The 71,444-nt window shown below is 48.4% G+C and overlaps 1 protein-coding gene across 1 annotated transcript; it reads left to right on the plus strand.

Moving 5' to 3' along the window:
* Positions 1-13,755: 13,755 nt before the first annotated feature.
* Positions 13,756-48,483, plus strand: LOC138283072 (butyrophilin subfamily 1 member A1-like). Its single transcript, XM_069221222.1, has 3 exons — positions 13,756-13,910; positions 34,892-34,995; positions 47,006-48,483. Exons 1-3 carry the CDS (start codon positions 13,771-13,773, stop codon positions 47,524-47,526), a joined length of 765 nt encoding a protein of 254 aa, XP_069077323.1. The 5' UTR covers positions 13,756-13,770; the 3' UTR covers positions 47,527-48,483.
* Positions 48,484-71,444: the final 22,961 nt, after the last annotated feature.

The following is a 71,444-nucleotide window of genomic DNA, read 5'->3' on the forward strand; positions in this document are numbered from 1 at the left end:
TGTGTTGCCCCTATCCCTTTGTTTCCCCATTGCATCCTATTGTAACTATACATTGTTTGCACTGTTTTCTAAGACTATACTGCATATTTTTGCTATTGTGTATATATATCTTGTGTATATTTCCTATCCTCTCACTGAGGGTACACTCTGAGATACTGTGACATATTGTCATAAAAATAAAGTACCTTTATTTTTAGTATAACTGTGTATTGTGTTTTCTTATGATATTGTGCAAGTGGCACTTGTGGTACTGTAGTAGCTTCACACGTCTCCTAGTTCAGCCTAAGCTGCTCTGCTAAGCTACCATTATCTATCAGCCTAAGCTGCTAGACACCCTATACACTAATAAGGGATACCTGGGCCTGGTGCAAGGTGTAAGTACCCCTTGGTACTCACTACAAGCCAGTCCAGCCTCCTACATTGGTTGTGCAGCAGTGGGATAAGTGCTTTGAGACTACTTACCACTCTTGTCATTGTACTTTTCATAAGAGAAAAATATACAAAACAAGGTCAGTGTATATACACATAGCCAAAAAGTTTTGCATTTCCTCTTTTCACTCTTTTCTAAGTGCTGAAAAGTACTTCTAACTTTCTAAAAAGTTCTAAAAAGTTTAAAAAGTTTTTTTTCTCTGTCTTTCTAAAAGCTCTGACAAACTTTTAATCTTTTACTATCACTTTAACTCTCTCTAAAAATGTCTGGCACAGGCCAAAATATTGATCTGTCCAAACTTGCATATGACCACCTTAGCTGGAAAGGAGCAAGGAGTCTCTGTGTAGAGAGAGGTTTGAGTGTAGGGAAGAATCCTTCCTTGGAACTGTTACTTAACATGCTTAGAGAACAGGATAAGGCAAGAAGTGCCCCATCTGTTGAAAAAGTAGCTAATGGTTCTCAATCTGATCCAGGGACTCCCCCAGGAAAAGATTCAGGAAAGAAACTTCCTAGCCTGCCCATTACTAGACAGTCTAGCATAGTTGGTAATGATGATGAGCCACACCATATAAATAGTGTTGTCTAACTTCATAGCAAAAGCATTTATTCTCACCATACTGGTAGTGATGTTTCTGTTAGCCAAGCTGTTAGGGTGGCTTCTGTAAGGGACAGGTCTCCTGCTGTCCATTCCCACCATACTTCTGTTTCAAGACATGTCCCTCCCACCCACCCTGATGACAGATTGTTAGAAAGGGAGCTCAATAGATTGAGAGTGGAACAAACCAGACTGAAGCTCAAGAAGCAACAGCTGGATTTGGATAGACAGACTTTAGAAGTAGAGAAGGAGAGACAGAAACTGGGTTTAGAAACCCATGGTGGCAGCAGCAGTATTCCCCATAGTCATCCTGCAAAAGAGCATGATTCCAGGAATCTGCACAAGATAGTTCCCCCTTATAAGGAGGGGGATGACATTAACAAGTGGTTTGCTGCACTTGAGAGGGCCTGTGTTGTACAGGATGTCCCTCAAAGGCAGTGGGCTGCTATCCTATGGCTATCATTTAGTGGAAAAGGTAGGGATAGGCTCCTTACTGTGAAAGAAAATGATGCTAATAATTTCCAAGTTCTTAAGAATGCACTCCTGGATGGTTATGGCTTAACCACTGAACAATACAGGATAAAGTTCAGAGAGACCAAAAAGGAGTCTTCACAAGACTGGGTTGATTTCATTGACCATTCAGTGAAGGCATTGGAGGGGTGGTTACATGGCAGTAAAGTTACTGATTATGACAGCCTGTATAACTTGATCCTGAGAGAGCATATTCTTAATAATTGTGTGTCTGATTTGTTGCACCAGTACTTGGTGGACTCTGATCTGACCTCTCCCCAAGAATTGGGAAAGAAGGCAGACAAATGGGTCAGAACAAGGGTGAACAGAAAAGTTCATACAGGGGGTGACAAAGAGAACAACAAGAAGAAAGATGGTGAAAAATCTCAAGATAAGCATGGGGATAAGGGTAAAACCAAAGATCCCACTTCAAATCTTAAACACTCTTCAGGGGGTGGGGATAAAACAAATTCTTCCCCTTCTTCTCAACCTACACAATTTAAAAAGCCTTGGTGCTTTGTGTGTAAAAATAGAGGCCATAGGCCAGGGGATACGTCCTGTCCAGGTAAACCCCCTGAGCCTACCACCACTAATACATCAAGCTCTATTGCCCCTAGCAGTAGTGGTACTAGTGGTAGGACTGCTGGCAACAGTCATGTTAAGGGTGTAGTTGGGTTCACGTATGGGTCCATAGTAGAAACTGGGGTAGTCCGTCCCTGTTCTCTCTTCCAGCCATATGGACAAAGTTTTTGCCCAGCTATGGCTTTACTGAGACAGCATCCCTGTCTGACATTTCCATCATTACAAATAGGTTCAGTGGATAATTCCCACTGCTCTAAACTAAAACTTACTGATAGAAACTCTGAAAATACATCTTCACATTGTTGCTTAGCTAAAAAACTTCAAACAGGGTGGTTTACATCCCCACAGGGAAGTAACCATATAGTGGATGATAAAGGGAGTAACCAGTCTATTGCAGAGCTACTCTCTACTTATCACCACTTAGACAATAAACCCCTCAGACAGGTTTCTGCCCTCCGGGGGTCCAAGCAGCCCTGGCCCAGGAAGGCAGAACAAGGATTTCCTCTGAGACAGGGTGTGACACCCTCTCCCTTTGGAAATAGGTGCGATGGCTGGGGAGGAGTAGCCTCCCCCAGCCTCTGGAAATACTTTGATGGGCACAGATGGTACCCATCTCTGCATAAGCCAGTCTACACCGGTTCAGGGATCCCCCAGCCCTGCTCTGGTGCGAAATTGGACAAAGGAAAGTGGATGATATTGTGCATATGATATAAGTGGTGTAGTAGGAGCTTTACATGTCTCCTAGTTCAGCTTAAGCTGCTTCGCCATAGCTACCTTCTATCAGTCTAAGCTGCTAGAAACACCTCTTCTACACTAATAAGGGATAACTGGACCTGGCACACGGTGTAAGTACCTCTGGTACCCACTACAAGCCAGGCCAGCCTCCTACAGCATGTGCTGAGTGAGGGGTCCCTAGTATGACATAACACATGCTGCAGCCCTTAGAGACCTTCCCTGGCCACAGGGCCCTTGGTACAGGGATAACATTTACAAGGGACTTATTTGTGTGCCAGGGTGTGCCAATTGTGGTCAGAAAGGTACAGTTTTATGGAAAGAACACTGGTGCTGGGGCCTGGTTAGCAGTGTGAGAAGGTAGCCTCTTTCTAGCCTTGTTACCCCCACTTTTGGCCTGTTTGTGAGTGTATGTCAGAGTGTTTGTCACTGTTTTCACTGTCTCACTGGGATCCTGATAGCCAGGCCTCAGTGCTCATAGTGAAAACACTATGTTTTCAGTATGTTTGTTATGTGTCACTGGGATCCTGCTGGTCAGGACCCCAGTGCTCATAAGTTTGTGGCCTATATGTATGTGTCACTGGGACCCTGTCACACAGGGCCCCAGTGCTCATAGGTGTGCATGTATATGTTCCCTGTGTGGTGCCTAACTGTCTCACTGAGGCTCTGCTAACCAGAACCTCAGTGGTTATGCTCTCTCATTACTTTTAAATTGTCACTAACAGGCTAGTGACCAATTTTACCAATTTACATTGGCTTACTGGAACACCCTTATAATTCCCTAGTATATGGTACTGAGGTACCCAGGGTATTGGGGTTCCAGGAGATCCCTATGGGCTGCAGCATTTCTTTTGCCACCCATAGGGAGCTCTGACAATTCTTACACAGGCCTGCCACTGCAGCCTGAGTGAAATAACGTCCACGTTATTTCACAGCCATTTTACACTGCACTTAAGTAACTTATAAGTCACCTATATGTCTAACCTTTACCTGGTAAAGGTTAGGTGCAAAGTTTCTTAGTGTGAGGGCACCCTGGCACTAGCCAAGGTGCCCCCACATTGTTCAGAGCCAATTCCCTGAACTTTGTGAGTGCGGGGACACCATTACACGCGTGCACTACATATAGGTCACTACCTATATGTAGCTTCACAATGGTAACTCCGAATATGGCCATGTAACATGTCTATGATCATGGAATTGCCCCCTCTATGCCATCCTGGCATAGTTGGCACAATCCCATGATCCCAGTGGTCTGTAGCACAGACCCTGGTACTGCCAGACTGCCCTTCCTGGGGCTTCACTGCAGCTGCTGCTGCTGCCAACCCCTCAGACAGGCAGCTGCCCTCCTGGGGTCCAGCCAGGCCTGGCCCAGGATGGCAGAACAAAGAACTTCCTCTGAGAGAGGGTGTGACACCCTCTCCCTTTGGAAAATGGTGTGAAGGCAGGGGAGGAGTAGCCTCCCCCAGCCTCTGGAAATGCTTTGTTGGGCACAGATGTGCCCAATTCTGCATAAGCCAGTCTACACCGGTTCAGGGACCCCTTAGCCCCTGCTCTGGCGCGAAACTGGACAAAGGAAAGGGGAGTGACCACTCCCCTGACCTGCACCTCCCCTGGGAGGTGTCCAGAGCTCCTCCAGTGTGCTCCAGACCTCTGCCATCTTGGAAACAGAGGTGCTGCTGGCACACTGGACTGCTCTGAGTGGCCAGTGCCACCAGGTGACGTCAGAGACTCCTTGTGATAGGCTCCTTCAGGTGTTAGTAGCCTTTCCTCTCTCCTAGGTAGCCAAACCCTCTTTTCTGGCTATTTAGGGTCTCTGTCTCTGGGGAAACTTCAGATAACGAATGCATGAGCTCAGCCGAGTTCCTCTGCATCTCCCTCTTCACCTTCTGCTAAGGAAACGACCGCTGACCGCGCTGGAAGCCTGCAAACCTGCAACATAGTAGCAAAGACGACTACTGCAACTCTGTAACGCTGATCCTGCCGCCTTCTCGACTGTTTTCCTGCTTGTGCATGCTGTGGGGGTAGTCTGCCTCCTCTCTGCACCAGAAGCTCCGAAGAAATCTCCTGTGGGTCGACGGAATCTTCCCCCTGCAACCGCAGGCACCAAAAAGCTGCATTACCGGTCCCTTGGGTCTCCTCTCAGCACGACGAGCGAGGTCCCTCGAATCCAGCGACACCGTCCAAGTGACCCCCACAGTCCAGTGACTCTTCAGCCCAAGTTTGATGGAGGTAAGTCTTTGCCTCACCTCGCTGGGCTGCATTGCTGGGAACCGCGACTTTGCAAGCTACTCCGGCCCCTGTGCACTTCCGGCAGAAATCCTTCGTGCACAGCCAAGCCTGGGTCCACGGCACTCTAACCTGCATTGCACGACTTTCTAAGTTGGTCTCCGGCGACGTGGGACTCCTTTGTGCAACTTCGGCGAGCACCGTTTCACGCATCCTCGTAGTGCCTGTTTCTGGCACTTCTCCGGGTGCTACCTTCTTCAGTGAGGGCTCTTTGTCTTGCTCGACGTCCCCTCTCTCGGCAGGTCCAATTTGCGACCTCCTGGTCTCTGCTGGGCCCCAGCAGCGTCCAAAAACGACAAACGCACGATTTGCGTGTAGCAAGGCTTGTTGGCGTCCATCCGGCGGGAAAACACTTCTGCACGACTTTCCAAGGCGTGAGGGATCCATCCTCCAAAGGGGAAGTCTCTAGCCCTTGTCGTTCCTGCAGTATTCACAGTTCTTCAGCCTAGTAAGAGCTTCTTTGCACCAACCGCTGGCATTTCTTGGGCATCTGCCCATCTCCGAGCTGCTTGTGACTTTTGGACTTGGTCCCCTTGTTCCACAGGTACCCTCAGTCAGGAATCCATCGTTTTTGCATTGCTGATTTGTGTTTTCCTTGCATTTTCCCTCTAACACGACTATTTTGTCCTTAGGGGAACTTTAGTGCACTTTGCACTCACTTTTCAGGGTCTTGGGGAGGGTTATTTTGCTAACTCTCACTATTTTCTAATAGTCCCAGCGACCCTCTACAAGGTCACATAGGTTTGGGGTCCATTCGTGGTTCGCATTCCACTTTTGGAGTATATGGTTTGTGTTGCCCCTATCCCTATGTTTCCCCATTGCATCCTGTTGTAACTATACATTGTTTGCACTGTTTTCTAAGACTATACTGCATATTTTTGCTATTGTGTATATATATCTTGTGTATATTTCCTATCCTCTCACTGAGGGTACACTCTGAGATACTGTGACATATTGTCATAAAAATAAAGTACCTTTATTTTTAGTATAACTGTGTATTGTGTTTTCTTATGATATTGTGCAAGTGGCACTTGTGGTACTGTAGTAGCTTCACACGTCTCCTAGTTCAGCCTAAGCTGCTCTGCTAAGCTACCATTATCTATCAGCCTAAGCTGCTAGACACCCTATACACTAATAAGGGATACCTGGGCCTGGTGCAAGGTGTAAGTACCCCTTGGTACTCACTACAAGCCAGTCCAGCCTCCTACATTGGTTGTGCAGCAGTGGGATAAGTGCTTTGAGACTACTTACCACTCTTGTCATTGTACTTTTCATAAGAGAAAAATATACAAAACAAGGTCAGTGTATATACACATAGCCAAAAAGTTTTGCATTTCCTCTTTTCACTCTTTTCTAAGTGCTGAAAAGTACTTCTAACTTTCTAAAAAGTTCTAAAAAGTTTTAAAAGTTTTTTTTCTCTGTCTTTCTAAAAGCTCTGACAAACTTTTAATCTTTTACTATCACTTTAACTCTCTCTAAAAATGTCTGGCACAGGCCAAAATATTGATCTGTCCAAACTTGCATATGACCACCTTAGCTGGAAAGGAGCAAGGAGTCTCTGTGTAGAGAGAGGTTTGAGTGTAGGGAAGAATCCTTCCTTGGAACTGTTACTTAACATGCTTAGAGAACAGGATAAGGCAAGAAGTGCCCCATCTGTTGAAAAAGTAGCTAATGGTTCTCAATCTGATCCAGGGACTCCCCCAGGAAAAGATTCAGGAAAGAAACTTCCTAGCCTGCCCATTACTAGACAGTCTAGCATAGTTGGTAATGATGATGAGCCACACCATATAAATAGTGTTGTCTAACTTCATAGCAAAAGCATTTATTCTCACCATACTGGTAGTGATGTTTCTGTTAGCCAAGCTGTTAGGGTGGCTTCTGTAAGGGACAGGTCTCCTGCTGTCCATTCTCACCATACTTCTGTTTCAAGACATGTCCCTCCCACCCACCCTGATGACAGATTGTTAGAAAGGGAGCTCAATAGATTGAGAGTGGAACAAACCAGACTGAAGCTCAAGAAGCAACAGCTGGATTTGGATAGACAGACTTTAGAAGGAGAGAAGGAGAGACAGAAACTGGGTTTAGAAACCCATGGTGGCAGCAGCAGTATTCCCCATAGTCATCCTGCAAAAGAGCATGATTCCAGGAATCTGCACAAGATAGTTCCCCCTTATAAGGAGGGGGATGACATTAACAAGTGGTTTGCTGCACTTGAGAGGGCCTGTGTTGTACAGGATGTCCCTCAAAGGCAGTGGGCTGCTATCCTATGGCTATCATTTAGTGGAAAAGGTAGGGATAGGCTCCTTACTGTGAAAGAAAATGATGCTAATAATTTCCAAGTTCTTAAGAATGCTCTCCTGGATGGTTATGGCTTAACCACTGAACAATACAGGATAACGTTCAGAGAGACCAAAAAGGAGTCTTCACAAGACTGGGTTGATTTCATTGACCATTCAGTGAAGGCATTGGAGGGGTGGTTACATGGCAGTAAAGTTACTGATTATGACAGCCTGTATAACTTGATCCTGAGAGAGCATATTCTTAATAATTGTGTGTCTGATTTGTTGCACCAGTACTTGGTGGACTCTGATCTGACCTCTCCCCAAGAATTGGGAAAGAAGGCAGACAAATGGGTCAGAACAAGGGTGAACAGAAAAGTTCATACAGGGGGTGACAAAGAGAACAACAAGAAGAAAGATGGTGAAAAATCTCAAGATAAGCATGGGGATAAGGGTAAAACCAAAGATCCCACTTCAAATCTTAAACACTCTTCAGGGGGTGGGGATAAAACAAATTCTTCCCCTTCTTCTCAACCTACACAATTTAAAAAGCCTTGGTGCTTTGTGTGTAAAAATAGAGGCCATAGGCCAGGGGATACGTCCTGTCCAGGTAAACCCCCTGAGCCTACCACCACTAATACATCAAGCTCTAGTGCCCCTAGCAGTAGTGGTACTAGTGGTAGGACTGCTGGCAACAGTCATGTTAAGGGTGTAGTTGGGTTCACGTATGGGTCCATAGTAGAAACTGGGGTAGTCCGTCCCTGTTCTCTCTTCCAGCCATATGGACAAAGTTTTTGCCCAGCTATGGCTTTACTGAGACAGCATCCCTGTCTGGCATTTCCATCATTACAAATAGGTTCAGTGGATAATTCCCACTGCTCTAAACTAAAACTTACTGATAGAAACTCTGAAAATACATCTTCACATTGTTGCTTAGCTAAAAAACTTCAAACAGGGTGGTTTACATCCCCACAGGGAAGTAACCATATAGTGGATGATAAAGGGAGTAACCAGTCTATTGCAGAGCTACTCTCTACTTATCACCACTTAGACAATAAACCCCTCAGACAGGTTTCTGCCCTCCGGGGGTCCAAGCAGCCCTGGCCCAGGAAGGCAGAACAAGGATTTCCTCTGAGAGAGGGTGTGACACCCTCTCCCTTTGGAAATAGGTGTGATGGCTGGGGAGGAGTAGCCTCCCCCAGCCTCTGGAAATACTTTGATGGGCACAGATGGTACCCATCTCTGCATAAGCCAGTCTACACCGGTTCAGGGATCCCCCAGCCCTGCTCTGGTGCGAAATTGGACAAAGGAAAGTGGATGATATTGTGCATATGATATAAGTGGTGTAGTAGGAGCTTTACATGTCTCCTAGTTCAGCTTAAGCTGCTTCGCCATAGCTACCTTCTATCAGTCTAAGCTGCTAGAAACACCTCTTCTACACTAATAAGGGATAACTGGACCTGGCACACGGTGTAAGTACCTCTGGTACCCACTACAAGCCAGGCCAGCCTCCTACAGCATGTGCTGAGTGAGGGGTCCCTAGTATGACATAACACATGCTGCAGCCCTTAGAGACCTTCCCTGGCCACAGGGCCCTTGGTACAGGGATAACATTTACAAGGGACTTATTTGTGTGCCAGGATGTGCCAATTGTGGTCAGAAAGGTACAGTTTTATGGAAAGAACACTGGTGCTGGGGCCTGGTTAGCAGTGTGAGAAGGTAGCCTCTTTCTAGCCTTGTTACCCCCACTTTTGGCCTGTTTGTGAGTGTATGTCAGAGTGTTTGTCACTGTTTTCACTGTCTCACTGGGATCCTGATAGCCAGGCCTCAGTGCTCATAGTGAAAACACTATGTTTTCAGTATGTTTGTTATGTGTCACTGGGATCCTGCTGGTCAGGACCCCAGTGCTCATAAGTTTGTGGCCTATATGTATGTGTCACTGGGACCCTGTCACACAGGGCCCCAGTGCTCATAGGTGTGCATGTATATGTTCCCTGTGTGGTGCCTAACTGTCTCACTGAGGCTCTGCTAACCAGAACCTCAGTGGTTATGCTCTCTCATTACTTTTAAATTGTCACTAACAGGCTAGTGACCAATTTTACCAATTTACATTGGCTTACTGGAACACCCTTATAATTCCCTAGTATATGGTACTGAGGTACCCAGGGTATTGGGGTTCCAGGAGATCCCTATGGGCTGCAACCTTTCTTTTGCCACCCATAGGGAGCTCTGACAATTCTTACACAGGCCTGCCACTGCAGCCTGAGTGAAATAACGTCCACGTTATTTCACAGCCATTTTACACTGCACTTAAGTAACTTATAAGTCACCTATATGTCTAACCTTTACCTGGTAAAGGTTAGGTGCAAAGTTACTTAGTGTGAGGGCACCCTGGCACTAGCCAAGGTGCCCCCACATTGTTCAGAGCCAATTCCCTGAACTTTGTGAGTGCGGGGACACCATTACACGCGTGCACTACATATAGGTCACTACCTATATGTAGCTTCAACATGGTAACTCCGAATATGGCCATGTAACATGTCTATGATCATGGAATTGCCCCCTCTATGCCATCCTGGCATTGTTGGTACAATTCCATGATCCCAGTGGTCTGTAGCACAGACCCTGGTACTGCCAGACTGCCCTTCCTGGGGCTTCACTGCAGCTGCTGCTGCCAACCCCTCAGACAGGCAGCTGCCCTCCTGGGGTCCAGCCAGGCCTGGCCCAGGATGGCAGAACAAAGAACTTCCTCTGAGAGAGGGTGTGACACCCTCTCCCTTTGGAAAATGGTGTGAAGGCAGGGGAGGAGTAGCCTCCCCCAGCCTCTGGAAATGCTTTGTTGGGCACAGATGTGCCCAATTCTGCATAAGCCAGTCTACACCGGTTCAGGGACCCCTTAGCCCCTGCTCTGGCGCGAAACTGGACAAAGGAAAGGGGAGTGACCACTCCCCTGACCTGCACCTCCCCTGGGAGGTGTCCAGAGCTCCTCCAGTGTGCTCCAGACCTCTGCCATCTTGGAAACAGAGGTGCTGCTGGCACACTGGACTGCTCTGAGTGGCCAGTGCCACCAGGTGACGTCAGAGACTCCTTGTGATAGGCTCCTTCAGGTGTTAGTAGCCTTTCCTCTCTCCTAGGTAGCCAAACCCTCTTTTCTGGCTATTTAGGGTCTCTGTCTCTGGGGAAACTTCAGATAACGAATGCATGAGCTCAGCCGAGTTCCTCTGCATCTCCCTCTTCACCTTCTGATAAGGAAACGACCGCTGACCGCGCTGGAAGCCTGCAAACCTGCAACATAGTAGCAAAGACGACTACTGCAACTCTGTAACGCTGATCCTGCCGCCTTCTCGACTGTTTTCCTGCTTGTGCATGCTGTGGGGGTAGTCTGCCTCCTCTCTGCACCAGAAGCTCCGAAGAAATCTCCCGTGGGTCGACGGAATCTTCCCCCTGCAACCGCAGGCACCAAAAAGCTGCATTACCGGTCCCTTGGGTCTCCTCTCAGCACGACGAGCGAGGTCCCTCGAATCCAGCAACACCGTCCAAGTGACCCCCACAGTCCAGTGACTCTTCAGCCCAAGTTTGGTGGAGGTAAGTCCTTGCCTCACCTCGCTGGGCTGCATTGCTGGGAACCACGACTTTGCAAGCTACTCCGGCCCCTGTGCACTTCCGGCGGAAATCCTTCGTGCACAGCCAAGCCTGGGTCCACGGCACTCTAACCTGCATTGCACGACTTTCTAAGTTGGTCTCCGGCGACGTGGGACTCCTTTGTGCAACTTCGGCGAGCACCGTTTCACGCATCCTTGTAGTGCCTGTTTCTGGCACTTCTCCGGGTGCTACCTGCTTCAGTGAGGGCTCTTTGTCTTGCTCGACGTCCCCTCTCTCTGCAGGTCCAATTTGCGACCTCCTGGTCCCTGCTGGGCCCCAGCAGCGTCCAAAAACGACAAACGCACGATTTGCGTGTAGCAAGGCTTGTTGGCGTCCATCCGGCGGGAAAACACTTCTGCACGACTCTCCAAGGCGTGGGGGATCCATCCTCCAAAGGGGAAGTCTCTAGCCCTTGTCGTTCCTGCAGTATTCACAGTTCTTCAGCCTAGTAAGAGCTTCTTTGCACCAACCGCTGGCATTTCTTTGGCATCTGCCCATCTCCGAGCTGCTTGTGACTTTTGGACTTGGTCCCCTTGTTCCACAGGTACCCTCAGTCAGGAATCCATCGTTTTTGCATTGCTGGTTTGTGTCTTTCCTGCATTATTCTTCTATCACGACTACTTTGTCCTTAGGGGAACTTTAGTGCACTTTGCACTCACTTTTCAGGGTCTTGGGGAGGGTTATTTTTCTAACTCTCACTATTTTCTAATAGTCCCAGCGACCCTCTACAAGGTCACATAGGTTTGGGGTCCATTTGTGGTTCGCATTCCACTTTTGGAGTGTATGGTTTGTGTTGCCCCTATCCCTATGTTTCCCCATTGCATCCTATTGTAACTATACATTGTTTGCACTGTTTTCTAAGACTATACTGCATATTTTTGCTATTGTGTATATATATCTTGTGTATATTTCCTATCCTCTCACTGAGGGTACAGTCTAAGATACTTTGGCATATTGTCATAAAAATAAAGTACCTTTATTTTTAGTATAACTGTGTATTGTGTTTTCTTATGATATTGTGCATATGACACTAGGTGGTACTGTAGTAGCTTCACACGTCTCCTAGTTCAGCCTAAGCTGCTCTGCTAAGCTACCATTATCTATCAGCCTAAGCTGCTAGACACCCTATACACTAATAAGGGATAACTGGGCCTGGTGCAAGGTGCAAGTACCCCTTGGTACTCACTACAAGCCAGTCCAGCCTCCTACAAGCAGGGTCCTAGCACACTTTCAATCAAAGCTGGCATCAACAAAAGGCAAAAGGTTAGGGGGTAACGATGCCAACAGTGGCATTTTTCTACAGTATCCAATTGTGCCAATGCATCACAACAGATTAGAGAAATAGCTCTGGCCCAGGGACCCTGGATAGCAGGGGCCCTGGGCACTGCAGTTTCTAGAACACATCAACATCAATCAAAAAGTGGAGGGATAACCATGTCAAAAAGCGGCCCTCTCTCACAAGTAGGATTAGAGAACAGGGAAGGTCTGCCCAAAGACACAAAGCCTGCTTTGATGTAGGACAACCACAGGATATTTATTCCCTGGCCGTATTTTAGGTTGAAAATGTGTTGTGGTTGGTCCAACCCACCAACCATAAAAGTACAGGGGCAAGTTTAATAAAATCCTTGATGTATGTGAGGCCCAGTTCCTCATGGAACGCAGTGTGGACAGGTGCATATCCCTAGGATGCCTGTGATGGAGGTTGCGATGAGAACACATTGTGAGCAATACATTTTGAGAAATGGCGAAATGGGTTTACCCCGATTCTTGCAAGCTAAATTAAAAAGACCACCCACAGACTGCATACATTTATGACACCTTGGGGCATATTTAAGAGCCCATAGCACTGTCTACCGACCCAGTAGCATTATTTTTTTTACGCTAATGTTTTGTTAGATGGGCAAACTCCCAGCAGCATATTTACAAAGTGGTGCAATGCTTTGTAACCCTTTGTGCGACATTATGCCTGCGCCAAGGGGCGTTCCCCTTTTATGGGCGCTGAAAAAATTGATTAAACCCAGATCTGTGACTTGGGGTGAATGTTTGATTGGTGCCGCATTCTGTTCATCATTTGTGTTTCTTTGCATTTGTCGCTCTGTGTGTGCCCGGTATACCCAGACATGGCTCTCTGCGCCACTGGATTCAAGCTGGCCTGGCTGATGAAGGCTGATACCCTGAAACCGGTCCAAGGATGCTTGATGGTTCAGGGAGGGGCTGGCCCAACAGTTCGGCCCGGAGTGTTCCCATGAGGAACAGGTTCAAGAGTGATTTACATATGGCTGGGTCCAAACTGGGGCGGCCTGGTGAGCAAAAAAACGATGGATTAACCCCAGATCTGTGCCTGGGGGTGAGTATTTGCATTGTTCAGCACTCCCTCCATCATCTGTACTTTTTGCAAGTTTGCTAGAGAATCTGGGGGAGCAAGCGTCACGACGGGGTCCGTCTGCCTGCTTCTAGGAGCTGCCATCTCACCTGCCCTTATGCTTTAGCCGCCCATCCTCACTGTAAGTTTACACGTTTTTAGGTGGCCTTAAAGATGTTTGCAGAGGTAGTTTTATCTTGTTTCTTCTACTCATAAATCCCCGCTATCGGGAAACGTGTCCGTCAGTGTTTTATAGGCATGGCTTGGCTTCCAGGCACTATGTGCTGCGTTGGCACCGGGAGGCCGCGGGCCGAGAGCGCAGCCAATCCTTCGCTGGTCGCTTATCACCTGCATGGAATTGCCCTCCATTGAGCGCTATAACCTCGAGCGCAGCCGCGGGCAGGATCCTTCCCATCCGAGAGGACTCCAGAGAGCAGAAGGCGCGCTCTTCCTGGAGCACGAGGACCAGCGAGCAGAAGCCTCCCCTGCCAGGTTGGTGCCAGGTGATGTTTGAGGGGGCGTGGGAGGCTGTGGGAAGCGCCTCGACGCAGGAGGGCAGCCGGTCCACATGGAGGCCACAGAGAACAAGCATTTGCAATGCAATGGGTCTCGTGTTTGCTCAAGTTAGAGTTAATAGCATTGTAAATTTGTAACTGGACTTTTCTTGCCACATAAATTGAAAATAAGTAAAATAGTTGACATAAGCGAGCCAATTCAAAGCCCCACGGCCGCCATGAGCGTGAGCGCTAAGGAGAGATACAAAGGGAGAAAGCAGTTTGCTCGCAGTCAAACATATCGGCAATAGGGTGACCACCTGTCTGTAAATTTCACGGACCGCCCGTAATTTCGCCCTGCCGTCCGTTGTCCGTGATGAAAGGCTTAACGGGCGGCATTTGTCCGTAATTTCAGCCTTTCACCTAAAGGACAAGGGAGGGCAGGGCGAAATTAAGAGCAGATCAGCTTCCCCAGCTGGACTGAAAGGCCGGGAGTCTCCCGTGCTCTGAAGGAGGGAGGGGCAGACAGAAAAGAAAAGGCGTTCTTGCCAGGGTGCTTCCTTCCTAAAAGAATTGCAAATGTGCGCAACTGCTAAAACTGCAAATGTAAAGGAGCTTGAAAACCTGCATTTACTTTAATCAAAGGAGTCACTTGAAGCTTTCTGATGGCAAAGATATTTTCTTTTAGAGAGGTACTGTAAGGGGTGTTCCAAGGTGAGCTGTGGAGTGTGTGGTTTTATTGGACTGTTATAAAAAAATATTAGTACTAGGTATAAAATGTATATTATTCAAATCTGTATTTGAGAACCACTTTTAACTTAACCAAATTGTATTTGCGCATTTTGTAGCAGCCTACATGATGATGTAATAGTATTTATATAGCACTTACTACCCCTGACAAGGCATCAAATGCATGTTTAAAAAAAGACTTACACATTCACAGTTCTTTCAGGGACCTCAGTACCTCATAGTACTAACAAACATTGGCAACGCCAATAGGTCTACGCAAGAGTTATTGGCTTTGCCAATGTGTTTTAGCCATGTTATACACCAGAGTGGCTGCTGTTCATGGCTAAAAGTTAGTGGCATAGTGGTTTGGAGTGGAGTAGAGTGGCATAGGAGCAGTGGCATAGAGCCCAGTGGGGAAGAGTACAGTGCAGTGGTGTAGGAAAGTACCATCTTGCCTGGCATGTTACCCCCATTTTTCACTGTATATATGTTGTTTTAGTTGTATGTGTCACTGGGACCCTATTCACCAGGGCCCCAGTGCTCATAAGTGTGCCTGAATGTGTTACCTGTGTAGTGACTAACTGTCTCACTGAGGCTCTGCTAATCAGAACCTCAGTGGTTATGCTCTCTCATTTCTTTCAAATTGTCCCTAACAGGCTAGTGACCAATTTTACCAATTTATATTGGCTTACTGGAACACCCTTATAATTCCCTAGTATATGGTACTGAGGTACCCAGGGTATTGGGGTTCCAGGAGATCCCTATGTGCTGCAGCATTTCTTTTGGCACCCATAGGGAGCTCTGACAATTCTTACACAGGCCTGCCACTGCAGCCTGAGTGAAAAAACGTCCACGTTATTTCACAGCCATTTTACACTGCACTTAAGTAACTTATAAGTCACCTATATGTCTAACCTTTACCTGGTAAAGGTTAGGTGCAAAGTTACTTAGTGAGAGGGCACCCTGGCACTAGCCAAGGTGCCCCCACATTGTTCAGGGCCAATTCCCTGAACTTTGTGAGTGCGGGGACACCATTACACGCGTGCACTACATATAGGTCAATACCTATATGTAGCTTCACAATTGTAACGCCAAATATGGCCATGTAACATGTCTAAGATCATGGAATTGCCCCCTCTATGCCATCCTGACATTGTTGGCACAATTCCATGATCCCAGTGGTCTGTAGCACAGACCCTGGTACTGCCAAACTGCCTTTCCTGGGGTTTCACTGCAGCTGCTGCTGCTGCCAACCCCTCAGACAGGATTCTGCCCCCCTGGGGCCAAGCCAGGCTTGTCCCAGGATGGCAGAACAAAGGACTTCCTCTGAGAGAGGGTGTGACACCCTCTCCCTTTGGAAAATGGTGTGAAGGCAGGGGAGGAGTAGCCTCCCCCAGCCTCTGGAAATGCTTTCTTGGGCACAGATGTGCCCAATTCTGCATAAGCCAGTCTACACCGGTTCAGGGACCCCTTAGCCCTGCTCTGGCGCGAAACTGGACAAAGGAAAGGGGAGTGACCACTCCCCTGACCTGCACCTCCCCTGGGAGGTGTTCAGAGCTCCTCCAGTGAGCTCCAGACCTCTGCCATCTTGGAAACAGAGGTGCTGCTGGCACACTGGACTGCTCTAAGTGGCCAGTGCCACCAGGTGACGTCAGAGACTCCTTCTGATAGGCTCCTTCAGGTGTTAGTAGCCTATCCTCTCTCCTAGGTAGCCAAACCCTCTTTTCTGGCTATTTAGGGTCTCTGTCTCTGGGGAAACTTTAGATAACGAATGCAAGAGCTCATCCGAGTTCCTCTGCATCTCTCTCTTCACCTTCTGCCAAGGAATCGACTGCTGACCGCGCTGGAAGCCTGCAACACTGCAACAAAGTAGCAAAGACGACTACTGCAACTCTGTAACGCTGATCCTGCCGCCTTCTCGACTGTTTTCCTGGTGGTGCATGCTGTGGGGGTAGTCTGCCTCCTCTCTGCACTAGAAGCTCCGAAGAAATCTCCCGTGGGTCGACGGAATCTTCCCCCTGCAACCGCAGGCACCAAAAAGCTGCATTACCGGTCCCTTGGGTCTCCTCTCAGCACGACGAGCGAGGTCCCTCGAATCCAGCAACTGTGTCCAAGTGGCCCGCATAGTCCAGCGACTCTTCAGTCCAAGTTTGGTGGAGGTAAGTCCTTGCCTCACCTCGCTAGACTGCATTGCTGGGATCCGCGACTTTTGCAGCTACTCCGGCCCCTGTGCACTTCCGGCGGAAATCCTTTGTGCACAGCCAAGCCTGGGTCCACGGCACTCTAACCTGCATTGCACGACTTTCTAAGTTGGTCTCCGGCGACGTGGGACTCCTTTGTGTAACTTTGGGTGAGCACCGTTTCACGCATCCTCGTAGTGCCTGTTTCTGGCACTTCTCCGGGAGCTACCTGCTGCTGAGAGGGCTCCTTGTCTTGCCCCCTTGTCTTGTCTGCACTGTCCCCACTTGTAGGAGGCTGGACTGGCTTGTAGTGAGTACCAAGGGGTACTTGCACCTTGCACCAGGCCCAGTTATCCCTTATTAGTGTATAGGGTGTCTAGCAGCTTAGGCTGATAGATAATGGTAGCTTAGCAGAGCAGCTTAGGCTGAACTAGGAGACATACAAAGCTCCTACTATACCCCTGGTGTCATATGCACAATATCATAAGAAAACACAATACACAGATATACTAAAAATAAAGGTACTTTATTTTTATGACAATATGCCAAAAGTATCTCAGTGAGTACCATCAGTATGAGGATAAGAAATACACACAAGATATATGTACGCAACCCAAAATTATGCAGGTAATAGCAAAAGGAAGTAAATCAAGCAATGTAAAGTTACAGTAGATTGCAATGGGAGCACATAGGTATAGGGGCAACACAAACCATATACTCCAAAAGTGGAATGCGAACCACGAGTGGAACACAAACCTATGTGAACTTGTAGAGGGTCACTGGGATTGTAAGAAAACAGTGAGGGTTAGAAAAATAGCCCACCCCAAGACCCTGAAAGGTAGGTGTAAAGTGCACCTACAACCCCCAGAGAGCACAGAAGTCGTGATAGGGGGATTCTGCAAGGAAGACCAACACCAGCAATGCAACAACAGTGGATTTCTGGACCTGAGTACCTGTAAGACAAGGGGACCAAGTCCAAGAGTCGCAACAGTGTCGAGAGTGGGCAGATGCCCAGGAAATGCCAGCTGAGGATGCAAGGAAGCTGCCACCAGGTGGAAGAAGCTTGGTGTTCTGCAAGGACGAAGAGGACTAGGAACTTCCCCTTTGGAGGATGGGTGTCCCACGTCGTGAAGAAGCTTGCAGAGGTGTTCCCATGCAGAAAGGATGTTATTTCACTCAGGCTGCAGTGGCAGGCCTGTGTAAGAATTGTCAGAGCTCCCTATGGGTGGCAAAAGAAATGCTGCAGCCCATAGGGATCTCCTGGAACCCCAATACCCTGGGTACCTCAGTACCATATACTAGGGAAATATAAGGGTGTTCCAGTAAGCCAATGTAAATTAGTAAAATTGGTCACTAGCCTGTTAGTGACAATTTGGAAAGAAATGAGAGAGCATAACCACTGAGGTTCTGATTAGCAGAGCCTCAGTGAGACAGTTAGTTACTAAACAGGTAACACATTCAGGCACACTTATGAGCACTGGGGCCCTGGTGAACAGGGTCCCAGTGACACATACAACTAAAACAACATATATACAGTGAAAAATGGGGGTAACATGCCAGGCAAGATGGTACTTTCCTACATGAACTTGTAGGTTACCTCCCCATCCCACCTGGACCTCATGTATGCAGATATGAAGTTTGTGCCTCTGTCAGACACAATCTCCTCTGGGAACCCGACACGGGTAAAGATCCCCATTAGAGTTCTGGTCACCACCGGTGCAATCACAGTCCTCAAAGGGATTGCCTCTGGGTAGGGGGTGGCATGATCCACCAAAACCAGGATAAACCTGTTGCCTAGGGCTGTTTTGTGGTCCATTGGACCAATGACATAGATGCCCACTCTTTCAAAAGGGTGCCAAAGATGGGGAGTGGGATCAGGGGGCCCTTTGGCATTTTCCTTGTAGCCTGGCACGTAGGACAGGACCTACAGAATGCATCTGAGGCCATCCACATTCAGGGCCAATGAAAGTGGGTGACAAGCCTGCAAAGGTCTTGTCTTGCCCTAAATGTCCTGCCAGGGGAATGTCATGAGCTAGACCCAGTAGGAAGGCCTGGTAACACTTGGAGACCACCAGCACATGTTCTGCCCCAGCCTCCTGTACCTTAGGCTCACTGTAAAGGAAATTATTCTCCCAGTAAATAGGGTGATCACCAGAGGCTTCATCTGCTGCTTGAGCTGAGGCCTGTTGCCTCAAGCCCTCAAGAGTGGGACACTCTTTCTGCGCCTTGCAGAATTCTTCCCTGGTGGGCCTACCCTCAACTTGCCAGCCAGAAAGCTCAGGTAGGTTGCCCAGGGCAGCAATGTCCTCCCCGGTTGCCTCGAGGGCCTCCTCCTCAGGGACCCCATCAACTGCAGCGGGAACTTCCGGGACCGGTTTCCCACGCCCCTTGCCCCTCTCCTTTGCAGCTGTCTGGGCCTTTCTTCCATGGTCCAGACACCCTTGACTCCCCTCCCGGGCAGCCATGGACCTTGTGGTCATTCAGATCCACTCAGGCAAAGGTAACATCTCCAGGTGAGACCTGAGTGCTACCTCCCTCCAGGTAGTGTGCTCAAGGTCATTTGTCTAACCGACAATCTACAGGCATGGCAGGACTCACAGCTACTTTTAGTGTACCAGAGACTACCTCCACTGAAAGAGAACCAGAGCTACTGGTAGGTGGCTCTCACGATTGTCAGAGACTCTGACTTGCTGGAATGTGTTCGGTAGGACCTGATCTGCTGACACCAGCTGACCCCTGACAGTAGTCATGCTGGCTCCTGTGTCGCACAGAACCTCCAGCCGTTGCCCATTAATGGTGACCCAATGCCTATACTTGGAAGGATTAGCAGGCATGTGGGCTTTTGACACCATCTCTGCATCTCCCAGGGACAAAAAGTAACCACTGTCTGTTCCCCAAAGCTAATTGAGACTACCTCCTCCCAAGTGCTACACTAGCCAACCCAGGTGTCTGTCCTCCTGTGGGTGGCTGTGTCCTCTTTGGACATTTGGAGTCACCCTTAGAGTGACCATACTGAGTGCAGTCCATGCAGAGGGGTACAAACCTCCCTGTCTTCTGGTCAGAGAGCCCTTTCTTTTTAGAATCAGACTGGGACAGGTTACCACTATTCCCTTGAGAATTATTTTGGGGGCCTTTTGAGAACTACTTATTTTTACGTTTTTCTCAGTCCAGAGCTGTTGATCTATGTTTGTGTTGTTCTTTCAGGGTTGTGGATTTTTTATTCTGAGAGGGGAGGGAGCACATTCACAGTAGCAGGTAAACAGCCAGCAACTTAAGAGGGACACGATCATAGGAGGACAGGTGGTGGGATTTTCTATCACTCTCTGGGGGCTACACTACTATATCGGAAGGATCTACCGCTCTTCATGATAAGTTAACTGTATTGACCCTTAATGTTAGGGGTCTTAACAATCCGGTCAAACGTATGGCGGTCCTCTCACACGAAGAGCATTTGAAAGTTGACATATGCTTTGTAGAGAGACACATTTCTTAGCCAGGGACTGCCAAAGATTACAATCCAGAGTCTTCCCTCACCAGTATTTCTCTTCAGCAGATAAAAAGACATCCAGGGTAGCCATATTAGTTTCCCGCTTCTTACAGGGTAAGGTGGGAGATAAGGTTCTGGATGTCAAGGGGAGGGTTCTGGCTTACAGGATACACATTGCTAATTACACTATTGTAGTGGGGTCCATTTATGCACCAAATGAGGGTCAGGAATGATTTATCCAACAAACTATCAGAGGTGACAGCCATTCCAGACAAACTGCTTTTACTGGAAGGAGATCTAAACCTAGTCTTCCACAATGAGATGGACAGATCGGCACCACGCACATGGGGAGTGGGAACATTATCAGCAGAAGGGGTTAGGTGGGTTGGGAGGTGGGACTCCGAGATCTGTGACGAGAGTCCTATCTTTAGTCTACAGATTACACCTTCTACTGACTTGCCCATAACATGTACGCTAGACAAGGCTATTTTTTAGGAACCACAGGTATACAATCCTTACTGCCAACCATTGATATACAACCCCGCTGCTTGTCGGACCACTCAGCAGTGTCTTTGACCCTGGGGCTTCCTCCTCTCCAAAGACATGTTCGCCCATGGCAACTGAACGAAGCTCTTTTGCAGCGCCCTGCATTCGTTAGACAAATAGAACAAGCTATTTCCAGATATTTGGCACTCAACGATGTTCCAGGCTAATCAGTTTCCAATTGGCGCCCATCTTGACACGCCTATTTAATGCCATAACACACCCTGATTCCATTTCGCCCTCAATGCTGGAGGCATCCAATTTGGTTCTTCCTAAGCCCGGGAAGGACCCTCAATCATGCGGGTCCTACTGACCAAATCACTACTTAATACGGACATTAAGCTGCTAACCGGTATTCTAGCTATCCGCTAGTCTAATTGACCCAGACCAAAATGGATTTGTGACGCACCCCCAATGTGGGTACACACGAAACGCATTCTTGACTAGATAGTTTGATACCTTTTGACACTCTGAAATCTGAACATGCACACTTGAGGCAGAGCGTTTCCACTACTTACAAATTCTTCATTGGGTCATTCATCCCGGGATAAGAGACCAGGCACAGTGATCCCTTACTGATGTTGAGAAATGGCTGTTGAAGAAGACCTCAGATAAAAGATTAATCACCAGGACAACAACAGCGGGAGGCTGAAATCAGTAGATCTCTCACACATAGGGAATGGGAGGACATATACTACAGGGCACGTCACACAGCTAAAAATATGGGAAGCATAGAATCTGCGACCATAGGGGGTGTCTAATAGGGTTGGCATTGGATTCGGCCACTCAAAACATACTCTCTCACTGGGGTACTGACACTCTTCCCATGCACCTGGGATGGATACACCGCCTGTGGCACATCTTAGGCATGGAGAATATTACTCTGACATTGACGAGCCAAGCAGACTCTTTCCGAGAGATATGGGGCTCCTTTCTACGGAGTTTAAGGAATTGACATGCCCCAGATGTCTTCAGCTCCTGAGGCTTCTCAACACACCAGCCATGATACAGTGAACAGGGCCATGCAGGGGTTTAACCTTTAGTGTTTTCTCTCATTGTTGCTTCATTAATGGGTGAATGTGCTCCCGGGGGAGGGAGAGAAGAAGGGGGATGCTTTGTTTACCTTTCATCCCATTCTATCTTATTACTTTTAATACAGCTATATAATTATTATCACTATGCTGCCCCCTTCTGGGCGGGTCATACAATGTGATCGCTGTATAATGTTACATACCAATACAAATAATTTGAACCTAAAATGCAGGACTTATGTGAGTCCAATATTCCAATATTTATCTGTTTAGAGATTTCAAGGAACAGGCCTTCAGTTATTACAAGGTAGAGGGATCCAGAGATTCCAAGGTACAGGGATCCAGAGATTCCAAGGTAGATTAATCTAGAGATTCCAAGGTACAGGGATCCCGAGATTCCAAGGTACATGGATCCAGAGATCCCAAGGTACAGAGAACCAGAGATTCCAAGGTACATGGATCCAGCAATTCCAATGTACAGGGATCCAGAGATCCCAAGGTACAGGGATCCAGAGATTCCAAGGTACATGGATCCAGAAATTCCAATGTACAGGGATCCAGAGATTCCAAGGTACATGGATCTAGAGATTCCAGTGTACAGAGATCCAGAGATTCCAAGATGCAGAAATGCAGAGATTCCAAGGACCATGTGTAGGAAAGTACCATCTTGCCTGGCAGGTTACCCCCATATTTCACTGTATATATGTTGTTTTAGTTGTATGTGTCACTGGGACCCTGCCAGCCAGGGCCCCAGTGCTCATAAGTGTGCCCTGTATGTGTTACCTGTGTTATGACTAACTGGCTCTGCTATCCAGAACCTCAGTGGTTATGCTCTCTCATTCTCTTTCCAAATTGTCACTAACAGGCTAGTGACCAATTTCACCAATTTACATTGGCATACTGGAACACCCTTATAATTCCCTAGTATATGGTACTGAGGTACCCAGGGTATTGGGGCTCCAGAAGATCCCTATGGGCTGCAGCTTTTCTTGTGCCACCCATAGGGAGATCTGACAATTCTTACACAGGCCTGCCAGTGCAGCCTGAGTGAAATAACGTCCACATCATTTCACAGCCATTTACCACTGCACTTAAGTAACTTATAAGTCACCTATATGTCTAACCTTTACCTGGTAAAGGTTGGGTGCTAAGTTACTTAGTGTGTGGGCACCCTGGCACTAGCCAAGGTGCTCCCACATTGTTCAGGGCAAATTCCCCGGACTTTGTGAGTGCGGGGACACCATTACACGCGTGCACTATACATATGTCACGACATATGTATAGCGTCACAATGGTAACTCCGAACATGGCCATGTAACATGTCGAGGATCTTGGAATTGTCACCCCAATGCCATTCTGGCATTGGGGAGACAATTCCATGATCCCCCGAGTCTCTAGCTCAGACCCGGGTACTGCCAATCTACCTTTACCGGGGTTTCACTGCAGCTGCTGCTGCTGACAACCCCTCAGACAGGTTTCTGCCCTCCTGGGGTCCAGCCAGGCTTGGCCCAGGAAGGCAGAACAAAGGGCTTCCTCAGAGAGAGGGTGTTACACCCTCTCCCTTTGGAAAAAGGTGTCAGGGCTGGGGAGGAGTAGCCTCCCCCAGCCTCTGGAAATGCTTTGATGGGCACAGATGGTGCCCATCTCTGCATAAGCCAGTCTGCACTGGTTCAGGGATCCCTCAGCCCTGCTCTGGCGCAAAACTGGACAAAGGAAAGGGGAGTGACCACTCCCCTGACCTGCACCTCCCCTGGGAGGTGCCCAGAGCTCCTCCAGTGTGCTCCAGACCTCTGCCATCTTGGAAACAGAGGTGCTGCTGGCACACTGGACTACTCTGAGTGGCCAGTGCCAGAAAGTGACGTCAGAGACTCCTTCTGATAGGCTCCTTCAGGTGTTGCTAGCCTATCCTCTCTCCTAAGTAGCCAAACCCTCTTTTCTGGCTATTTAGGGTCTCTGCTTTGGGGAATTCCTTAGATAATGAATGCAAGAGCTCATCAGAGTTCCTCTGCATCTCTCTCTTCACCTTCTGCCAAGGAATCGACTGCTGACTGCGCTGGAAGCCTGCAAAACTGCAACAAAGTAGCAAAGACGACTACTGCGACCTTGTAAAGCTGATCCTGCCGCCTTCTCGACTGTTTTCCTGGTGGTGCATGCTGTGGGGGTAGTCTGCCTCCTCTCTGCACTAGAAGCTCCGAAGAAATCTCCTGTGGGTCGACGGAATCTTCCCCCTGCAACCGCAGGCAAAAAAGAACTGCATCACCAGTCCGCTGGGTCTCCTCTCAGCACGACGAGCGAGGTCCCTTGATCTCAGCAACGCTGTCCAAGTGACTCCCACAGTCCAGTGACTCTTCAGTCCAAGTTTGGTGGAGGTAAGTCCTTGCCTCCCCACGCTAGACTGCATTGCTGGGAACCACGTGTTTTGCAGCTACTCCGGCTCCTGTGCACTCCTCGAGGATTTCCTTTGTGCACAGCCAAGCCTGGGTCCACGGCACTCCAACCTGCATTGCACAACCTCCTGAGTTGTCCTCCGGCGGTGTGGGACTCTCTTGTGTAACTTCGGGTAAGCACTGTTTCACTCCACTTCGTAGTGCCTGTTCCAGCACTTCTCTGGGTGATGCTTGCTTCTGAGTGGGCTCCTTGTCTTGCTGGACGCCCCCTCTGTCTCCTCACGCAATTGGCGACATCCTGGTCCCTCCTGGGCCACAGCAGCATCCAAAAACCCTAACCGCAAGCTTTGCAGCTAGCAAGGCTTGTTTGCGGTCTTTCAGCGGGAAAACACTTCTGCACGACTCGTCACGACGTGGGACATCCATCCTCCAAAGGAGAAGTTTCTAGCCCTTGTCGTTTTTGCAGAATCCTCAGCTTCTACCATGCGGTGGCAGCTTCTTTGCACCCACACCTGGCATTTCCTGGGCACCTGCCCACTCTCGACTTGATCGTGACTTTTGGACTTGGTCCCCTTGTTCCACAGGTACTCTCGTCTGGAAATCCATTGTTGTTGCATTGCTGGTGTTGGTCTTTCCTGTAGAATTCCCCTATCACGACTTCTGTGCTCTTTGGGGAACCTAGGTGCACTTTGCACCCACTTTTCAGGGTCTTGGGGTGGGCTATTTTTCTAACCCTCACTGTTTTCTTACAGTCCCAGCGACCCTCTACTAGGTCACATAGGTTTGGGGTCCATTCGTGGTTCGCATTCCACTTCTAGAGTATATGGTTTTTGTTGCCCCTATCCCTATGTGCCCCCATTGCATCCTATTGTAACTATACATTGTTTGCACTGTTTTCTATTGCTATACAGCATATTTTTGGTATTGTGTACATATATCTTGTGAATATTTGCTATCCTCATACTGAGGGTACTCACTGAGATACTTTGGCATATTGTCATAAAAATAAAGTACCTTTATTTTTAGTATATCTGTGTATTGTGTTTTCTTATGATATTGTGCATATGACACTAGTGGTAGTGTAGTAGCTTCACTCGTCTCCTAGTTCAGCCTAAGCTGCTCTGCTAAGCTACCTTTTCTATCAGCCTAAGCTGCTAGACACCACTGTACACTAATAAGGGATACCTGGGCCTGGTGCAAGGTGTAAGTACCCCTTGGTACTCACTACAAGCCAGTCCAGCCTCCTACATTGGTTGAGCAGTGGTGGGATAAGTACTTTGCAACTACTTACCACTTTTGTCATTGTACTTTTCATAAGAGAAAAATATACAAAACAAGTTCAGTGTATGTACACCTAACCAAAAAGTTTTGCTTTTCTTCTTTCACTTCTTTGCTAAGTGCTGAAAAGTACCTCTAAACTTTCTAAAAAGTTCTTTAAAAGTTTTAAAAGTTTTTTTTTCTGTCTTTTTAAAAGTTCTGAAAAACTTTTTCTTTCTTTTTCTGTCCCTTAAACACTTTAAAAAATGTCTGGTACAGGCCAAACTGTTGATCTGTCCAAACATGCTTATGATCACCTTAGCTGGAAAGGAGCAAGGAGTCTCTGCATTGAAAGAGGTTTAGGGGTAAGAAAGAATCCCTCTAGAGAACTGTTGGTTAATATGCTAATTGAACAAGATAAGACCAGAGTTGGCACTTCTGATGAGAAATTGGCTGATGGTTCCCAATCTGACCCTGGGGCACACCTAGCAAAGTATTTAGAAGGGAACCTTCCCAACCTGCCCATTAGCAGACCACCTAGCATAGCTGGTACTGATGTGAATTCACACCACAGTAATAGTGTTGCCTCACATCACAGTAAGAGTGTTCCTTCTCATCATAGTAGGAGTGTTACTTCTGTTAGCCAGGTTGTTAGAGTGCCATCTGTTAGGGCCAGGTCTCCTTCTGTTCATTCTCACCATACTTCTGTTTCAAGGCATGCCCCACCCACCCACCCTGATGACAGAGTGTTAGAAAGGGAGCTCAATAGATTGAGAGTGGAAGAATGCAGGCTGAAGCTCAAGAAGCAACAGCTGGATTTAGATAGGCAGTCCGTAGAGATAGAAAGAGAAAGACAGAAAATTGGGTTTGAAATCCATGGTGGCAGCAGCAGTATTCCAAATAGTCATCCTGCAAAAGAGCATTATTCTAGGAATCTGGACAAGATAGTTCCCCCTTACAAGGAGGGGGATGACATTAACAAGTGGTTTGCTGCACTTGAGAGGGCCTGTGTTGTACAGGATGTCCCTCAAAGGCAGTGGGCTGCTATCCTATGGCTATCTTTCAGTGGAAAGGGTAGGGATAGGCTCCTTACTGTGAAAGAAAGTGATGCCAATAATTTTGCAGTTCTTATGAATGCACTCCTGGATGGTTATGGCTTAACTACTGAACAGGACTGGATGAAGTTCAGAGAAACCAAAAAGGAGTCTTCACAAGACTGGGTAGACTTTGTTGACCATTCAGTGAAGGCCTTGGAGGGGTGGTTACATGGCAGTAAAGTTTCTGACTATGAAAGCCTGTATAACTTAATCCTGAGAGAGCATATTCTTAATAATTGTGTGTCTGGTTTGTTGCACCAGTACCTGGTGGACTCTGATCTGACCTCTCCCCAAGAATTGGGAAAGAAGGCAGACAAATGGGTCAGAACAAGGGTGAACAGAAAAGTTCATACAGGGGGTGACAAAGATGGCAAGAAGAAGGATGGTAAGTCTTCTGACAAGGGTGGGGACAAATCTAAAAATGGGTCTTCATCAGCCCCACAAAAACACTCTGGTGGGGGTGGTGGGCCCAAATCCTCTTCAAATCAAAACAAAGAAAAGAAACCATGGTGCTATTTATGTAAAATAAAAGGCCATTGGACAACAGATCCCAGTTGTCCAAAGAAAAGCACCAAGCCTCCTACCACTACAACCCCTGCTGCTACACCTAGTGTCCCTAGTAATAGCAGTGGTGGTGGGAGCAAACCTACTAATAGCCAATCCAAGGGAGTAGCTGGGCTCACTTTTGGTAACTTAGTTGGGGTTGGTCTAATTAGGGAGACCACAGAGGCTGTGTTAGTCTCTGAGGGGGCTATTGATTTAGCCACCTTGGTTGCTTGTCCCCTTAACATGGATAAGTACAAGCAACTACCCCTAATAAATGGTGTTGAGGTTCAGGCCTACAGGGACAAAGGTGCCAGTGTTACAATGGTAATAGAGAAACTGGTCCACCCTGAACAACACCTACTTGGTCACCAGTACCAAGTAACCAATGCTCATAAAAACACTCTTAGCCACCCCATGGCTGTTGTGAATCTCAACTGGGGGGGGGGGGTTTACTGGTCCAAAGAAAGTTGTGGTTGCCTCAGATTTACCTGTAGACTGTCTATTAGGGAATGATTTAGAGACATCAGCTTGGGCAGAAGTGGAGTTGGAGGCTCATGCAGCAATGCTGGGCATTCCAGGGCATATTTTTGCTTTAACCAGGGCTCAGGCCAAAAAGCAAAAAGGACAGGGTGACTTGGATCCTGGAAGAATGGACCAAGTGCTCCCTAAAGCTAGGGTTAGTAAAGGTAAAACACTACCTACTATCCCTCCCTCTACAGTAGATTCTAATTCTGAGGAAGAAGAATTTCCACCCTGTGCAGAACCTACACCAGAGGAGCTGGAAGCAGACACTGCTGAGCTTTTGGGTGAAGGGGGGCCTGCCAGGGAGGAGCTGAGTGTGGCACAGCAGACCTGTCCCACACTAGAGGGTCTAAGGCAGCAAGCTGTCAAACAAGGAAATGGGGATGTCAGTGACTCTCACAGAGATTACTGGGAGGATAACCTTTTGTACACTGAAGCAAGGGACCCAAAACCTGGAGCTGCCAGGAGATTGGTGATTCCTCAGGAGTACAGAAAGTTCCTCCTAACTCTAGCCCACGACGTTTCCTAAGCTGGACATTTGGGGCAAATGAAAACTTGGAACAGGCTTGTTCCCTTGTTTCATTGGCCTAGAATGTCAGAGGACACAAAGGAATTTTGTAAGTCCTGTGAAACCTGTCAAGCCAGTGGCAAGACAGGTGGCACCCCAAAGGCACCCCTTATTCCACTACCTGTGGTTGGGGTTCCCTTTCAAAGGGTAGGGGTTGACATAGTTGGCCCCCTTGACCCCCCTACTGCTTCAGGCAATAGGTTTATCTTCGTGGTAGTGGATCATGCCACCAGATATCCTGAAGCAATTCCTCTAAGGACCACTACAGCTCCTGCAGTGGCAAAGGCCCTCCTGGGAATCTTTTCCATGGTGGGCTTCCCAAAAGAGGTGGTATCAGACAGGGGAAGCAATTTCATGTCTGCTTACTTAAAGGCCATGTGGAAGGAATGTGGTGTGACATACAAGTTCACCACACCCTATCATCCACAAACAAATGGACTGGTGGAGAGATTTTACAAAACTCTCAAAGGTATGATAATGGGACTCCCTGAAAAACTCCGCAGGAGATGGGATATCCTGTTACCTTGCCTCTTTTTTGCTTACAGGGAGTTACCCCAAAAAAGAGTGGGCTTCAGCCCCTTTGAACTCCTATTTGGACACCCTGTGAGAGGTCCTCTAACAATTGTTAAGGAGGGTTGGGAACAACCTTTAAAAGCTCCAAAGCAAGACATAGTGGACTATGTACTTGGCCTAAGATCTAGGATGGCTGAGTACATGAAAACGGGCAGTAAAAACCTTCAGGACAGCCAAGAGCTCCAAAAGCAATGGCATGATCAGAAGGCTGTTTTGGTTCAGTACCAACCAGGGCAGAAAGTGTGGGTCTTGGAGCCTGTGGCCCCAAGAGCACTCCAAGACAAATGGAGTGGACCCCACATAATTGTTGAAAAGAAGGGAGAAGTCACCTACTTAGTTGACTTAGGCACTGCCAGGAGTCCCCTTAGGGTGCTCCATGTCAGTCGCCTGAAACCCTACTATGACAGGGCTGATCTCACCCTGCTCATGGCAACAGATGAGGGACAGGAATAAGAGAGTGACCCTCTCCCTGATCTCTTCTCTTCCACAGAACAAGATGCTCTAGTGGAAGGTGTAGTACTAGCAGATTGTCTTACTGCTGAGCAGAAAGACCACTGCATAAATCTCCTGGGTCAGTTTTCTGAACTCTTCTCTACTGTGCCAGGCACCAATTCTTGGTGTGAGCACACTATAGATACTGGAGACAGCTTGCCTGTCAAAAGTAAAATCTATAGGCAGCCTGACCATGTCAGAGACTGCATAAAGCAGGAAGTACAGAAAATGCTTGAACTGGGAGTGGTTGAGCACTCTGAAAGTCCATGGACCTCTCCTGTGGTACTTGTACCAAAACCTCATTCCAAAGATGGTAAAAGGGAAATTAGATTTTGTGTTGACTACAGAGGTCTCAACCAGGTTACCAAAACTGATGCTCACCCTATACCCAGGGCAGATGAGCTAATAGATACTCTGGCATCTGCCAAGTATCTAAGCACTTTTGATTTGACTGCAGGGTATTGGCAGATCAAATTATCAGAAGATGCAAAAGCAAAAACTGCATTTTCAACCATTGGAGGCCATTACCAATTCACAGTAATACATTGTGGATTGAGAAATGCACCTGCCACTTTTCAAAGGTTGGTGAACACAGTCCTGCAAGTGCTGGAAGCTTTTAATGCAGCATATCTAGATGATAAAGCTGTCTTTAGCTCCAGCTGGGATGATCACCTGGTCCACCTATGGAAAGTTTTGGAGGCCCTGCAAAAGGCAGGCCTCACTATCAAGGCTTCAAAGTGCCAGATAGGGCAGGGGAAGGTGGTTTATCTGGGACACCTGGTAGGTGGAGAACAGATTGCACCACTTCAAGGGAAAATCCAAATTATTATAGATTGGGTTCCCCCTACAACTCATACTCAGGTGAGAGCCTTTTTAGGCCTCACTGGGTAATATAGGAGGTTCATAAAGAACTATGGCTCCATTGCAGCCCCTCTTAATGACCTCACATCTAACAAAATGCCTAAGAAGGTATTATGGACAGCAAACTGTCAGAAAGCTTTTGAGGAGCTTAAGCAGGCCATGTGCTCTACACCTGTCCTGAAAAGCCCCTGTTACTCCAAAAAAATAATTGTCCAAACTGATGCATCTGAATTAGGCGTAGGGGCAGTCTTATCACAACGTAATTCTGAGGGCCAGGATCAACCTGTTGCTTTTATCAGCAGGAGGTTGACACCTAGAGAAAAGCGTTGGTCTGCCATAGAGAGGGAGGGCTTTGCTGTGGTCTGGGCACTGAAGAAGTTGAGGCCATACCCGTAAGGCACTCACTTCATTGTTCAGACAGACCACAAACCTCTACTTTGGCTAAAACAAATGAAAGGTGAAAATCCTAAATTGTTGAGGTGGTCCATATCCCTACAGGGAATGGACTATACAGTGGAACATAGACCTGGGAGTACCCATTCCAATGCAGATGGACTCTCCAGATATTTCCACTTAGACAATGAAGACTCATCAGGTCATGGCTAGTCTTATTGTCCTTCGTTTGGGGGGGGGGTTGTGTAGGAAAGTACCATCTTGCCTGGCATGTTACCCCCATATTTCACTGTATATATGTTGTTTTAGTTGTATGTGTCACTGGGACCCTGCCAGCCAGGGCCCCAGTGCTCATAAGTGTGCCCTGTATGTGTTACCTGTGTGATGACTAACTGTCTCACTGAGGTTCTGCTATACAGAACCTCAGTGGTTATGCTCTCTCATTCTCTTTCCAAATTGTCACTAACAGGCTAGTGACCAATTTCACCAATTTACATTGGCATACTGGAACATCCTTATAATTCCCTAGTATATGGTACTGAGGTACCCAGGGTATTGGGGTTCCAGGAGATCCCTATGGGCTGCAGCATTTCTTGTGCCACCCATAGGGAGATCTGACAATTCTTACACAGGCCTGCCAGTGCAGCCTGAGTGAAATAACGTCCACGTCATTTCACAACCATTTACCACTGCACTTAAGTAACTTAAAAGTCACCTATATGTCTAATCTTTACCTGGTAAAGGTTGGGTGCTAAGTTACTTAGTGTGTGGGCACCCTGGCACTAGCCAAGGTGCTCCCACATTGTTCAGGGCAAATTTCCCGGACTTTGTGAGTGCGGGGACACCATTACACGAGTGCACTATACATATGTCACGACATATGTATAGCGTCACAATGGTAACTCCGAACATGGCCATGCAACATGTCTAGGGTCATGGAATTGTCACCCCATTCTGGCATTGGGGAGACAATTCCATGATCCCACGAGTCTCTAGCTCAGACCCGGGTACTGCCAAACTACCTTTCCCGGAGTTTCACTGCAGCTGCTGCCAACCCCTCAGACAGGTTTCTGCCCTCCTGGGGTCCAGCCAGGCTTGGCCCAGGAAGGCAGAACAAAGGACTTCCTCAGAGAGAGGGTGTTACACCCTCTCCCTTTGGAAAAAGGTGTCAGGGCTGGGGAGGAGTATCCTCCCTCAGCCGCTGGAAATGCTTTGATGGGCACAGATGGTGCCCATCTCTGCATAAGCCAGTCTGCACCGGTTCAGGGATCCCTCAGCCCTGCTCTGGCGCGAAACTGGACAAAGGAAAGGGGAGTGACCACTCCCCTGACCTGCACCTCCCCTGGGAGGTGCCCAGAGCTCCTCCAGTGTGCTCCAGACCTCTGCCATCTTGCAAACAGAGGTGCTGCTGGCACACTGGACTACTCTGAGTGGCCAGTGCCAGCAGGTGATGTCAGAGACTCCTTCTGATAGGCTCCTTCAGGTGTTGCTAGCCTATCCTCTCTCCTAAGTAGCCAAACCCTCTTTTGTGGCTATTTAGGGTCTCTGCTTTGGGGAATTCCTTAGAAAACGAATGCAAGAGCTCATCAGAGTTCCTCTGCGACTGCTGACCGTGCTGGAAGCCTGCAAAACTGCAACAAAGTAGCAAAGACGTGTACTGCGACCTTGTAACACTGATCCTGCCACCTTCTCGACTGTTTTCCTGGTGTTGCATGCTGTGGGGGTAGTCTGCCTCCTCTCTGCACTAGAAGGTCCGAAGAAATCTCCTGTGGGTCGACGGAATCTTCCCCCTGCAACCACAGGCACCAAAGAACTGCATCACCCGTCCTCTGGGTCTCCTCTCGGCATGACGAGCGAGGTCCCTTGAACTCAGCAACCCTGTCTAAGTCACTCCCACAGTCCAGTGACTCTTCAGTCCAAGTTTGGTGGAGGTAAGTCCTTGCCTCCCCACGCTAGACTGCATTGCTGGGAACCGTGTGTTTTGCAGCTACTCCGGCTCCTGTGCACTCCTCGAGGATTTCCTTTGTGCACAGCCAAGCCTGGGTCCACGGCACTCTAACCTGCATTGCACAACCTCCTGAGTTGTCCTCCGGCAGCGTGGGACTCTCTTGTGCAACTTCGGGTGAGCACCATTTCACTCCACTTCGTAGTGCCTTTTCCGGCACTTCTTCAGGTGATGCTTGCTTCTGAGTGGGCTCCTTGTCTTGCTGGACGCCCCCTCTGTCTCCTCATGCAATTGGCGACATCCTGGTCTCTCCTGGGCCACAGCAGCATCCAAAACCCCTGTCTGCAAGCTTTGCAGCTAGCAAGGCTTGTTTGCAGTCTTTCTGCGGGAAAACACTTCAGCACAACTCTTCACGACGTTGGACATCCATCGTTCAAAGGGGAAGTTTCTAGCCCTTGTCGTTCTTGCAGAATCCTCAGCTTCTACCATCCAGTGGCAGCTTCTGTGCACCCACAGCTGGCATTTCCTGGGCATCTGCCCAGTCTCGACTTGATCGTGACTTTTGGACTTGGTCCCCTTGTTCCACAGGTACTCTCGTCTGGAAATCCATTGTTGTTGCATTGCTGGTAATTGGTCTTTCCTGCAGAATTACCCTATCACGACTTCTGTGCTCTTTGGGGAACTTAGGTGCACTTTGCACCCACTTTTCAGGGTCTTGGGGTGGGCTATTTTGCTAACCCTCACTGTTTTCTTACAGTCCCAGCGGCCCTCTACAAGGTCATATAGGTTTGGGGTCCATTCGTGGTTCGCATTCCACTTCTAGAGTATATGGTTTGTGTTGCCCCTATCCCTATGTGCCCCCATTGCATCCTATTGTAACTATACATTGTTTGCACTGTTTTCTATTGCTATACTGCATATTTGTGGTATTGTGTACATATATCTTGTGTATATTTGCTATCCTCATACTGAGGGTACTCACTGAGATACTTTGGCATATTGTCATAAAAATAAAGTACCTTTATTTTTAGTATATCTGTGTATTGTGTTTTCTTATGATATTGTGCATATGACACTAGTGGTACTGTAGGAGCTTCACTCGTCTCCTAGTTCAGCCTAAGCTGCTCTGCTAAGCTACCTTTTCTATCAGCCTAAGCTGCTAGACACCCCTCTACTCTAATAAGGGATACCTGGGCCTGGTGCAAGGTGTAAGTACCCCTTGGTACTCACTACAAGCCAGTCCAGCCTCCTACACCATGACTCCAAAGATTCTACAGTGTAGGATTTCAAGGATCCCAAGGTGGAGGAGCACAATGATTCGATGATGCAGGAGATGTAGTAATTCCAGGTTGAAAGCTTTCACAGACAGGATGCAGAATCTCACAGACAGTCATACTCAGCACTACTGAGATTTTACAGGAGGAGAGGAAGAAAGCAAGAGTGAGAGACAGAAATAGAGAGAGTGAGCCTGACAGACGCAGGAGATCACAAGAGTGAGTAGAAGATCAAGAGGCATACGTAGAGAGTGAGAGAGGGAATGAAAGAGATAGTGTGTGATTATTCACATCTACTTTTGAGATCCCAAGAACTGTCAGCGAGACAAACAAACCGAGAGTTAAAATGAAAGAGAGAGAAAAAAAGAAACAAAGTGTGTGTTTGGGGGTGTATGACAGGTATTATTCAGTTACAGAGAAGCAAAGAGGGGCTGAGAGATGCTGAGACAGAGAGTGTGAGGGTAGTAACAGCAATTGTGCACAGTTATGTTTGTGCTGTTAGTCGCAGAGAGAGAAGGAAAGTGGGAGAAGGTGGGAGGATGAAATAAAGTCGAGACAGCGCAGCATAGAGTCTGTGTGTTTGTGTTTGTAGTAACAATCAATGTGCACAGATACCTTTGCAATATCTGGAGCTTTCTGAAAGAGAAGACGAGAGAGAGCGAGGGACACTGAGTGATGTGAGAGAAGAAGAAAGCGTTATACAGGTAATCAGATAAATAGACAGGAAGGGAGGTGGTGAGAGAGAGTGGCCATGAGTGTTAGTTGATGAGTATTTCACTGTTTCCCCTGAGATCCTGGAGCTTGTATTATCTTGTGCTAATCCCTGCAAGGTTCTGAGCAGAGGGGTGTGCATAGTAGAAGGGATAATGTGTGACACTTCAGGATGCCCTCCAGAGTTGTTGATGTGTGTGTGTGTGTGGGTGTGTCTGTGTGTGTCTCTGTGGGTGTAGTGAGACACACCAACTGCTGTCCAGCAGGAGCTCCTGTAAATCGCAGTATTCTATTTCCAATTACAGGTTGTGTGTGCTGTTACTTTTCAGATCCTGTAGCCTATACGTCTTCTGTAATACTAAAATGATTTGTGTGTCCTTCAGGTATAAGAAGGTGAAGTTTCACGGTCCGGAGAGTGAGATGGAGAAAACAAGGGAAAAAGAAGTTATGGCAACTCTGAAACCTGAAGAGATGAAGAAATATAAAGGTAATTAGAGTTGTGCTGAATGTAATTATATGTTGGTGTCCACACTGAGACCGTCGGTCTCCATCAGCTACAGCTACAGCTTTTAAGGTGGAAAGACCTGGTCGACAATTTGTCGAGTGCAGGTTTACACACTGACTCCCCTCAGCTGTGCTAACTCCTGAGCCGTGCTGGTGATCCCTCAGCAGCACAGGGAGTTTCTTCTTAACATTGTCCATGATATCCCTTTGGATGGGCATCTGGTGGTGACTGAGAATTGAGAGAGGCTGGTCAACCACTTCTACTGGTCCCAGATGTCAGAGAAGGTTAAGGAGTTTTGTCGCTCCTGTGTGACCTGCCAAGCCATTGGGAAGGGGGGAGGCAAACCCAAGGCTCCCCTGATACCACTACCAGCGGTGGGGCAGCTTTAGAGAGGGTGGTGCATTGCTTGTGACCATTTGTAAAAGTGCAATCAGCTGCTTCAGAAGGAAGTGCCTGCGCTTGTGAGGTAACCAAACAAGAGTCAGTATCCTTAATGAAGTAAGGGGGGGCCACAAAAGTGAAGGTTAACCAAGATTAAAGTTCTGCATGAGCAGAAATATCTTGAGCTTTGTTCAAAAGATACAAGGATTTGGTTGGGAATAGAGATGATGCTGCAATTGTACCATTTACTACAGTATACTGTCTAGTGCAGCACTGTGGACAGTGTAGTATAGTGTACTGTGTAATGCAGTGTGCTGTCTTGTGCAACAAGCCATCTGGTACATTGTACCATGTAGTACAGTGTGCGGTCTGGTGCAGCGTTTTGAGAAATAGTGCACTGTCTATTCTGTTGTGCTCTCTAGTGCTGTATGCTGCCTAGAACTATGTACTGTCTTGTGTGGTGTATTCTGTAGTTGTAAGAAACTGCCCCCTTGTTTGTTTGCAGTACCCCCCCACACACTTTTTGCCTGATATCTGATGCCAACTTGACTAAGTGTGAGCTGGGATCCCGCTAACCAGGCCCCAGCACCTGTGTTCTTTCCCTAACACTGTACCATTGCTCCACAATTAGCATACCCCTGGCCCACAGCTAAGTCCATTGTAAATGGTAGCAGTGGCACCAAGGGCTCTGTGACCAGGGAGGGTCCCTAAAGGCTGCAGCATATATTGTACCCCCTAAGGGACCCCTAACCAAACACATGCGCAATGCCAATGCACCTTGTGTGTGCGGGTGGGAAGAAAAAGGTAAAGTTGACATTGCATCCCCCTCAGGATGCTATATCCACAAACCACTTCCTGTGGCATAGGTAAGTCACCCCTCTAGCAGACCTCACAGCCCTAAGGCAGGGTGCACTATCCCACAGGTGAGGGCATAGGTGCAGGAGCAATGTCCATACATTGTCTAAGTCCATTTAAGACATTGTAAGTGCAGTGTGGCCATACTGAGTATATGGACTGGGAGTTTGTCATTACGAACCCCATAGCTCCATAATGGCTTCAGTGAAGTCTGTGAAGTTTGGTATCAAACTTCTCAGCACATTAAATGCACACTGATGCCAGTGTTGGATTTATTGAAAAATGCACCCAGTTGGCATCTTAGAGATGCCCTGTGTATTTTACCCAATCCTTTAGTGCAGGACTGACTGGTCTGTGCCAGCTTACCGCTAAGAGACAAGTTTCTGACCCCATGGGGTGAGGGCCTTTTCTGCTTTCTGAGGTCAGAAACAAAGCCTGCACTAAGTGGAGGTGCTTCACACTTCCCACCGCAGAAACTGTAACACTTGGCGGTGAGCATCAAAGGCTCAGGCCTCCTGTTACAATGTCCCAGGGCACTCCAGCCAGTGGAGATGCCTGCCCCTGGAGAAAGCCCTACTTCTGGCGGCAAGTTCGGAAGGAAACTTAGGAAAAACGAGGAGGAGTGATCACTTTAGCTGGGACCACCACTAAGGTGCCCAGAGCTAAAATGACCCCCTCGCTGCAGAATCCTCCATTTTGGTTTGGAGGAAAGGAACCAATAGGTTAGGTCTGTGTCCCTCTCCCAAAGGGAGTGGACACCAGAAGGATGTAGTCACCCTCAGAGACAGTAGCCAATGGCTTCTGCCCTCTGACCCCTGTAATGGCCCTAAATCCACGATTGAAGTGCTCCCCTGAACCTAGCTCATCAGATTCCTGGTGACCTCACAAGAAAAAAGAAGAAGGACTGCTAACCTGACCCCCAGCAAAGAAGAGTGAAGACGCAAACTGATTTGGACCCAGCCCTACCGGTCTGTCTCCAGCTTCTAAAGCCCTGCTAAAAGAAGGCAATGCATCCTAGAGGACCTGCGACCTCTGAGAAGGCTCCAGAGGACTGCCTGCACTCCCGAGGCAGACACCCATGCACAGCGGCCCTGTCCAAGAATAACTTCCAACTAAGGACTCCAGAACCGCCCTGGATCCTACCCACTCTGCACCCTACGCCCACAGCCCGTGTCCAGGTGGCCCAACCGACTAAAACTGGTGAGCAGGCGATTCTGAGCAAGTCCCCACACTAGGTTGACCCCTCCTGTCCTACACGACGACGTCTGCAGCCTGAATCCAGAGGACCGCCCCTGACCGCGAAGGATCCGGATGAAGATACCCAGCGCCAAGGTTCCTCTCCACAGGCAGCGCCCTGGCCTTGGGAAATTCGACCACCATTCCAACAACGACCAGCAGGTGGCCCTCCTCCTTGTCCAGTTGGTGGTTTTTTGGAACTGACCCCCTGGACTTCACCTGCATCATCTTTGTGACCCCTGGGGCCCCCCATAGGAAAGCATTGGGAGCCTGACGCTGTGTTTGCATTCTGCATTCAGCTGCCCCTGTGCCTCTGAGGGTGTGTGTTTGGTGCTGACCAAAGTGCTCTTCTAAACCCCCCAGGTCTGCCCTCCTAAGACACGGGTACTTACCTGGAAGCAGGCCTGATTCCGAGTGCCCCTTCTCCATAGGATCCCATGTTAAATCAACCTCAACTTTGACCTCTGCAACCAACCGGCCCGTGTTTCTGGTGGTGGGGGTTTGGGTTTAAATTGAACCCCAACCTATGGACATCCTAACCTCCGGAGACTGGAACCACAAGGTTCAAGTTGCAGGTAAGTAAGTTTGCAAGTAAGTATCCAATATATGTATCAATACCACTTTGTTTAGAATTGGCATGTTATACGATTTTCAAACAAATATCAATGATCTGTTTTAAAAGTTGACACACTGCAATTTTCAGAAACAGTTCTAGGGGGAAGAAAAGTTAGCACAGTTACAACGTAAGTACATGACTCAGTTCCAGTCTCCAGTTACCTGCAACTTGAATCTTTTGGTTCTAGAAATAAAGTAACAAAATATATTTTTGCTATATAAAAACCATTGGCATGGAGTTACTTAGTCATTGAGTGCGTGCTTCATTTATTGTCTGTGTGTGTACAACAAATGCTTTGCACTATCCTTTGATAAGCCTAACTGCTCGACCACACTACCACAAAAGAGAGCATTAGTATTATCTAATTTAGCCTCTGTTAAGCCTTTGGGGAACCCCTGGCCAGACCGCCAACAGCGTTGCGGTGCAGGACCTCCAAATTATGACTGCGGCAGTGAATTGGCTGTATCGCAGCCAGCTCACCACCTGTACCGCCAGGGTGATGGGACCGCCTGGCCAAAGGTTGACCACCTTCGGCCCGGCGGTCCACCTAACACCACCTGTGGTATTTCGAGTATCCTTACCACCAGAGATTCGGTGACGGCATCCCCGCCACAAAATCCCTTGGAGTGAGGATACTGGTGACAGGAATCCTCATTCCACTTGCCACTACAGGACTCCCCAACCCCCCTTCCATGTAGGAACCACCCCCACCCGACCCCATCAGGAGCCCCCCGCATCCCTGTACTCACCCCCTCCCCCAATCCCTGTACACACACCCCTCCCCCTGATCCCTGTACTCACCCCCCCTGATCCCCGTACACACACCCCCTCCGCCTGATCCCCGTACTCACCCCCGATCCCCATACTTACCCCCGCTCCCCAGTCCACGCATGCACACACCACACATACATACATACACTCACAAATCCACGCTCACTCATTCGCATACATATGGCCACGACACTCCACCCACCCCGCATATATACATTCACACAAGCACACAGACACTTGCACAAACAAACACACACAACATCCCCCACCTCCCCCAAATTCACACACCCATTCACGCACACAACACTCAACACCCGCCCCTGTCAAACAATCACCTTACCTGGTGGTCGTGGTAGTCGTCCAGGAGGGAACGGGGTCCATGGCGCTTGCTCTGCCACCAGCACCTCGCCAACAAAACACCGCCACGCCGTTTACAATGTTGTAATATGGCGGGCGGTGTTGGCAAGCTCTACTAGACCGCAGACCGTCAGTATGCCTGCTGGCAACTTTTTGCCCAGCATCTGACGGGGAGCAGCCAGCGGTCATAATATGGCGGTCATGTGGTGGGCACGATTTTGGCGCTCTACCAAAAAGACCACCAAAGTCATAATGAGGGTAATGCACACAATTTCCAGTTAGAAGATGTGTAGTGCAGTGCATTGCACTGTGTGCTCCCTCCAGGTGGATGAGGTGTAGTGCAGTGTATTGTACAGAACAGTGTGCTCCTTCCAGGTAGGTGCTGTGTAGTGCAGTGTATTGTACAATACAGTGTGCTCCTTCCAGGTAGGTGCTGTGCAGTGCAGTGTATTGTACAGTACAGTATGCTCCTCGCAGGTAGATGCTGTGTAGTGCAGTGTATTGTACAGTACAGTGTGCTCCTTCCAGGTAGGTGCTGTGCAGTGCAGTGTATTGTACAGTACAGTATGCTCCTCGCAGGTAGATGCTGTGTAGTGCAGTGTATTGTACAATACAGTCTGCTCCTTCCAAGTAGGGGAAGTGTATTTTACAATGTGGTCCTTGCAAGTAGGTGCTGTGTAGTGCAGTGTATTGTACAGTACAGTGTTCTCCTTCCAGGTAGGTGCTGTGTCATGCAGTGTATTGTATAGTACAGTGTGATCCTAGCAGGTTGGTGCTGTGTAGTGCAGTGTATTGCTCAGTGTGCTCTTTACAGGTAGGTGCAATATAGTGCAGTTTATTGTAGTATGTGTTCCTTCCAGGTAGGATTTGTATCGAGCAGTGTATTGTACAGTACAGTGTGCACCATGTAGGTTGGTGCTGTGCAGTGTATTGTAAAGTACAGTGTGCTCCTTCCATGTAGGTGCTGTGTAGTGCAATGTAATGTACAGTACAGCATGCTTCCTTCCAGGTAGGTGCTTAGTAGTACAGTGCAGTGTACAATGGGCTCCTTCCAGGTAGGTACTTTGTAGTGTAGAGTACTGTACAGTACAGTGTGCTCCTTCCAGGTGGGAGTTGTGTAGTGCAGTGTATTCTACAGTGTGGGCCTTCCAGAAAGGTACTGTGTAGTGCACTGTATTGTACAGTAAAGTGTGCTCCCTCTAGCTAGGTGCTGTGTAGTGCAGTGGATTGTTCAATATAGTGTGCTCCTTCCAGGTAGGTGCGGTGTAGTGCAGTGTATTCTACAGTCTGCTGCTTCTAGGTAGATGCTGCGTAGTCCAGTGTATTGTACAGTATAGTGTGCTTCTTCCAGGTAGGCGCTGTGTAGTGCAGTGTATTTTACAGTACAGTGTGCTCCTAACCAGGTAGGTGATGTTAGGCCAGTGAATTGTGCAGTACAGTATGCTCCTTCCATGTAGGTGTCGTGTAGTGGAGTGTATTGTACAGTACAGTGTGCTCCTTACAGATAATTGCTGTGTAGTGCAGTGTATTCTACAGTGTATTCTACGATACAGTGTGCTCCTCTATAGTGCAGTGTATTGTACAGTGTGCTCCTTCCAGGTAGGTGCTGTGTAGTGCAGTGCATTGCACAGTTCAGTGTGCTCCTTCCAGGTAGATGCGGTGCAGTGCAGTGTATTACACAGTAGAATGTGCTCCTTCCAGGGAGGTGCGGTGTAGTGCAGTGTATTGTACAGTACAGTGTGCTTCTTCCAGGTAGGCGCTGTGTAGTGCAGTGTATTTTATAGTACAGTGTGCTCCTAACCAGGTAGGTGATGTTAGGCCAGTGAATTGTGCAGTACAGTATGCTCCTTCCATGTAGGTGTTGTGTAGTGGAGTGTATTGTACAGTACAGTGTGCTCCTTCCAGATAATTGCTGTGTAGTGCAGTGTATTCTACGATACAGTGTGCTCCTTCTATAGTGCAGTGTATTGTACAGTGTGCTCCTTCCAGGTAGGTGCTGTGTAGTGAAGTGCATTGTACAGTTCAGTGTGCTCCTTCCAGGTAGATGCGGTGCAGTGCAGTGTATTGCACAGTAGAATGTGCTCATTCCAGGGAGGTGCGGTGTAGTGCAGTGTATTGTACAGTACAGTGTGCTCCTAACCAGGTAGGTGATGTTAGGCCAGTGAATTGTGCAGTACAGTATGCTCCTTCCATGTAGGTGTCGTGTAGTGGAGTGTATTGTACAGTACAGTGTGCTCCTTCCAGATAATTGCTGTGTACTGCAGTGTATTCTATGATACAGTGTGCTCCTTCTATAGTGCAGTGTATTGTACAGTGTGCTCCTTCCAGGTAGGTGCTGTGTAGTGCAGTGCATTGTACAGTTCAGTGTGCTCCTTCCAGGTAGATGCGGTGCAGTGCAGTGTATTGCACAGTAGAATGTGCTCCTTCCAGGGAGGTGCAGTGTAGTGCAGTGTATTGTACTGTGTGGTCATTGCAAGTAGGTGATGAGTAGTGCAGTGTACTGTACTCTACAGTGTTCTCCTTCAGATAGGTGCTGTTTAGTGCAGTGTATTGTACAGTACAATGTGCTCCTTCCGGGTATCTGCTGTGTAGTACAGTGTTTTCTACAGTGTGGTCCTTCCAGGTAGGTTCTGTGTAGTGCAGTGTATTGTACAGTGTTCTCCTTCCAGGTAGGTGCTGTGTAGTGCAGTGTATTGTATTATACAGTGTGCTCCTTCCAGGTAGGAGATGTGAGCTCTTTACAGGTAGGTGCAGTATAGTGCAGTTTATTGTACTATGTGTTCCTTCCGGGTAGGTGTTGTATCGTGTGGTGTATTGTACAGTACAGTGTGCACCTTCTGGGTCAGTGCTGTGTAGTGCAGTGTATTGTACAGTACAGCATGCTCCTTGCAGCTAGGTGCTGTGTAGTGCAGTGAATTGTACAGTGTGCTTCTTCCAGGTAGGTGCTGTGTCATGCAGTGTATTGTACAGTACAATGTGCTCCTTCCAGGCAGGTGCCTTGTAGTGCAGTGTATTCTACAGTGTGCTCCTTCCAGGTAGGTGCTGTGTAGTGCAGTGTATTGCTCAGTGTGCTCTTTACAGGTAGATGAAGTATAGTTCAGTTTATTGTACTATGTGTTCCTTCCAGGTACATGCTGTGTAGTGCAGTGTGTTATACAGTACAGTGTGCTTCTTCCAGGTTAGTGTTGTTAGTGCAGTGTAATGTACAATAAAGTGTGCTCCTTCCAGGTTGGTGCTGTGTAGTGCAGTCTATTTTACATTGTGGTCCTTCCAGGTAGGTGCTGTGTAGTGCAGTATATTTTACAGTACAGTGCTCCCTCAAGGGAGGCGCTGTGTAGTGCAGTATATTGCTCAGTGTGCTCTTTACAGGTAGGTGCGGTATAGTGCAGTTTCTTGTACTATGTGTTCCTTCCAGGTAGCAGCAGTGTAATGCAGTGTATTGTACAGTACAATGTGCTCCTTCCAGGCAGGTGCGTTGTAGTGCAGTGTATTCTACAGTGTGCTCCTTCCAGGTAGGTGCTGTGTAGTGCAGTGTATTGCTCAGTGTGCTCTTTACAGGTAGATGAAGTATAGTTCAGTTTATTGTACTATGTGTTCCTTCCAGGTACATGCTGTTAAGTGCAGTGTGTTGTACAGTACAGTGTGCTTCTTCCAGGTTAGTGTTGTTAGTGCAGTGTAATGTACAATAAAGTGTGCTCCTTGCAGGTTGGTGCTGTGTAGTGCAGTCTGTTTTACATTGTGGTCCTTCCAGGTAGGTGCTGTGTAGTGCAGTATATTTTACAGTACAGTGCTCCCTCAAGGGAGGCGCTGTGTAGTGCAGTGTATTGCTCAGTGTGCTCTTTACAGGTAGGTGCAGTATAGTGTAGTTTATTGTACTGTGTGTTCCTTGCAGGTAGGTGCTGTGTAATGCAGTGTATTGTACAGTACAGTGTGCCCCTTCCAGGTAGGTGTAGAGTATTCTGCAGTGTGGTCCTTGCAGGTAGGAGCTGTGTAATGCAGTGTATTGTACAGTCAAGTGTTCTCTTTCCAGGTAGGTGTTGTATCGCACAGTGTATTGTACAGTACAGTGTGCACCTTCTAGATAGGTGCTGTGTAGTGCAGTGTATTGTATAGTACAGTGTGCTTCTCCTAGGTAGGTGCTGTGTAGTGCAGTGCATTACTCAGTGTGCTCTTTATAGGTTGGGTGCAGTATAGTGCTGTATATTGTACTATATGTTCCTTCCAGGTAGGTGTTGTATCGCACAGTGTATTGTTCAGTGCAGTGTGCACCTTCTACGTAGGTGCTGTGTAGTGCAGTGTGTTGTACTGTGTGTTCATTCTATAGTGCACTGTATTGTACAGTGTGCTCCTGCTAGGTAAGTGCTGTGCAGTGCAGTGTATTGTACAGTACAGCGTCCTCCTTCCAGGTAGGTGCTGCATAGTGCAGTGGATTATACAGTGTGCTTCTTCCAAGTAGGTGGTGTGTCGTGCAGTGTATTGTACAGTACAGTGTGCTCCTTTGAGTCAGTTGCTGTTAGTGGTGTGTATTGTACAGTATGGTCCTTCCAGGTCGGTGATGTGTAGTGTATTGAACAGTAAGGCGTGCTCCTTCCATGAAAATGCTGTGTAATGCAGTGTATTCTACAGTGTGGTCCCACCAGGTAGTTGCTGTGTAGTGCAGTGTATTGTACAGTAAAGTGTGCTCCTTCCAGGTTGGTGCATGTGTAGTGCAGTGTATTGTATAGCATAATGTGCTTCTTCCAGGTCGGTGTGATGTAGTGCAGTGTATTCTACAGTCTGCTCCTTCCAGGTAGATTCCTTGTAGTGCACTGTGTTTCTCTGTGTGCTCTTCACAGGTAGGAGCAGTATAATGAGGTTTATTTCTATATGTGTTCATTCCAGGTAGGGGCTGCGTAGTAAAGTGTATTATACAGTACATTGTGCTCCTTCTAGGTAGGTGCTGTGTAGTACAGTATATTGCTCAGTGTGGTTTGTACATGGAGGTGCAGTATAGTGCACTTTAGTGTACTTTGTGTTCCTTGTAGGTAGGTGCTGTGTAGTGCAGTGTATTATACAGTACAGTGTGCTCCTTCCAGGCAGGTGCAGTGTATTCTACAGTGTGGTCCTTGCAGGTAGGTCCTATGTAGTGCAGTGTATTGTACACTACAATGTGCTCCCTCCGGGTAGGTGCAGTATGGTGCAGTGTATTTTACAGTACAGTGTGCTTCTAACCAGGCAGGTGCCCTTAGGCCAGTGTATTGTACAGTACAGTGTGCTCCTTCCAGGCAGGTGCTGTTAGTGCAGTGTATTGCACAGTACATTGTGTTACTTCCAGGTAGGTGCTGCATAGTGCAGTGTATTCTACAGTGTGGTCCTATCAGGTAGGTGGTGTCTAGTGTAGTATACTGTACAGTACAGTGTGCTCCTTCCAGGTAGGTGCTCTATAGTGCTGTGTAATGCACAGTACAGTGTGCTACTTTCAGGTAGGTGCTGTATAGTGCTGTGTAATGCATAGTACAGTGTGCTCCTTCCAGGTAGGTGCTGTGTAGTGCAGTGTATTGTATAGTCTGCTCCTTCCTGGTAGAAGCTGTGTAGTGCAGTGTATTGTACTGTGTGCTCCCTCCAGGTGGATGAAGTGTAGTGAAGTGTATTGTACAGAACAGTGTGGTCCTTCCACATAGGTGCTGTGTAGTACAGTGTATTGTACAATACAGTGTGCTCCTTCCAGGTAGTTGCTGTGCTGCGCAGTGTATTCTACAGTGTGCTCCTTCCAGGTAGGTGCTGTGCAGTGCAGTGTATTGCACAGTACAGTTTGTTCCTTCGAGGTAGGTGCTGTGTAGTGCAGTATATTGCTCAGTGTGCTCTTGAAATGGAGGTGCAGTATCGTGCAGTTTATTGTACTATGTGTTCCTTGCCGGTAGATGCTGTCTAGTGCAGTGTATTGTACAGTACAGTATGCTTCTTCAGGTAGGTGCAGTGTATTCTACAGTGTGGTTCTTGCAGATAGGTGCTGTGTAGTGCAGCGTATTCTACAGTGTGGTCCTTCCAGGTAGGTGCTGTGTAGTGCAGTGTATTGTACAGTACAGTGTGCTTCTTCCAGGTAGGTGCTGTGTAGTTCAGTGTACTATACAGTACAGTGTGCTCCTTCCAGGTAGGTGCTGTGTAGTGCAGTATATTGCTCAGTGTGCTCTTTACATGGAGGTGCAGTACAGTTTAATGTACTATGTGTTCCTTCTAGGTAGGTGCTGTCTAGTGCAGTGTATTGTATAGTACAGTGTTCTCCTTCCAGTTAGGTGCAGTGTATTGCTCAGTGTGGTCTTTACAGGTAGCTGCAGTATAGTGCAGTTTATTGTACTATGTGTTTCTTCCAGGTAGGTGTTGTGTTGTGAGGTGTATTGTACAGTACAGTGTGCACCTTCTAGGTAGGTGATGTGTAGTGCAGTGTATTGTAAAGTACAGTGTGCTCCTAACCAGGTAGGTGCTTTTAGGCCAGTGTATTGTGCAGTGCAGTGTGCTCCTTCCAGGCAGGTGTGCTGTAGTTCAGTGTATTGTACAGTACAGTGTGCTCCTTCCAGGTAGGTCCTGTGTAGTGCAGTGAATTGTTAAGTACAGTAAAGTTTGGTCCTTCCAGGTAGGTGCTGTCTAGAGCAGTGTATTCTACAGTGTGCTCCTTCCAGGTAGGTGTTGTTTAGCGCAGTGTATCACTCAGTGGATGTTTTACAGGTAGGTGCAGTATAGTGCAGTTTATTGTACTATGTGTTCCTTCCAGGTAGAGGCTGTGTAGTGCAGTGTATTATACACTACAGTGTGTTCCTTCTAGGTAGGTGCAGTGTAGTGCAGTATATTGCTCAGTGTGCTCTTTATATAGATGTGCAGTGTAGCACAGTTTATTGTACTATGTGTTCCTTGCAGGCAGGTGCTTTGTAGTGCAGAGTTATGTACAGTACAGTGTACTCCTTCCAGGTAGGTGCGGTGTATTCTACAGTGTTGTCCTTCCAGGTAGGTGCTGTGTAGTGGAGTTTATTGTACAGTACAGTGTGCTCCTTCTACGTAGGTTCTGTTGGTTCATTGTATTGTACAGTGTGCTCCTTCCAGGTAGGAGCTGTGTAGTGCAGTGTATTGTATAGTTTGCTACTTCCAGGTAGGTGCTGTGTAGTACAGTGTATTGTACATTGTGCTCCTTCTTAGTAGGTGCTGTGTAGTGCAGTGTATTGTACAGTATAGTGTGCTCCTTCCAGTTAGGTGCTGTGTAGTGCAGTGTATTGTAGTGTGTCTTCCTTCCAGGTAGTTGCTATTTAGTGCAGTGTATTGTCCGGTGAGCTCCTTCTATAGTGCAGTGTATTGTACTGTTTGGTCCTTCCAGGTAGGTGCTGTGTAGTGCAGTGTATTGTACAGTGTGCTCCTTCTACCTATGTGCTGTGTAGTGCAGTGTATTGTACAGCACAATGTGCTCCTTCCAGGTAAGTGCTGTGTATTGCAGTTTATTGTACTGTGTCTTCCTTTCAGGTAGTTGCTATGTAATGCAATGTATTGTACAGTACAGTGTGCTCCTTCTATAGTGCAGTGTATTGTACAGTGTGTTCCTTCTATAGTGCAGTGTATTGTACCGTACAGTGTGCTCCTTCCAGGTAGGTGCTGTGCAGTGCAGTGTATTGGTGTAGTGCAGTGTATTGTACAGTACAGTGTGCTCGTTGTAGAGGTGCTGTATAGTTTTGCCTCTTGTCAATAACCTGAATATAAAATATAAATAACATGTCTATAGCTTTACATCTCTAACTCTGAGTCTCTTCCCTGCAGTGATGGTGACTCTGGATCCAGACACAGCACATCCTGAGCTTCTCCTGTCTGATGGCGGGAGACATGTGAGACGGACAGACACAGCACAGCTGCTGCCGGCCACCCACAAGAGATTCACCTTGTATCCCTGTGTGCTGGGGAGTGAGGGGTTCACCTCAGGCAGACATTACTGGGAGGTGCAGCTGCTGGACAGGGGAGGATGGACTGTGGGGGTCGCAGCAGACTCTGTGGAGAGGAAGAGAGGGGTCACATGGTCACCTGAGGGGGGAGTCTGGGCTGTGGAGAGGTTGGAGGGTCAGTACAGAGCTCTCACCTTCCCTGAGACCCCTCTGTTCCCTCGTGAGGAGCCCCTGAAGCTGGGGGTGTATCTGGACTACGAGGAGGGGCGGCTGTCCCTGCACAATGCGGACTCCATGGAGCTTCTCTACACTTTCCCCCCAGCCCGCTTCACTCACAGTCTCTTCCCCTTCTTCCGTCTCTGGGGCCATCTCTATGTAGGAGCACAGCTGAGACTGGTGTAGGAGCTGCACCCCCCATGCAGGGGGACTGTGGTTCCTGTGAGGGAGAAGGGCTGTGACATTCCATCTCTAGCTCAAATTTAACCCCTTCTGTTTCTGATTCTTCTTTTAATTAGCATTCAGCACTGACTCGCTGAGCACACCTGACTACAAATACACAGGCACTATTGATTCCTGTCACAGGCACTGGTGGCTCAGTTTCAAATAATACTGAGTCCAAATACAGGCACTACCTACTCCAGTCACGGGCACTACGGATTCTAGTCACAGGCACTGCTGACCCAAGAACCAGACACAAGAACCGGTGGGATGCTGGCTACAGCCACCCCCCCCCCCAAGTTCTCCTGACACTGTGGGGTCTTCCTCAACAAATGGCCCTACGGTACAGGTTAGGCTCCCCTCCTGGCATTTCCTCATGGAACCGTCGAGGACCTGGGATGGGATTTCGGGCACCCTGGGCCTCAGACCATCCCCATTCCCTCTCCTCTGAGATTGGACATGGGGTCCCTCATCCATCCCACTACACTGGGACCTACCTGGGACACTGCAATTCTTTCCCACCTCACCTGGTTGGGAAACACCTAGACCACTCTCTGCAGGAGCACCCCCAAATGACTCTTCAGAGGTCTGCCTCCAGTGTAAGCTCCCTGGGGTCAGAGAACTCACACTCCACCTGGTGTTGGCATAGCTCTGGAAAATAAGGACTAGACATATGCTCTCCAGCAACTACATCACTCACATGAAATAACCAAACTACCCTTCACCCAACCATCCAGTGACTCACCCTTGAAAATGTACCCCACATCACCCTCCTAAGACTAGTGAGACAGTACCTGACTGTCCCTGACACTCATCTCTGGGCATGTGCACTTCTTCAGCAGTACTTGATGCAAGATTTTTGCTGCCACCATCTCAACTGGACTCAGCCGTCCTGGCTTCAATAAATCAATCAATCAATCATTCAATTTGTAGAGCGTGTTATTAAACAGTGAGGGTCTCAAGGCGCTTGAGGGGGGGGAGAGCTGCTACTGCTCAAACAGCCAGGTCTTGAGGAGTCTCTTGAAGGTCAGTAGATCCTTTGTCTGACGTAGGTGGATTGGGAGGGCGTTCCAGGTCTTGGCAGCGAGGTAGGAGAATGATCTGCCGCTGGTTGTTGACCTGTGGATGCGTGGGGCGGTGGCAAGGGTGAGGTCGGCTGAACAGAGGTGACGGTTCGAGATGTAGAAGGTGAGACGATTGTTGAGGTATGCTGGTCTGGCGTTGTGGAGTGCTTTGTGGGCATGGGTTAGGAGTTTCAATCTGATCCTTTTGTTGACGGGGATCCAGTGTAGGTCTCTCAGGTGGGCTGTGAGGCTGCTGTGTCGGGAATGTCGAGGATGAGGCGTGCGGAGGCGTTCTGTATCCATTGCAATCTTTTCTGAAGAGCGGCCATGGTTCCCGCATAGGGAGCGTTGCCGTAGTCCAGTGTACTGCTGTCGAGGGTCTGGGTGACCGACCTTCTGGTTTCGGTAGAGATCCACCTGTGGATTTTGTGGAGCATGCGGAGGGTGTTGAAGCAGGAAGATGAGACGGCATTGACTTGGGTCATGGAGAGCGATGAGTCAAGGATGAAACCCAGGTTGTGGGCATGGTTGGTGGGCGTTGGTGCGGCTCCCAGCGTAGGTGGCCACCAGGAGGTGTCCCAGGCGGAGGGGGTGGGGCTGAGGATGAGGACCTCTGTCTTATCTGAGTTTAGCTTTAGGTGACTGTTCTTCATCCAGTTGACAACGGCCTTCATACCGTCGTGGAGGTTGGTTTTGGCGGTGGCGGGTTCCTTGGTGAGGGAGAGGATCAGCTGGGTGTTGACGGCGTAAGAGACGATGTTGAGGTTGTGAGATCGGACGATTTTGGCGAGCGGTGCCATGTAGACATCGAAGAGTGTCGGGCTGAGGGAGGAGCCCTATGGTACGCTGCAGATGGTCTTGGTGGCTTCAGTTCGGAATGGAGGGAGGCGGCTCTCTTTGTTCTGTCGGAGAGGAAGGAGGTGATCCAGTCCAGGGCTTTGTCGCGGATCCCTGCATCATGGAAGCGTGTGCACAGGGTGTGGTGGCAGACGGTGTCAAAGGCGGGCGAGAGGTCAAGGAGGATGAGGGCTGTGGTTTCGCCTTTGTCCAGGAAGGTCCAGGTGTCGTCGGTGGCGGCGATGAGGGCGGTCTCGTGCTGTGATTGCTATGAAAGCCGGATTGGGATAAGTCCAGAGTGTTGTTTTCCTCCAGGTGGTGGGTCAGTTGCCTGTTGACGATCTTCTCGATAACCTTTGCCGGGAACGAAGCAGGGAGATGGGCCGGTAGTTTTGGAGGTCCTTGGGGTCCACCTTGGGTTCCTTGCGTAAGGCGTTGATCTCGGTGTGCTTCCAGCTTTCCAGGTAGGTGGCGGTCTCGAAGGAGCTATTGATGATCAGACGGAGTTGGGGGGAGATGATGGAGCTCGCTCTGTTGTAGATGTAGTGCGGGCAGGGGTCAGATGGAGAGCCGAAATGAATGGTGCTCATTACTTTGGTGGTGTTAGCGTCGTTGACATGTGTCCAGGAGAGCATGAGGTAGGTATGGTTTGGGGGCAGTGAGTTGGAGGTGTAGGCAACTGCTGGGGGATCTTGGTGTTGAAGCTGTCGTGGATGTCTGTGATTTTGCAGTGTAAGAAGGTGGCGAGGGAGTCGCAGAGGTCTTGCGAAGGCGGGATGTCATTGGTGCTGGGGTAGGAGAGTTCCTTCACAATGTTGAAGAGCGCTTTGCTGTTGTGCGCGTTGTTGTTGATACGTTCTTTGAAGGAGGATCTCTTGGTGGTCCGGATGAGCTGGTGGTGCTTGCAGATGGCGTTCTTGAGGGCCGTGTGGGCGGATAGTGTCTTTTCCTGGCGCCACTTCCTCTCGAGTTTTTGGCAGGCCTGTTTGGAGGTCCGGAGGTCGGTGGTGAACCAGGTGGCCTTTCTGACGGTGCGGTTGTGAGAGGGTTTCTTGATCGGGGCAAGAGCATTGGTGCAGTCTTCGATCCATTGCCTGAGGTTGCGGGCGGCTGTGTTGGCGTTGGTGGTGTCAGCTGGTGGGGTGAGGGCGGAGATCATCTGGTCGTTTGTGACCTTGTTCCAGCTGCGGCGGGGTGGTGAGTGGTGGGTTTATCGAAGGTGAAGTGGATGCAGCGGTGGTCGGTCCAGTGGAGTTCAGTGGTGTGGATGAAGGTGATGTGGCTGCTGGTGGAGAAGATGGGGTTGAGCTTGTGTCTGGCGGAGTGGGTGGGAGACGTGACGAGCTGTTTGAGTCCGAGGTTGGCGAGGTTGTCGAGCAGGGTGGTGGAGTTGCTGTCATTGGTGTTTTCGAGGTGGAAGTTCAGGTCTCCCAGGAGGATGTAGTCTGTAGAAGCAAGGGATTGGGTGCTGATGATGTCGGCGATCAAGTCACTGAACTGAGGTCGAGGTCTGGGGGGGTCTGTAGATGAGAGTACCCCTGAGGGTGGTCTTGGGATCGATGTGGATTTGAAAAGGGAATGTGTTCGACGGTGCTGAGGGTGTCTTCGGTGTTGGTTGAGATTCTGATGGTGTTCCTGTGGATGATGGCGATCCCTCCTCCCGGTCTGTTGGTGCGGTCTCTGCGGTGATCTTGTAATGGTCTGTTATGGCTATGGCGATGTCGGGTGCTGAGGATGGGTTCATCCAGGTCTCCGTCAGGAAGGCGATGTCCGGGGCAGCGGAGACGAGGAGGTCCCAGAGTTCAATGGCATGCTTGTGGACGGAGCGGGTGTTGAGAAGGATGCATCTGAGGTGGTTGCGCCCAGTTCTGGCGGGCGTGGTGGTGGCTCGGGAGGTGAAGAAGCTGCAGCTCTGGCAGGAGAAGGGTCCGTGGGTGAGCTTTGGTGAGGCTTTGAAGCAGGTGGCAGATCGGCCAGTGTTGAGGGCGTGGAGGGCGTTGGTGTTGTGGTGGCTTTGGGTGCCGGGGGGGTCATGGGGGCCAGGGTGACTGGCACTGGGCGCCATCCGGGCGCGGACGGGCACAGACGGGCTTGCCTCTGGCGTGACAGCAGCACGCCTGCACAGCGACCGCCATTAAGAGGGGGAGGTGGGAGGGAGGAGCAGCTGGTAGGTGGGAGGGAAGCTCAAATGGGCACGCGAGGGGGACAGGGCCGCAGGGGTGCAGCGGCAGGAAAACCACAGGGGAAAAACGCAGCGAACAGAGAAAAGCGGAGAGAAAAGGCAAAAAAAGGCCAAAAAAAGCACAGAGAAACAGAGAAAGAAAACAGTAAAAGACAGACACAAGGCAAACAGGCAGACAATACTTATGGCTCACCACTGACCACCAGGGATGAGGTGCAGGCAGAAGCCTGCGGGTGGAGAGGGCTTCGAACTCTCAGTAGCAGCTGCGAGGGCAGGGAGAAGGACACAGGCACAACAGGTGGAGCTGTGCGGCGCGGGGAGCTTCACCTGACCTCAATAGCAGCTCTTCACAGCTCAGCTTTTGAGCTGCAATTCTTTCTTTTTCCCGGGCTAAGGCTCTCTCCGCCTCGGCCGTCTCAATGTCTGCATCTAGCTTTTCCCTCCACTGCTCCTGTGCTAGGAACCATTCATCTTTCTCTGGTTCCCTTTCTTCATCCGAGTAGTCCTCTTCCTCAGACTCATCTGTTAGTGTTGCCTGCCAGCGTTTCTACTCCTACTGAAACAGGGCTGACTCAAGATCCTCCCTTCTGGATTTCCTCTTTACAGCCAGTCCCCTTTTCTTGCAGAATACGCTTAGCTCCTTCTCTTTATAGATGAATAGGTGCCAAAAGTTGACTTCCATTCTGCCAGGTGCAACCCAAAACCAGAGTCCAAAAATATCAACACTATATCCAGGGGGACATCAGAGAACCAAAAGCAAAAAGATGAAAAATCAATTTGACCTTCAACTGTGGGTAGGTAGTGAATACTTAGCTACTGTATGTCGCTGCACAAATACAAGTCCTATCCTCACCGCTGATCACCAATGTTAGAAATGGGGTCTTTGGTTGGCAGTCAGGTTACCCCCTGTCCAAGAAAGGACCCTCATTCTAGTCAGGGTAAGTCATACACAATCCAAATTATCCTGTGCCCACCCTCTGGTAGCTTGGCATTGAGCAGTCAGGCTTAACTTAGAAGGCAATGTGCACAGTATTTGTGCAATAAATCATACAATAACACTATATAGCACCACACAAATACACCACACAGTGTTTAGAAAAACATATAATTTGTATCTGATAAGATGCAGGTCAAATTGATTAAAATGCAATAAGTATATGTTGCTATATCACTGTAAAAGTGATATAAAGTGTCTTAAGTCTTTGCAAAACAAATAAATGTCTCTTAAAAACAATAAAGGTCTCTTGCAAGCACAAAGTACCTGATTCGTGTTCAAAATCCCTACAAGGAAACACAGAGGAGGCGATGCGTGGAAAACGGGGAGGTGTGTGTGTCGGTTTCGCCCCTTCGCACACCGACTTGTGTTGTTATTTTCCATACAGGGGAAGACTTTGCGTTGATTTCCAGTGCACGGACTTGGTTCCTCTTCAGGTTGCGGAGTTTTCTGGCACACAGGGGACAGTGCGTGGAATCCTGGGCTTGCAGAACAAAGTCACAAGCGCTGCGTCCATCCAGTGGGCATTGCGTGTAAATTTCTCCTGCGCGGCAGGCGCTGCGTCTATTCCTCTCTGGAAGTCGGGCTGCGTCATCCCGGGTCCGCTGTGCGTCGATCCGGTGGGCCGTGCGTCGAAGTTGCGGTCGCAACGCAGGCGCTGCGTTGATCTTCTCTTTGTGAAGTCGGGCTGCGTCATTCCGGTTCAGCGTGCAGTGAATTTCTCACCACGGGGCAGACTGTGCGTCGTTTTTAGCAGGCTGTGCGTCGAATTTTCACCACACAAGGAGTCCAGTTACAGGAGTGAAGTCTTTCTGGTCCTGAAACTTCAGGGAACAGGAGGCAAGCTCTAGCCAAGCCCTTGGAGAGCACTTCTCAGCACAGCCAGAGAGCAGCAAGGCAGAAGGGCAACAGCAAGGCATCAGTCCTTCTCATAAAAGCAGTCTGAGTGAGTCACTTGAGCAGCCAGGCAGTTCCTCATGGCAGGTCTGGTTCAGGGATTCTTCACCAGCAGGTTTCTTGTCAAGAAGTGTCTGCGAGGTAGAGTGTCTACCCCAAGAAGTGTCTAAAGTCTGTGGTTTTGGGTGCTCTTCTTATACCCATTTTGGCCTTTGAAGTAGGCTTACTTCAAAGGAAAGTCTCACTTGTTTGTGAAATTCTGCCTTCCCCAGGCAAGGCCTCAGACACACACCAGGGGGTTGGAGACTGCATTGTGTGAGGGCAGGTGCGAGTAACCACTTCTCCCCTCCCTCCTAGCACAGATGGCTCATCAGAATATGCAGGCTACACCCCAGCCCCCTTTGTGTCACTGTCTGGAGATAGGTGCAAACAGCCCAAATGTCAAACTAACCCAGACAGGGAATCCACAAACAGGCAGAGTCATAAAAATGGTTCAAGCAAGAAAATGCACACTTTCTAAAAGTGCCATTTTCAAACACACAATCTTAAAACCAACTTTACTAACTGATGTATTTTTAAGTTGTGAGTTCAGAGGTCCCAAACTCCACATGTCTATCTGCTCCCAAAGGGAATCTACGCGTTAATCATGTTTAAAGGCAGCCCCCAGATAATCCTATGAGAGAGATAGGCTTTGCTACAGTGAAAACCAAATTTGGCAGTATTTCACTGTCAGGACATATAAAACACATTAGTATATGTCTTGCCTTAACCATACACTGCACCCTGCCCATGGGGCTACCTAGGGCCTACCTTAGGGGTGTCTTATGTGTAGGGAAGGGGAAGGGTTAGGTCTGGCAAATGTGGACACAGTTTAAAACTACACACACAGACACTGCAGTGGCAGGTCTGAGACATGGTTACAGGGCTACTTATGTGGGTGGCACAACCAGTGCTGCAGGACCACTAGTAGCATTTGATTTACAGGCCCTTTAGTGCACTTTACTAGGAACTTACTAGTAAATCAAATATGCCAATCATGGATAAACCAATCAACAGTACAATATACACAGAGAGCATATGCACTTTAGTACTGGTTAGCAGTGGTAAAGTGCTCAGAGTTCAAAAGCCAACAAAAACAGGTCAGGAAAATAGGAGGAAGGAGGCAGAAAGTTTGGAGATGACCCTGCAAAAAGGGCCAGGTCCAACATACATGTATTGTCCTGTCAGTCATAGATAATCCTCACTCCAACAAGAGACACTTCTGGCACCAGGACACTTAACAGTGACTCCAAGCCCAGGTGCTGCAAACTGAATCACATGTAATTATTACTTCAATCACAGGCAATGTTGACTCTAAGCTGAGGCCCTTCTGATTCACAATGCAGGAACCGCTGACTCTGATCACTATCATCCCTGACTCATTATAGGTGATGCTGGCTCCAAGCACAGGCACTGCTCATGCAAAACTTAAATGTTGTTGATTAGAAACACAGGAACTACTGTCCCCTAGTAACAGGCACTCCAGCTTCCCTTCCAGGCACTTGTGATTTCAAGAAAGGCACTACTGACTCCACACACAGGAATTGCTGGTTCAAGCACATTCATTGCTCTCTCAGTTATATATAATTATTATTCCAGGCACTGGGAGCAGAATTACAGATAATTCTAATCCCGAACACAGGCATCGCTCACGCCAGGTGGAGGCACTGCTGTCTTAATGTAGGAGGCTGGACTGGCTTGTAGTGAGTACCAAGGGGTACTTGCACCTTGCACCAGGCCCAGTTATCCCTTATTAGTGTATAGGGTGTCTAGCAGCTTAGGCTGATAGATAATGGTAGCTTAGCAGAGCAGCTTAGGCTGAACTAGGAGACGTGTGAAGCTACTACAGTACCACTTAGTGTCATATGCACAATATCATAAGAAAACACAATACACAGTTATACTAAAAATAAAGGTACTTTATTTTTATGACAATATGCCAAAGTATCTTAGAGTGTACCCTCAGTGAGAGGATAGGAAATATACACAAGATATATATACACAATAGCAAAAATATGCAGTATAGTCTTAGAAAACAGTGCAAACAATGTATAGTTACAATAGGATGCAATGGGGAAACATAGGGATAGGGGCAACACAAACCATATACTCCAAAAGTGGAATGCGAACCACGAATGGACCCCAAACCTATGTGACCTTGTAGAGGGTCGCTGGGACTATTAGAAAATAGTGAGAGTTAGAAAAATAACCCTCCCCAAGACCCTGAAAAGTGAGAGCAAAGTGCACTAAAGTTCCCCTAAGGACAAAGAAGTCGTGTTAGAGGAATAATGCAGGAAAGACACAAACCAGCAATGCAACAACTGTGGATTTCCAATCTAGGGTACCTGTGGAACAAAGGGACCAAGTCCAAAAGTCACAAGCAAGTCGGAGATGGGCAGATGCCCAGGAAATGCCAGCTGCGGGTGCAAAGAAGCTTCTACTGGACAGAAGAAGCTGAGGTTTCTGCAAGAACGAAAAGGGCTAGAGACTTCCCCTTTGGTGGACGGATCCCGCATGCCTTGGAGAGTCGTGCAGAAGTGTTTTCCCGCTGAAAGGATGCCAACAAGCCTTGCTAGTTACAAATCGTGCGTTTGGCGTTTTTGGACGCTGCTGGGGCCCAGGAGGGACCAGGAGGTCGCAAATTGGACCTGAAGAGAGAGGGGACGTCGAGCAAGAAAAAGAGCCCTCACTGAAGCAGGTAGCACCCGGAGAAGTGCCAGAAACAGGCACTACAAGGATGCGTGAAATGGTGCTTGTAGGAAAGTACCATCTTGCCTGGCATGTTACCCCCATTTTTCACTGTATATATGTTGTTTTAGTTGTATGTGTCACTGGGACCCTGGTAACCCAGGGCCCCAGTGCTCATAAGTGTGCCTGAATGTGTTACCTGTGTAGTGACTAACTGTCTCACTGAGGCTCTGCTAATCAGAACCTCAGTGGTTATGCTCTCTCATTTCTTTCTAAATTGTCACTGACAGGCTAGTGACCATTTTTACCAATTTACATTGGCTTACTGGAACACCCTTATAATTCCCTAGTATATGGTACTGAGGTACCCAGGGTATTGGGGTTCCAGGAGATCCCTATGGGCTGCAGCATTTCTTTTGCCACCCATAGGGAGCTCTGACAATTCTTACACAGGCCTGCCACTGCAGCCTGAGTGAAATAACGTCCACGTTATTTCACAGCCATTTTACACTGCACTTAAGTAACTTATAAGTCACCTATATGTCTAACCTTTACCTGGTAAAGGTTAGGTGCAAAGTTACTTAGTGTGAGGGCACCCTGGCACTAGCCAAGGTGCCCCCACATTGTTCAGAGCCAATTCCCTGAACTTTGTGAGTGCGGGGACACCATTACACGCGTGCACTACATATAGGTCACTACCTATATGTAGCTTCACCATGGTAACTCCGAATATGGCCATGTAACATGTCTATGATCATGGAATTGCCCCCTCTATGCCATCCTGGCATTGTTGGTACAATTCCATGATCCCAGTGGTCTGTAGCACAGACCCTGGTACTGCCAAACTGCCCTTCCTGGGGTTTCACTGCAGCTGCTGCTGCTGCCAACCCCTCAGACAGGCATCTGCCCTCCTGGGGTACAGCCAGGCCTGGCCCAGGATGGCAGAACAAAGAACTTCCTCTGAGAGAGGGTGTGACACCCTCTCCCTTTGGAAAATGGTGTGAAGGCAGGGGAGGAGTAGCCTCCCCCAGCCTCTGGAAATGCTTTCTTGGGCACAGATGTGCCCAATTCTGCATAAGCCAGTCTACACCGGTTCAGGGACCCCTTAGCCCCTGCTCTGGCGAGAAACTGGACAAAGGAAAGGGGAGTGACCACTCCCCTGACCTGCACCTCCCCTGGGAGGTGTCCAGAGCTCCTCCAGTGTGCTCCAGACCTCTGCCATCTTGGAAACAGAGGTGCTGCTGGCACACTGGACTGCTCTGAGTGGCCAGTGCCACCAGGTGACGTCAGAGACTCCTTGTGATAAGCTCCTTCAGGTGTTAGTAGCCTCTCCTCTCTCCTAAGTAGCCAAACCCTCTTTTCTGGCTATTTAGGGTCTCTGTCTCTGGGGAAACTTTAGATAACGAATGCAAGAGCTCATCCGAGTTCCTCTGCATCTCCCTCTTCACCTTCTGATAAGGAAACGACCGCTGACCGCGCTGGAAGCCTGCAAACCTGCAACATAGTAGCAAAGACGACTACTGCAACTCTGTAACGCTGATCCTGCCGCCTTCTCGACTGTTTTCCTGCTTGTGCATGCTGTGGGGGTAGCCTGCCTCCTCTCTGCACCAGAAGCTCCGAAGAAATCTCCCGTGGGTCGACGGAATCTTCCCCCTGCAACCGCAGGCACCAAAAAGCTGCATTACCGGTCCCTTGGGTCTCCTCTCAGCACAATGAGCGAGGTCCCTCGAATCCAGCGACTCTGTCCAAGTGACCCCCACAGTCCAGTGACTCTTCAGCCCAAGATTGGTGGAGGTAAGTCCTTGCCTCACCTCGCTGGGCTGCATTGCTGGGAACCGCGACTTTGCAGCTACTCCGGCCCCTGTGCACTTCCGGCGGAAATCCTTCATGCACAGCCAAGCCTGGGTCCACGGCACTCTAACCTGCATTGCACGACTTTCTAAGTTGGTCTCCGGCGACGTGGGACTCCTTTGTGCAACTTCGGCAAGCACCGTTTCACGCATCCTCGTAGTGCCTGTTTCTGGCACTTCTCCGGGTGCTACCTGCTTCAGTGAGGGCTCTTTTTCTTGCTCGACGTCCCCTCTCTTTTCAGGTCCAATTTACAAACTCCTGGTCTCTCCTGGGCCCCAGAAGCGTCCAAAAACGTCAATCGCACGATTTGCGTGTAGCAAGGCTTGTTGGCGTCCTTCCGGCGGGAAAACACTTCTGCACGACTCGCCAAGGCGAGTGGGATCGGTCCACCAAAGGGGAAGTCTCTAGCCCTTTTCGTTCCTGCAGAAACCGCAGCTTCTTCTGTCCAGTCGAAGCTTCTTTGCACCCGCAGCTGGCATTTCCTGGGCATCTGCCCATCTCCGACTTGCTTGTGACTTTTGGACTTGGTCCCCTTGTTCCACAGGTACCCTAGATTGGAAATCCACAGTTGTTGCATTGCTGGTTTGTGTCTTTCCTGCATTATTCCTCTAACACGACTACTTTGTCCTTAGGGGAACTTTAGTGCACTTTGCACTCACTTTTCAGGGTCTTGGGGAGGGTTATTTTTCTAACTCTCACTATTTTCTAAAAAGTCCCAGCGACCCTCTACAAGGTCACATAGGTTTGGGGTCCATTCGTGGTTCGCATTCCACTTTTGGAGTATATGGTTTGTGTTGCCCCTATCCCTATGTTTCCCCATTGCATCCTATTGTAACTATACATTGTTTGCACTGTTTTCTAAGACTATACTGCATATTTTTGCTATTGGGTATATATATCTTGTGTATATTTCCTATCCTCTCACTGAGGGTACACTCTAAGATACTTTGGCATATCGTCATAAAAATAAAGTACCTTTATTTTTAGTATAACTGTGTATTGTTGTAGGAGGCTGGACTGGCTTGTAGTGAGTACCAAGAGGTACTTGCACCTTGCACCAGGCCCAGTTATCCCTTATTAGTGTATTGGGTGTCTAGCAGCTTAGGCTGATAGATAATGGTAGCTTAGCAGAGCAGCTTAGGCTGAACTAGGAGACGTGTGAAGCTACTACAGTACCACTTAGTGTCATATGCACAATATCATAAGAAAACACAATACACAGTTATACTAAAAATAAAGGTACTTTATTTTTATGACAATATGCCAAAGTATCTTAGAGTGTACCCTCAGTGAGAGGATAGGAAATATACACAAGATATATATACACAATAGCAAAAATATGCAGTATAGTCTTAGAAAACAGTGCAAACAATGTATAGTTACAATAGGATGCAATGGGGAAACATAGGGATAGGGGCAACACAAACCATATACTCCAAAAGTGGAATGCGAACCACGAATGGACCCCAAACCTATGTGACCTTGTAGAGGGTCGCTGGGACTATTAGAAAATAGTGAGAGTTAGAAAAATAACCCTCCCCAAGACCCTGAAAAGTGAGTGCAAAGTGCACTAAAGTTCCCCTAAGGACAAAAGAGTCGTGTTAGAGGAATAATGCAGGAAAGACACAAACCAGCAATGCAACAACTGTGGATTTCCAATCTAGGGTACCTGTGGAACAAGGGGACCAAGTCCAAAAGTCACAAGCAAGTCGGAGATGGGCAGATGCCCAGGAAATGCCAGCTGCGGGTGCAAAGAAGCTTCGACTGGACAGAAGAAGCTGAGGTTTCTGCAGGAACGAAAAGGGCTAGAGACTTCCCCTTTGGTGGACGGATCCCTCTCGCGTTGGAGAGTCGTGCAGAAGTGTTTTCCCGCCGGAAGGACGCCAACAAGCCTTGCTTCACGCAAATCGTGCGTTTGGCGTTTTTGGACGCTGCTGGGGCCCAGGAGGGACCAGGAGGTCGCAAATTGGACCTGCAGAGAGAGGGGACGTCGAGCAAGACAAAGAGCCCTCACTGAAGCAGGTAGCTCCCAGAAAAGTGCCAGAAACAGGCACTACGAGGATGCGTGAAACGGTGCTCACCGAAGTTGCACAAAGGAGTCCCACGTCGCCGGAGACCAACTTAGAAAGTCGTGCAATGCAGGTTAGAGTGCTGTGGACCCAGGCTTGGCTGTGCACGAAGGATTTCCGCCGGAAGTGCACAGGGGCCGGAGTAGCTTGCAAAGTCGCGGTTCCCAGCAATGCAGCCCAGCGAGGTGAGGCAAGGACTTACCTCCACCAAACTTGGGCTGAAGAGTCACTGGACTGTGGGGGTCACTTGGACAGCATTGCTGGATTCGAGGGACCTCGCTCGTCGTGCTGAGAGGAGACCCAAGGGACCGGTAATGCAGCTTTTTGGTGCCTGCGGTTGCAGGGGGAAGATTCCGTCGACCCACTGGAGATTTCTTCAGAGCTTCTGGTGCAGAGAGGAGGCAGGCTACCCCCACAGCATGCACAAGCAGGAAAACAGTCGAGAAGGCGGCAGGATCAGCGTTACAGAGTTGCAGTAGTCGTCTTTGCTACTATGTTGCAGGTTTGCAGGCTTCCAGCGCGGTCAGCGGTCGATTCCTTATCAGAAGGTGAAGAGGGAGATGCAGAGGAACTCGGCTGAGCTCGTGCATTCGTTATCTAAAGTTTCCCCAGAGACAGAGACCCTAAATAGCCAGGAAAGAGGGTTTGGCTACCTAGGAGAGAGGAGAGGCTACTAACACCTGAAGGAGCCTATCACAAGGAGTCTCTGACGTCACCTGGTGGCACTGGCCACTCAGAGCAGTCCAGTGTGCCAGCAGCACCTCTGTTTCCAAGATGGCAGAGGTCTGGAGCACACTGGAGGAGCTCTGGACACCTCCCAGGGGAGGTGCAGGTCAGGGGAGTGGTCACTCCCCTTTCCTTTGTCCAGTTTCGCGCCAGAGCAGGGGCTAAGGGGTCCCTGAACCGGTGTAGACTGGCTTATGCAGAATTGGGCACATCTGTGCCCAACAAAGCATTTCCAGAGGCTGGGGGAGGCTACTCCTCCCCTGCCTTCACACCATTTTCCAAAGGGAGAGGGTGTCACACCCTCTCTCAGAGGAAGTTCTTTGTTCTGCCATCCTGGGCCAGGCCTGGCTGGACCCCAGGAGGGCAGCTGCCTGTCTGAGGGGTTGGCAGCAGCAGCAGCTGCAGGGAAACCCCAGGAAGGGCAGTCTGGCAGTACCAGGGTCTGTGCTACAGACCACTGGGATCATGGAATTGTACCAACAATGCCAGGATGGCATAGAGGGGGCAATTCCATGATCATAGACATGTTACATGGCCATATTCGGAGTTACCATGGTGAAGCTACATATAGGTAGTGACCTATATGTAGTGCACGCGTGTAATGGTGTCCCCGCACTCACAAAGTTCAGGGAATTGGCTCTGAACAATGTGGGGGCACCTTGGCTAGTGCCAGGGTGCCCTCACACTAAGTAACTTTGCACCTAACCTTTACCAGGTAAAGGTTAGACATATAGGTGACTTATAAGTTACTTAAGTGCAGTGTAAAATGGCTGTGAAATAACGTGGACGTTATTTCACTCAGGCTGCAGTGGCAGGCCTGTGTAAGAATTGTCAGAGCTCCCTATGGGTGGCAAAAGAAATGCTGCAGCCCATAGGGATCTCCTGGAACCCCAATACCCTGGGTACCTCAGTACCATATACTAGGGAATTATAAGGGTGTTCCAGTAAGCCAATGTAAATTGGTAAAAATGGTCACTAGCCTGTCAGTGACAATTTAGAAAGCAATGAGAAAGCATAACCACTGAGGTTCAGATTAGCAGAGCCTCAGTGAGACAGTTAGTCACTACACAGGTAACACATTCAGGCACACTTATGAGCACTGGGGCCCTGGGTTACCAGGGTCCCAGTGACACATACAACTAAAACAACATATATACAGTGAAGAATGGGGGTAACATGCCAGGCAAGATGGTACTTTCCTACACAACCCCCCCCCAAATGAAGGACAATAAGACTAGCCATGACCTGATGAGTCTTCATTGTCTAAGTGGAAATATCTGGAGAGTCCATCTGCATTGGAGTGGCTACTCCCAGGTCTATGTTCCACTGTATAGTCCATTCCCTGTTGGGATATGGACCACCTCAACAATTTAGGGTTTTCACCTTTCATTTGTTTTAGCCAAAGTATAGGTTTGTGGTCTGTCTGAACAATGAAGTGAGTGCCAAACAGATATGGCCTCAACTTCTTCAGAGCCCAGACCACAGCAAAGGCCTCCCTCTCAATGGCAGGCCAACGCTTTTCTCTAGGGGTCAACCTCCTACTAATAAAAGCAACAGGTTGATCCTGGCCCTCAGAATTAAGTTGTGATAGGACTGCCCCTACTCCTAATTCAGATGCATCAGTTTGGACATAGAATTTTTTAGAGTAACAAGGGCTTTTCAGGACAGGTGCAGAGCACATGGCCTGCTTCAGCTCCTCAAAAGCTTTCTGACAGCTTGCTGTCCATAATACCTTTTTAGGCATTTTCTTGGATGTGAGGTCATTAAGAGGGGCTGCAATGGAGCCATAGTTCTTAATGAACCTCCTGTAATACCCAGTGAGGCCTAGGAAGGCTCTCACCTGAGTCTGAGTGGTAGGGGGAACCCAATCAATAATTGTTTGGATTTTCCCCTGAAGTGGTGCAATCTGTTCCCCACCAACAAGGTGTCCCAGATAAACCACCTTACCCTGCCCTATCTGGCACTTTGAAGCCTTGATAGTGAGGCCTGCCTTTTGCAGGGCCTCCAAAACTTTCCATAGGTGGAACAGGTGATCATCATAGCTGGAGCTAAATACAGCTATATCATCCAAATATGCTGCACTGAAAGCTTCCAGCCCTTGCTGGACTGTGTTCACCAACCTCTGAAAAGTGGCAGGTGCATTTTTCAAACCAAAAGGCATTACAGTAAACTGGTAATGTCCTCCAATGGTAGAAAATGCAGTCTTAGGTTTAGCATCTTCTGATAATTTGATCTGCCAATACCCTGCAGTCAAATCAAAAGTGCTTAGATACTTGGCAGATGCCAGTGTATCTATGAGCTCATCTGCCCTGGGTATAGGGTGAGCATCAGTTTTGGTTACCAAGTTGAGACCTCTATAGTCTACACAAAACCGCATTTCCTTCTTTCCATCTTTAGAATTGGGTTTTGGTACCAGTACCACAGGAGAAGCCCATGGACTGTCAGAGTGCTCAACCACTCCTAGTTCCAACATTTTCTGAACTTCTTGCTTTATGCAGTCCCTGACATGGTCAGGCTGCCTATAGATCTTACTTTTGACAGGTAAACTGTCTCCAGTATCTATAGTGTGCTCACACCAAGAAGTGGTGCCTGGCACAGTAGAGAAGAGTTCTGAAAATTGTCCTAGGAGATTTATGCAATTGTCTTTCTGCTCAGCAGTAAGTCAATCAGCCAAAACTACACCTTCCACAAGAGCATCTTGATCTGTGGAAGAGAAGAGATCAGGTAGAGGATCACTGTCTTCTTCCTGTCCCTCATCTGTTGCCATGAGCAGGGTGAGATCAGCCCTGTCATAGTAGGGTTTCAGGCGGTTGACATGGAGCACCCTAAGGGGACTCCTGGCAGTGCCTAAGTCAACCAAGTAGGTGACTTCACCCTTCTGTTCAACAATTGTGTGGGGTCCACTCCATTTATCTTGGAGTGCTCTTGGGGCCACAGGCTCCAAGACCCACACTTTCTGCCCTGGTTGGTACTGAACCAAAACAGCCTTCTGATCATGCCATTGCTTCTGGAGCTCTTGGCTGGCCTGAAGGTTTTTACTGGCCTTTTTCATGTACTCAGCCATCCTTGATCTGAGGCCAAGTACATAATCCACAATATCCTGCTTAGGAGCTTTTAAAGGTTGTTCCCAACCCTCCTTTACAAGTGTGAGTGGACCCCTAACAGGGTGTCCAAAAACAAGTTCAAAGGGGCTGAAGCCCACTCCTTTCTGGGGTACCTCCCTGTAGGCAAAAAGGAGGCATGGTAGAAGGATATCCCATCTCCTGCGGAGTTTTTCAGGGAGACCCATAATCATGCCTTTGAGAGTTTTATTAAATCTCTCCACCAGTCCATTTGTTTGTGGATGATAGGGTGTTGTGAACTTGTAAGTTACACCAAACTCCTTCCACATGGCCTTTAAGTATGCAGACATGAAATTGCTTCCCCTGTCTGATACTACTTCCTTTGGGAAGCCCACCCTGGAAAATATTCCCAGGAGGGCCTTTGCCACTGCAGGGGCTGTAGTGGTCCTTAAAGGAATAGCTTCAGGATATCTTGTGGCATGGTCCACTACCACTAAGATAAACCTATTGCCTGAAGCAGTAAGAGGGTCAAGGGGGCCAACTATGTCAACCCCTTCCCTTTCAAAGGGAACCCCAACCACAGGCAGTGGGATAAGGGGTGCCTTTGGAGTGCCACCTGTCTTGCCACTGGCTTGACAGGTTTCACAGGACTTACAAAATTCCTTTGTGTCCTCAGACATCCTAGGCCAATGAAACAATGGTACCAATCTGTCCCAAGTTTTCATTTGACCCAGGTGCCCAGCTAAGGGAATGTCATGTGCCAGTGTTAGGAGGAACTTTCTGTACTCCTGAGGAATCACTAATCTCCTGGCAGCTCCAGGTTTAGGATCCCTATGCTCAGTGTACAAGAGGTTGTCCTCCCAGTAAACTCTGTGAGAGTCACTGACATCCCCATTAGCCTGTTTGACAGCTTGCTGTCTGAGACCCTCTAATGTGGGACAGGTTTGCTGTGCCACACTTAGCTCCTCTCTGGCAGGCCCCCCTTCACCCAAAAGCTCAGCAGTGTCTGCTTCCAGCTCCTCTGGTGTAGGTTCTGCACAGGGAGGGAATTCTTCTTCCTCAGAAGTAGAATCCACTGTAGAGGGAGGGATAGTAGGAAGTGGTTTGCTTCTACTAGCCCTAGCTTTAGGGAGCACTTGGTCCATTGTTCCAGGATCCAAGCTTCCCTGTCCTTTTTGCTTTTTGGCCTGAGCCCTTGTCAAAGCAAAAATATGCCCTGGAATGCCCAGCATTGCTGCATGGGCCTCCAACTCCACATCTGACCAAGCTGATGTCTCCAAATCATTCCCTAATAGACAGTCTACAGGTAAATCTGAAGCTACCACAACTTTCTTTGGACCAGTTACCCCCCCCCAGTTGAGATTTACAACAGCCATGGGGTGGATTTGTGTTATGTTGTGAGCATCGGTTACTTGGTACTGGTGTCCAAGTATGTGTTGTTCAGGGTGCACCAGTTTCTCAATCACCATTGTGACACTGGCACCTGTGTCCCTGTAGGCTTGGACCTCAACACCATTTATTAGGGTTAGTTGCTTGTACTTCTCCAAGTTATGGGGGCAAGCAACCAAAGTGGCTAAATCAATAGCCCCTTCAGAGACTAAAGTAGCCTCTGTGGTCTCCCTAATCAGACCAACCCCAACTAAATTACCAAAAGTGAGCCCAGCTACTCCCTTGGATTGGCTATTAGTAGGTTTGCTCCCACCACCACTGCTATTAGTAGGGACACTAGGTGTAGCAGTAGGGGTTGTAGTGGTAGGAGCTGTGGTGCCTTTCTTTGGACAACTGGGATCTGTTGTCCAATGGCCTTTTATTTTACATAAATAGCACCATGGTTTCTTTTCCTTGTTCTGATTAAAGGAGGATTTGGACCCACCACCCCCACCAGAGTGTTTTTGTGGGCCTGATGAAGACTCATTTTTAGATTTGTCCCCACCCTTGTCAGAAGACTTACCATCCTTCTTTTTGTTGCCATCTTTGTCACCCCCTGTATGAACTTTTCTGTTCACTCTTGTTCTGACCCATTTGTCTGCCTTCTTTCCCAATTCTTGGGGAGAGGTCAGATCAAAGTCCACCAAGTACTGGTGCAACAAATCAGACACACAATTATTAAGAATATGCTCTCTCAGGATCAAGTTATACAGGCTGTCATAATCAGTAACTTTACTGCCATGTAACCACCCCTCCAAGGCCTTCACTGAATGGTCAATGAAATCAACCCAGTCTTGTGAAGACTCCTTTTTGGTCTCTCTGAACTTTATCCTGTACTGTTCAGTGGTTAAGCCATAACCATCCAGGAGTGCATTCTTAAGAACTGTAAAATTATTGGCATCATTTTCTTTCACAGTAAGGAGTCTATCCCTACCCTTTCCACTAAGTGATAGCCATAGGATAGCAGCCCACTGCCTTTGAGGGACATCCTGTACAACACAGACCCTCTCAAGTGCAGCAAACCACTTGTTAATGTCATCCCCCTCCTTAAAAGGGGGAACTATCTTGTGCAGATTCCTGGAATCATGCTCTTTTGCAGGATGACTATCGGGAATACTGCTGCTGCCACCATGGGTATCTAAACCCAACTTCTGTCTTTCCTTCTCTAATTCTAAAGACTGTCTATCCAAATCCAGCTGTTGCTTCTTGAGCTTCAGTCTGGTTTGTTCCACTCTCAATCTATTGAGCTCCCTTTCTAACAATCTGTCATCAGGGTGGGTGGGAGGGACATTTCTAGATACAGAGGTATGATGGGAATGAACAGAAGGAGACCTGTCCCTTACAGAAGGCACCCTAACAGCTTGGTTTACAGAAACATTACTACCAGTATGGTGAGAATAAATGCTTTTGCTATGATGTGAGACAACACTATTTCTCTGGTGTGGCTCACCATCATTTACCATCTATGCTAGATTGTCTAGTAATGGGCAGGCTAAGAAGTTTCTTTCCTGAATCTTTTCCTGGGGGAGTCCCTGAATCAGATTGGGAACTATTAGGTACTTTTTCAACAGATGGGGCACCTATGGCCTTATCCTGTTCTCTAAGCATGTTAAGTAACAGTTCCAAGGAAGGATTCTTCCCTACACTCAAACCTCTCTCTATACAGAGACTCCTTGCTCTTTTCCAGCTAAGGTTGTCATATGCAAGTTTGGACAGATCAACACTTTGGGACTGTGTGGGTCACTTGGACAGAGTCGCTGGATTCGAGGGACCTCGCTCGTCGTGCTGAGAGGAGACCCAAGGGACCGGTAATGCAGCTTTTTGGTGCCTGCGGTTGCAGGGGGAAGATTCCGTCGACCCACGGGAGATTTCTTCGGAGCTTCTGGTGCAGAGAGGAGGCAGGCTACCCCCACAGCATGCACAAGCAGGAAAACAGTCGAGAAGGCGGCAGGATCAGCGTTACAGAGTTGCAGTAGTCGTCTTTGCTACTATGTTGCAGGTTTGCAGGCTTCCAGCGCGGTCAGCGGTCGATTCCTTATCAGAAGGTGAAGAGAGAGATGCAGAGGAACTCGGCTGAGCTCATGCATTCGTTATCTAAAGTTTCCCCAGAGACAGAGACCCTAAATAGCCAGAAAAGAGGGTTTGGCTACCTAGGAGAGAGGAGAGGCTACTAACACCTTAAGGAGCCTATCACAAGGAGTCTCTGACGTCACCTGGTGGCACTGGCCACTCAGAGCAGTCCAGTGTGCCAGCAGCACCTCTGTTTCCAAGATGGCAGAGGTCTGGAGCACACTGGAGGAGCTCTGGACACCTCCCAGGGGAGGTGCAGGTCAGGGGAGTGGTCACTCCCCTTTCCTTTGTCCAGTTTCGCGCCAGAGCAGGGGCTAAGGGGTCCCTGAACCGGTGTAGACTGGCTTATGCAGAATTGGGCACATCTGTGCTCAAGAAAGCATTTCCAGAGGCTGGGGGAGGCTACTCCTCCCATGCCTTCACACCATTTTCCAAAGGGAGAGGGTGTCACACCCTCTCTCAGAGGAAGTTCTTTGTTCTGCCATCCTGGGCCAGGCCTGGCTGGTCCCCAGGAGGGCAGATGCCTGTCTGAGGGGTTGGCAGCAGCAGCAGCTGCAGTGAAACCCCAGGAAGGGCAGTTTGGCAGTACCAGGGTCTGTGCTACAGACCACTGGGACCATGGGATTGTGCCAACTATGCCAGGATGGCATAGAGGGGGCAATTCCATGATCATAGACATGTTACATGGCCATATTCGGAGTTACCATTGTGAAGCTACATATAGGTAGTGACCTATATGTAGTGCACGCGTGTAATGGTGTCCCCGCACTCACAAAGTTCAGGGAATTGGCTCTGAACAATGTGGGGGCACCTTGGCTAGTGCCAGGGTGCCCTCACACTAAGTAACGTTGCACCTAACCTTTGCCAGGTAAAGGTTAGACATATAGGTGACTTATAAGTTACTTAAGTGCAGTGTAAAATGGCTGTGAAATAACGTGGACGTTATTTCACTCAGGCTGCAGTGGCAGGCCTGTGTAAGAATTGTCAGAGCTCCCTATGGGTGGCAAAAGAAATGCTGCAGCCCATAGGGATCTCCTGGAACCCCAATACCCTGGGTACCTTAGTACCATATACTAGGGAATTATAAGGGTGTTCCAGTAAGCCAATGTAAATTGGTAAAATTGGTCACTAGCCTGTTAGTGACAATTTGAAAGTAATGAGAGAGCATAACCACTGAGGTTCTGGTTAGCAGAGCCTCAGTGAGACAGTTAGGCACCACACAGGGAACATATACATGCACACCTATGAGCACTGGGGCCCTGTGTGACAGGGTCCCAGTGACACATACATATAGGCCACAAACCTATGAGCACTGGGGTCCTGACCAGCAGGATCCCAGTGACACATAACAAACATACTGAAAACATAGTGTTTTCACTATGAACACTGGGGCCTGGCTATCAGGATCCCAGTGAGACAGTGAAAACAGTGACAAACACCCTGCCATACACTCACAAACAGGCCAAAAGTGGGGGTAACAAGGCTAGAAAGAGGCTACTTTCTCACACAATACACATAGCCAAAAAGTTTTGCATTTCCTCTTTTCACTCTTTTCTAAGTGCTGAAAAGTACTCCTAAACTTTCAAAAAGTTCTTAAAAGTTTAAAAAGTTTTTTTTCTGTCTTTCCAAAAAGTTCTGAAAACTTTTTTCTCTTTTTCTATCACTTTAACTCTCTCTAAAAAATGTCTGGCACAGGCCAAAGTGTTGATCTGTAAAAACTTGCATATGACAACCTTAGCTGGAAAAGAGCAAGGAGTCTCTGTATAGAGAGAGGTTTGAGTGTAGGGAAGAATCCTTCCTTGGAACTGTTACTTAACATGCTTAGAGAACAGGATAAGGCCATAGGTGCCCCATCTGTTGAAAAAGTACCTAATAGTTCTCAATCTGATTCAGGGACTCCCCCAGGAAAAGATTCAGGAAAGAAACTTCCTAGCCTGCCCATTACTAGACAATCTAGCATAGATGGTAATGATGATGAGCCACACCAAAGAAATAGTGTTGTCTCACATCATAGCAAAAGCATTTATTCTCACCATACTGGTAGTAATGTTTCTGTAAACCAAGCTGTTAAGTTGGCTTCTGTAAGGGACAGGTCTCCTTCTGTTCATTCCCATCATAGCTCTGTTTCTAGGAATGTCCCTCCCACCAACCCTGATGACAGAATGTTAGAGAGGGAACTCAATAAGTTGAGGGTGGAACAAACCAGACTGAAGCTTAAAAAGCAACAGCTGGATTTGGATAGACAGTCTTTTGAATTAGAGAAGGAAAGACAGAAGTTGGGTTTAGATACCCATGGTGGCAGCAGCAGTATTCCCCATAGTCATCCTGCAAAAGAGCATGATTCCAGGAATCTGCACAAGATAGTTCCCCCTTACAAGGAGGGGGATGACATTAACAAGTGGTTTGCTGCACTTGAGAGGGCCTGTGTTGTACAGGATGTCCCTCAAAGGCAGTGGGCTGCTATCCTATGGCTATCATTTAGTGGAAAAGGTAGGGATAGGCTCCTTACTGTGAAAGAAAATGATGCCAACAATTTCCAAGTTCTTAAGAATGCACTCCTGGATGGTTATGGCTTAACCACTGAACAGTACAGGATAAAGTTCAGAGAGACCAAAAAGGAGTCTTCACAAGACTGGGTTGATTTTATTGACCATTCAGTGAAGGCCTTGGAGGGGTGGTTACATGGCAGTAAAGTTACTGATTATGATAGCCTGTATAACTTGATCCTGAGAGAGCATATTCTTAACAATTGTGTGTCTGATTTGTTGCACCAGTACTTGGTGGACTCTGATCTGACCTCTCCCCAAGAATTGGGAAAGAAGGCAGACAAATGGGTCAGAACAAGAGTGAACAGAAAAGTTCATACAGGGGGTGACAAAGATGGCAACAAAAAGAAGGATGGTAAGTCTTCTGACAAGGGTGGAGACAAATCTAAAAATGAGTCTTCATCAGGCCCACAAAAACACTCTGGTGGGGGTGGTGGGTCCAAATCCTCCTTTAATCAGAACAAGGAAAAGAAACCATGGTGCTATTTATGTAAAATAAAAGGCCATTGGACAACAGATCCCAGTTGTCCAAAGAAAGGTACCACAGCTCCTACCACTACAACCCCTACTGCTACACCTAGTGTCCCTACTAATAGCAGTGGTGGTGGGAGCAAACCTACTAATAGCCAATCCAAGGGAGTAGCTGGACTCACTTTTGGTAATTTAGTTGGGGTTGGTCTGATTAGGGAGACCACAGAGGCTACTTTAGTCTCTGAAGGGGCTATTGATTTAGCCACTTTGGTTGCTTGCCCCCATAACTTGGAGAAGTACAAGCAACTAACCCTAATAAATGGTGTTGAGGTCCAGGCCTACAGGGACACAGGTGCCAGTGTCACAATGGTGATTGAAAAACTGGTGCACCCTGAACAACACATACTTGGACACCAGTACCAAGTAACCGATGCTCACAACATAACACAAATCCATCCCATGGCTGTTGTAAATCTCAACTGGGGGGGGGTAACTGGTCCAAAGAAAGTTGTGGTAGCTTCAGATTTACCTGTAGACTGTCTATTAGGGAATGATTTGGAGACATCAGCTTGGTCAGATGTGGAATTGGAGGCCCATGCAGCAATGCTGGGCATTCCAGGGCATATTTTTGCTTTGACAAGGGCTCAGGCCAAAAAGCAAAAAGGACAGGGAAGCTTGGATCCTGGAACAATGGACCAAGTGCTCCCTAAAGCTAGGGCTAGTAGAAGCAAACCACTTCCTACTATCCCTCCCTCTACAGTGGATTCTACTTCTGAGGAAGAGGAAATCCCTCCCTGTGCAGAACCTACACCAGAGGAGCTGGAAGCAGACACTGCTGAGCTTTTGGGTGAAGGGGGGCCTGCCAGAGAGGAGCTGAGTGTGGCACAGCAAACCTGTCCCACATTAGAGGGTCTCAGACAGCAAGCTGTCAAACAGGCTAATGGGGATGTCAGTGACT

The sequence above is a fragment of the Pleurodeles waltl genome, chromosome 2_2 (assembly GCF_031143425.1).
Source record: "Pleurodeles waltl isolate 20211129_DDA chromosome 2_2, aPleWal1.hap1.20221129, whole genome shotgun sequence".
Classification (NCBI taxonomy): Eukaryota; Metazoa; Chordata; class Amphibia; order Caudata; family Salamandridae; genus Pleurodeles; species Pleurodeles waltl.

Bases quoted from the DNA above. Each gene is read 5' to 3' on its own strand.
- LOC138283072 (XM_069221222.1), top strand. From the start codon at position 13,771: ATGGAATTGCCCTCCATTGAGCGCTATAACCTCGAGCGCAGCCGCGGG. The intron at 13,911-34,891 runs GTTGGTGCCAGG...TGTGTCCTTCAG, and splicing joins GCAGAAGCCTCCCCTGCCAG to GTATAAGAAGGTGAAGTTTC. The intron at 34,996-47,005 runs GTAATTAGAGTT...TCTTCCCTGCAG, and splicing joins AGAGATGAAGAAATATAAAG to TGATGGTGACTCTGGATCCA.